Source organism: Pleurodeles waltl, chromosome 7 (assembly GCF_031143425.1).
Source record: "Pleurodeles waltl isolate 20211129_DDA chromosome 7, aPleWal1.hap1.20221129, whole genome shotgun sequence".
NCBI lineage: Eukaryota > Metazoa > Chordata > Amphibia > Caudata > Salamandridae > Pleurodeles > Pleurodeles waltl.
This window is the reverse complement of record NC_090446.1, coordinates 1303034000-1303106088: the sequence shown is the minus strand read 5'-3', so window position 1 is coordinate 1303106088 and position 72089 is coordinate 1303034000. Positions and strand designations below refer to the sequence as shown.

The window sequence follows — 72089 nt, the reverse complement described above, 5'->3', positions numbered from 1 at the left end:
ACTGTGACTGTCTCAGCTCCCAAGAAATCGTGCAAGTGCGACGCGGGGCACCTAGAAAGCTTCGAGCACCTTGCTGAGGCTTTTTATAAGAGTGCACACGCACCCAAGCGCCCACCCTGCCGGGAGGGATCTCAGCCCAGAGTGACTGGTGACGCGGTTCACCACACAGTGGACCCTGATAGGGGGTCACCCAAACAGGTAGATGGGGACTCTGATGGGGATTTGTCCTCTGCGGAGGACCAGGAATCCGGTCGCCGCTGGCGCTCTGGGGCCACCACGCCAGATCGCTGGAGGCAGAAGACTCCAGTTCAGATATGTTAGAACCCGAGGGCATCTATCACCCCAGATCCTCAGGGTGGCGGCGGGAGCAGAAGGTGGCCGTACATGTGGCCAGCAAGATTCAACAACCTCTGGACAAGAAGGTTCAAGTCCGCCTGAAGGCCGAGTGCCTGCGCCCTACTTTACCAGATAAAGTTGCGGCGACTCTGGACAAAGATCCAAAAATGTGTACCGTTTTTTTGCAAAGTACAGCAAGGATCCTAAGAAAGGTATTGACCGGTCCTGGAGAGCCTGCCAGGACAAGCTCCTAGACGTGTTAGGACCCCTACCCAAATAATTCAGTTGGCCGAACATGCCAGACTCACAGACACACCCCTGCCAACGGATGTCGTGGCCGGATGGGCCCAGAGGGCGGTTTGCCTCCTGGGCAACGCTAATTGCACCATCTCGGCTAAGAGGCACCATTCTTTACTTATTAAAATAGACCCCAAGCTGGGGGAATTGTCCAACTCAGAGGCAGGGGTGGTCGCCCAGGGTAATTTATTTGGCGACCCGTTCGTCAAAGAACTGGGCAAATTTGTCACCACCTTTTCTGCGCTGGACAAGGCACAATCGTCTATTAGGAAAATCTTCCCCGGGAAGTTTTTTGGAGGGGCCAGACGAGGCAAGGGCCACTCCTCCGTCCGCCTCTATCAGCAAGGCCCCAACTCCTACGGCTACAGAAACAATGAATGGCTTGATGGTTGTCAAGGCGCCTTCTTCCCCAATTGAGGTAGAGGGAAAAGCAGAACAAACAGGATCCACGGGGAAGCGAACGCCCCAGGAGGCCCTTCCGGTAAGGATTACCCTTTCTTTCCCTCAAATTACCAGAGGGAGATTAAGTTTATTGAGGCACAAATGGGCATGTATAACTTCCAATTCCTGGGTGTTGCAGAGAGTGACAGGGTTCCACATAGAATTCTGGGGAACACCGGTCCAGAAATGTCTTCCAAGACCCTTGACCTTTTTCGGAAACGGATTCCGCTCTGATAGACTCGGAAGTACACAACCTTCTTCGGAAGGGGACCATATGCAAGTCGGTCCTTCATTCCAGGGGTTTCGTGAGCAATCTCTTTCTGGTAGACAAGAAGGACAAGGGGTTTCGCCCGGTTATGAACCTCAGAACATTCAACGAGTGGGTGGTCTACAGGCACTTCAAGATGGAGGGCATTTATATGCTCAGGGATCTTCTGCTGCAGGGGTACTGGATGATTCGTCTGGACCTCAAGGATGCTTACCTGGCGGTCCCAATTTTTGACCCCTATCGCAGATTTCTCCAATTTCTTGGGAGGGGACAGGTGTTCGAGTTCATGTCCCTCCCTTTCGGCCCATCTTCGGCACACAGGTGTTTCACCAAACTGCTCGAACCAGTGGTGGAATATCTTCGGTCTCGCTGGATTCGCCTAATCATTTACCTCAACGATATCCTCCTCATGGACTAATCTTGGTCGCAACTTTTATCCAACGCGACCACGACCATTGCACTCCTCCAGGTTTTGGGGTTTGTGATAAAACAGCAGAAATCGGATCTCCTGCCATCCCAGTCGATGACTTTTCTGGGGTTTCTCATAGACTCCCAGTCAGCTTCCCTCAGCCTCCCGGCCTCGAAGATTTCCAAGGTCAAGAAGGAACTGATGAAGGTCATGAGACGCAACAGAATCTCACTCAGACAATTAGCCAGAGTAGTAGGACTTCTCTCATCCTTGATTCAGGCCATTTTTCCAGCACCTCTTCACTACCGGGCTCTCCAACGTCTGAAGGCGCATCATCTTCGCCCCAGTCTAACTTATTCTGAGCTCATCTCCCTCACTCAGGAGGTGAGAACGGAGCTCCAATGGTGGCTGGACCACATGGAGGCATGGTACGGCAGGGGCCATTTTTGGAGCTTCACCAGACCTCATCATAGAGTCAGATGCCAGCCTTCAGGGTTGGGGAGCCCGATGCAGGGATGTCTCGTTCTGGGGACGGTGGACCCTACAGGAACTCAGTCTGCACATCAATTGTCTGGAGCTCATGGCGGGTTCCTTTGCGCTCAGGTCTCTGACTCGGGACAAAGACTCCTGTGTTGCTCTTTTGAGGATGGCCAACGTGTCCGCAGTGCAGTACATAAATCGCCTAGGGGGCACGCATTCGAGGGCCCTTGCGGAACTGGCAAAGGATTTTTGGCATTTTTGCCTCCAGCATCAGATTTCAGTGACGGCGGAGTACCTTCCTGGTTCCCAGAATACTCTGGCAGACTGGAACTCCAGGTTCCTGGGGGACTCCAGCGATTGGCAATTGGACAGAGTGGTTTTTCAGGCACTCATGGAACGTTGGGGTCTGTGCTCTGTGGATCTCTTTGCGTCCAGATGGAACGCCCAGTTACCGATTTACTTCAGTTGACGCCCGGAACCGGGTGCAGTGGCGGTGGATGCTTTTTGGCAGGACTGGGGGAGACACCAGGGGTATGCGTTCCCCCCTTTCCTTCTGATCCCGAGGGTGTCAGCCAAGGTACGTCATCAGAGGACTACAATGGTTCTGATAACCCCACTTTGGAGGTCACAGGTGTGGTTTCCGTCCCTGCTGAAGCTCTCTTGCGATTTCCCCATTCTTCTCCCGATCTCTCTATCAATTCTCCTGGACCCCGCAGGGCACTTTCACCCTCTGGTCCTTCAGGGTCACCTCTCTCTGGTGGCTTGGAAGATTTCCAGGCTCACAGGACACTGAGAAATTCATCAGACAGCATGGGCTCCGGGAACATGTAAGCGGTACAGATCTGCATGGCATCGATGGGCTCATTGGTGTTTAGAAAAACATATCGATCCCAGGGGGGCCCAAGTTACGGATATCATAAACATTCTCATTGAACTAGCAGAGACTGGTTTATCTTATTGCTCCATAAACTCCTTTAGATCAGCGATATCGGCGGGTCATTCCCCACTGCAGAATCGTCCAGTGGGAGAGCATCCTTGGGTGTGCAAATTGCTTAAAGGTATCAGAATATCCAGACCTCCGGAACCCAGGTACTCAGAATTATGGGACGTCAATCAGGTTCTGCGTCTCTTATCCTCTCTCGGAAGGAGTTGCCAGCTAAACTAGCTATTCTGCTATGCCTGATATCATGCAAAAGGGTGTCGGACGTCAGAGCACTGGATGTCTTGGCAAGGGTTTTTTCCCCTGAAGGGGTGACCTTCACGGTATCCAGGCGGACCAAGTGTAATTTCAGGTTGGTAACCTATCCAGCTTTTTCTCACGCACTGAAGCTATGCATGGCGAGATGCCTCCAAACTTATGAGGAGGTGATGGCCAAATTTCAGCCTCCTGGAGAACGACAATTGTTGATTTCGATAAAGAAGCCTTTTAAGGCAGTTTCTTCTCCTTCCATAGCTAGACGGATCAGCTGGATTTCAGAGGAAGCAGGCATCAATGTACAGGTCTTCAGGGCACACTCCACCAGTGGTGCTATGGCCTCCAAAGCCATCCAAGTAAGCGGCAGACTGGAGGACATCATGAATGCTGCAGATTGGTCATCAGAATCTATTTTCCAAAAATTCTATTTGAAGCCTATTCATGAAGCAACCTATTTGGTGGTAAGTAAGCTTTAAACTTGCATAATCCTCGCCTCCGGTCCTGACATAGAATGAGAAATTTCCTAGCTATCGAGAAGGAAAGTTTCAATTCTATTAACAACACAGAGGTGAGGATTATCCCACCCTACACAAGGAATGTATCTCCCACCCGAAGGTGTTTGGAAACATCATCTGTCGAGGTGGTATCTATGTTTACAGTGGATGTATAAAGAATTCAAGAACTCTTTATTGCTCATTTGGTAATGGTTTCATATATTTGATATGATTTGAAGGGAAATGCAATCTATCCAGGGTATGCTTATTTCACTTGTTTAGTTTTTCTTTGAAACAAATCTTTCTTTCATCTAATATGTGATGATGCTCTTGAGAGAGTGCAGTTTATATAATCTATATTAACATGAAATGTTTATGAACAAATGTGTGATAATGCCGCATAGAAACTATATTAATGTGTTTTGCTTAAACGTGCACTTGAAATGTGACCACGGGGAGTGGCCGCCAATGTATACGGGGACTAATGAAAATGACTCGTGTTTATGAATTCTTATATTAGACTTAGTTTTGTACTAATTATTAATGATTATGTTATTAAAGTTTGCTAAATAAATTTTGTAGGCTTTAAGTTAGCATAAGCCGAAGCTTAGCTGCCTGGCTCTCATATTAAATGTGTTTTTCTGAACGTACAGTGTGCTGACTCGCAAAAGGACATGACCTCTTGTTTTCTTCAACTAGAAGCTGAATGTAACTATAGAGGATCCGTTCTCATGAAATTCATATTGCTTGTAGAAATGGTTCAGTTAAAGTGCAACAGTGTAGATTAGTATAATGTACAAGGTCGTTCAAACCGGTACGGACAATGGAGCTACTGACCAAAAGATGTGCAAAGAATTACAGAAGGATGAAATCATACCGGACGTGCTACCTCTGAAGACGTCAATCATATGGACTAATAAAATGTCTGTGAACTAATGTGGGGTGAAAGATTAATGACATAATCTGTTTTCTAATTGGGTAGAGATAGTGGGGTGCAACCCCTTAGAATTTTAGGGGACTGTACAATGAAAAGGGATAAAAACCCATGACACGGGGAGCCTTTAGGATGAGTTGAGGAATGCTATTGATTTTATCCAGAAACTTTGTCACTCTGTTCGGTGACTTATTAGTTTACTTAAAACCATCCTCTTCCTTAGATTGCCCATTCTACACTTTGCCTCCTTATGAGGGAAGTGCCCCTTTTTGCCCCAGAGCTTAGTTTTGACGGATGGCGAATCAACCGATGTCCTGAAGACGAAGATTGAACCTGAGTGCTGACCTAAAACCTTGGAGGGTAACTATGACAATGAAATTGTGATTTGTCTGTTTGCTTTTCCTTTCTAGGTACCAACCGCTTACTTTTGACAGAGACCATAGCTAGATGTTTTCCAAATTGGTGTTCTAAATTGTTTTGCATGAAGCCCAACATGCTATGCTAATCAGTGGTTAGGACAGGTGTTCACTAAACTGACGCAAATAGACAAATGACTGAATCCATGCTTTGTTGAACTGACGTGTTAATAACACTCTGCTAAAGTTGATCTATGTACACGCCGTGTTATATTCTGATGTTTGTGATTCTTGCCTTAATGAAATCTTATCAGAGTTGCCATATTGTGACTATGCTATTTTGTTCCTTGGTTTTGAGATTAACACATCTGCTTTTAGAATTATAATTAATAGGAAATAAAACTTACACATTTCTACTAAACTGGTGTGGTTATTCATGACTGCAAGGTCATGGTGGTGTCTTGAGTTTAATTAAATGACATTGACTAAAGTGAAATGCATTGTTGTGATAAATATTGATGACATTATTGACGTATTGATTGACATATTGATTAGCTATCTCGTCCTAAGGTGTCTCCCAACTGGGTCAAAAGATTAATTGGCCTAAAACGAGTCCTAATGTGTAATAATTTATCATAAAGGGACGCGTTAACACTCTCGTAGGATCAGAGTCGGCAACAACCTGAGGATTCTGAACTTCCCTCCACAGTGAAGTCGAGGGCGAACTAAGGCGGCAAGAGATATTTATACATATAGTCGGAAGCAGCATTGATAGGACTATGGTTACCATGGGAACATTGATCATGGGTGTTGTAGTTTTTTGTGGACTTGTGGAACTTTGAATTTGCTGTTAAATAAAGAGTGAAGAAAGAGATGCATAATCCTCGCCTCCGTGTCCTTAATAGAATTGAAACTTTCCTTCTTGATAGCTAGGAAATTTCTCATTCTCAGACCAACATTCTACTGACATCACACTTTGGAGAGGCATGTCATAACTGTTTTAAATAAAAACAAACTCAAATAGCACTAGTGACACTTAAACGAAATAAATTAATAAAAGAAACAACCAACCAATAAACTATAAAACATAACTGACACAAATAATGCGGCCTACTCAATCAACTAATCAAATTTACATGCATATAACATGTCCTGGTATAATACAGAGCTGAACCAGAATAAATATTCATTTGCATCTCCTGCAGAACTTCTCTTTATCTCAATTTCCAAGGTACAAATTGTTCACGAGTTGACTTACATGGACCCTTGTCAGTTGGGTCATATTTGTCCACAAGCAGATGAGGAAGTCAAATCTTTGGAACCCAGTTTGAGGTCAAGCCCGGACACTTGCCCAAAATTGTCACCATTTTCCCCACGTTCCACCAATGGCCACGCTCAACCCTCACAGCATTACTGCACACCTTTTCCTCCATTAACGGTTGACCATAACTGGCATCCTCTTTCTTTACAAAATTGTGTTCTTACTCGTTCCATGCCCCCCACTCAGATATCAAGAAGTCTACTTGCATTTTTTTTTTAGATTATATCTTTCTTTTACTTTTTTCTGCACGCCTTCCACCCTGCTTCATGGGCCACATTCCTAATACATTTGACGCAAACTGTTCTAGATAGCCATGCAGGATAAAGTACAGACATGGGTTGATAACCTCTTAGCAATTAGAAAGGAGACACAGCTTTGTGAGAGAATGAGTAGTGCAATAAAACCAAAAGCATGGTTTCCTCAATGTTATAGCAATTGTTCTTATCCCATTAGATACATTCCATAACCACCCTTTCCACTAAACCATTGGTTTGAGGATGATAGAGCAATCTCTTTAAATGTCTGACACCAGAAATCTTTAGGAATTTTTCCATGTCAGATTTCACAAATTGAACCTTGTTGTCAGAGAGAGATGATGTGTTCTTGGAAAACTTCTCATGAACAAAAAACACTGCATTACCTGTAGTAGGGGATGAAAAAACATACTTCTGGCAATTTGCTATGATAATCCATCAACACGAATGCATAGAGCTGGTGATGGGGAAGAAAACTAAATGGACCCACCATGTCTATCCCAACTTTCACACATCACTGCCAGGGAACTAAAGAGGTTGCAAAGGTGGTGACGTTCCCTTGAGCTCTTTCTCTGCACTGCTACACACCTCACACTCCACCACCAAATCTATGTATTTTTCTATAGGGGGCCACCAATAATGGGCTTTGACTCTTCTTTTTGTCATGGTTGAACCTTGATGCCCCTCATGGGGGTACAGTTAGTCAAAAGAGGACAAATAGTATCAGAAGGAACACATTTGTCATCCCTCATCACAACATCCTAAATAGAAAGTTCCTCCACAATTTTGCAAAATGGTTAAACTTCAGAACACACATCCCTTCCGAGGGATGTCCATTCATGGTTACATTTTTGACCTGCCCTAACACCATATCACATGCCTTTTTCCAATTAGTCTCAGAACATGCTTTGATTTCAGAAAAAACCTGTGCAGCAAAACAGTCCTCATCTTCAGAATCTACCTCCTCTGGGTCATTTACAAGCAGTTTGGAGAGTAGATCCGCAGTGACATTGTCTTCGCCAGGTATGTGTTTGACTTCAAAACCATATTGTAACAACTTAGTCGTGAAACAGGCTACACGCGGAGTTGTGTATCTAGCTTTTTCCCCACTCAGAATATAAATAAGCAGCTTGTGACCCATTTGTAGCAAACTTTATACCCCAAACATGAGATCTGAATTTCACAAGACAAAAGTTCCTTTTCACTAATAGAGTAGGTAAATTCAGGCTTAGAAAGCACTCTAGAAGCATAGCTTACAGTTACCTCCCCACCATCAATGTTTTGTGTCAACAGCACCCTGATCACATTTACTGGCATCCACCGTAATGATACAAGGATTGCCTGGTTCGTATGCACTCAACGCCTAGCACTTGTCATTTCCATATTAACCATCTCAAATGTTTCCTGGGAGACTTCATCCCAGACAAATGGCACTTTTCATTTTTGTGGCATACCCAGGAATGAACTTGGCATAAACTTCTCACACCCCAATAAATGATTGCAATTGCTCTTTATTCTTGGGACTGGGACACTCCACCACAGCTTTAATAAAACCCGGCTTAGGACTGACCCTTTTGTCTGTGATACTATGTCCGAGGAACTCAAATATTTATTTTCCAAAACTCGCACTTCTCTTTCTTTACAACCACCCCATTTTCAGCAAAGATTATGAGTAGTCTTAAGCACTGTATCACTTTCTTGTACATGTTTGGCATAGATCACTACATCATCCTTAAAAAACAAAGACTCCCTGAACATTACCTAACAACTAGTGCATAATGTACTCCAAGACAGAAGCTGCAGAAGCCAATCCAAACTACATTCTGCAGAACTGGAAAGTACCAAAGGGTGAATTGAAAGCAATATAGTGGCTGGAGGATTCTTCTAAAAACCACCTGATGGTAAGCAGCCACTTAATCAATTTTAGAAAAACATTCTGGACCACCCAGTTCCTCCAACAGATCAATAATTCTAGGTAAAGGGGAAGAATCCACCCAGATATTTGAGACACCTCAAGTCAATACTCAGCAGCATTCCACTTTGTTTCAAGGCCCCATCTCATGGCGACAACCACAGGCTAGATTCAATGGGTTTGATAACTCCTCTCCTGTAAATTATCAAGCTCTTTTTTCAAATCTGCACGAAGACTAAAAGGAACAGCTCTAATTTTGTGCTTGATGGCAATTGCTCCTTGGTTAACCTTTATTCTTTGTTTCAACCCTGCATTTTTCCCCAAATTGTCCTAAAAGACATTCGGAAATTCAGTTAATGAGATCAGAAGAGGGCAGGTGCTTGTTGACAAGAACCTGCTCACTAGTCCAAACTTTCAGTACTAGCCCAAACAGACCCTGGTGAAGCCAACCTAATATTGAGAACTTTTATTGTGGACAAGTTTTGCTCTATATTTTGCTGCCCTTGAATTCCAAGATATCATCAATGAAACCCTCCAATAAAAATGTTCTGCCTTCATACAACACAGGAGCCCTATCTGAAGGGAACTCCGTCACCCCATGTTTTGTGGAAAAGATCAGCTGTTAGTGATTCTCCCTACTGCATCAACTAAAAGATGCAAGTTCATGTCACCAACCCAATTGTCAAGGTATGGGTCTAAGCAATCATTTGGATCCCCACTGACAATATTGTCCTCTGTGATCACGATGACCTGCAATCATTTACCATAAGTTGGTCAGTCTCATCTAGGCGATCGTCCACAATCACACTGCTCACCTTAGATACTTTATTTCAACCGTGTAGGAAGCTGGCTCTGTATACTATATCAAAATGAGATATAGTGTGCACAGAGTCCAGGGGTTCCCCAAGAGGCTTGACAGAGGAAATAATAGATAATACTAATGCTCTATTAGTGGTAGTGTGGTCGTGCAGTTAGGCTTATCAGAGGATAGTGTTAAGCATTTGTTGTACATACACAAGCAGTAAGTGAAATCACACACTCAATGACAACTCCAGACCAATAGGTTTTTATATAGAAAAATATTATGTTGTTAATTTATTTCTAGAACCGCAAGATTCATTTAGCAGGTAAGCACATTAAATGAAACGTACTTTACACAGTAATACTTAGAACTTTGAATGGAATCAACAGTGTACACAGTTTTCTTTAAAATCGCAAAAAGCTATTTTAAAAGTGGGGACACTGCAATTTTCAACAGTTCCTGGGGGAGGTAAGCAAAGTACAGTTTTTGAGGTAACAAATGTACAGGTTCAGTCTCTGGGGCATAGGTAGCCCACCGTTAGGGGTTCAAGATAACCCCAAACACCCAGCACCAGCAATCCAGGGCCGGTTGGGTGGAGAGGTCAAACAGGAGCCAAAAAACGTGGGCCCCAATGGAGACAGGGGGTACTCGTTCAGCTTGCAGGTAGGTACCTGCGTTGTCGGAGGGCAGACCGGGGGGGTTGGAGGAGTACTGGAGGGGCCCCAAGTAGGCACAAAAAACACACCCTCAGCGGCACGGGGATGGCCAGGTGCAGTGTGCAAACAGGGCGTCGGGTTCTCAATAGCTAAGAAGGGGCCCGGGGTCACTTAGGCGCTCCAGGCAGGGAACAGGGGGGCCTCTCGGGCAAGCCTCCAACTGGTCAAGGGTAGGGGCCGCCTGCTGGTCATTGCTGCACCGGTGATCGGTTTCTCTCGGGCCTGGGTACTCCGGGTGCACTGCTTCTCTAGGCGACGGATATCGTCGTCCAGGGCAGTTGCGCTCAGTGGGGTCCTCAGGATTCCCTCTGCAGGCGTCATTGTGGGGGTGTAGAGAGGTCAGCCCAGGGTGGACACATCATTGGAATCACCTGGGGATCCTCGCTGGCTAGTTGGTTTCTCTGGACATGGGCCTGCGGTGTTGGGTGCAGAGTAGTTGGACTCACGCTTCTGAAGTGAGGTGAGAGTCCCTTTAAAGATGGTTTCTTTGTTTTCTTTTCGGACAGGTCCGCTGTCCATGGGAGTTTCTTGGTCCTCAGTTAGGCAGTCCCCTGTAGGCTTTTCAGGGGTCGCTGGTCCTGCAGAATGCGTTGCTTCTTTTCTTACAGCTTTTTGAAGCAGGAAACGGGCCGATAGGGCTGAGGCTGAGCCATTTGTTGTCTCCTTCTTTTCTCCGCAGGGCTTTCAGCTCAGCAGTCCTTCTTTCTTGGGGTCGTCAGGAATCTGAAGAGCTGGGTTCAGGGTCGCCCCTAAATACTAAATGTAGGCGTGTGTTAGGGTCTGAGGGCAGTACCCAATGGCTACTGTCCCACAGGTAGGCTACACCCTCCTTGTGCCCATTCCCCCTGGGGAGGGGGGCTCATCCCTATCCATATTGGTCCTAATCCTCCAAAGCAAGATGGAGGATTTCTCAAGGAGGGGGTTACTTCAGCTCGGATACCTCAGGGGCAGTCCTGGCTGAGGGGGTGACTCCTCCTTGTTTTTCCTATTATCCTTCTGGGCTTGCCGCCAAAAGTGGGGGCTCCTCCGGCGGGGGGCAGGCATCTCCACTGGCTCACCGCCAGGTGTTACAGGTCCTGCAGGGGGAGGTGTGAAGCGCCTCCACCCAGGACAGGCTTTGTTTCTGACCACACAGTGCACAAAGGCACTCACCCCATGTGGTCAGAAACTTGTCTGGAAGTGGCAGGTTGGCACAGACCCGTCAGCCTTGCACTAGCAGTTGGACTAACATGCAGGGGTGATCTCTAAGATGCCCTCTGTGTGCATTTTTCAATAAATCCCACACTGGCATCAGTGTGGGTTTATTGTGCTGAGAAGTTTGATACCAAACTTCCCAGTATTCAGTGTAACCACTATGGTGCTGTGGAGTTCGTAATGACAAACTCCCAGACCATATACTCAGTATGGCTACCCTGCACTTACAATGTCTAAGAATTGACTTAGACACTGTAGGGGTATAGTGCTCATGCAGCTATGCCCTCAACTGTGGTATAGTGCACCCTGCCTTAGGACTGTAAGGCCTGGTAGAGGGGTAACTTACCTATGCCACAGGCAGTGGTTTGTCGGCCTGGCACTCTGAGGGGAGTGCCATGTTGACTGTCTTTTCTCCCTACTACCACACTCAAGCTGCAATGCACTGTGCATGTACTGAGTGAAGGGTCTCTGAAGGTGGTATGATACATGTTGTAGCCCTTAGGGACCTACACTGGACACAGGGCCCTTGGTACCAGGGGTACTTTTTACAAGGGACTTAACTATGTGTGAGGGCTGTGCTAATTGTGGAAACAAATCAGTTTTAGGGAAAGAACACTGGTGCTGGGGCCTGGTTAGCAGGGTCCCAGCACACTTCTAATCAAAGCTGGCATCAACACTAGGCAGAAAGTGTGGGGTGACCATGCCAATGTGGCATTTTCCTACACAACCCACCCCTTTCCCCAATCAAAAGAGGATGAGACTAACCTTTCCCAAGAGTCTTCATTTTCAAAGTGGAAGAACCTGGAAAGGCCATCTGCATTGGCATGGGCAGTCCCAGGTCTGTGTTCCACTACAAAGTCAATTCCCTGTAGGGATATGAGCTACCTCAAAAGTTGAGGGTTCTCTCCTTTCATTTGCATGAGCCATCTGAGAGGTCTGTGGTCAGTTTTAACAATAAAGTGAGTACCAAACAAGTATGGTCTCAACTTTTTCAGTGACCAAACCACGGCAACGGCCTCACTCTCAATGGAACTCCAACGCTGCTTCCTGGGGAGTAACCTCCTGCTAATGAAAGCAACAGGCTGGTCAAGGCCATCATCATTGGTTTGGGACAGGACTGCTCCTATCCCATGTTCAGAGGCATCTGTCTGCACAATGATTTGCTTAGAATAATCTGGAGCTTTCAAAACTGGTGCTGGGCACATAGCTTCTTTTAGGGTGTCAAAGGCCTTTTGACAGTCTAGGGTCCAGTTTACCTTCTTGGGCATTTTCTTAGAGGTCAATTCTGTAAGGGGTGGGGTGGGGGGTCACAATGGACCCATACCCCTTCACAAACCTCCTGTAATACCTAATCAAGCCCAGTAATGCCCTGACTTGAGTCTGTTTTTTTGGAGCTTCCCGGTCCAGAATTTTCTGCATCTTGGGTTGTAAAGGTTGCACTTGGCCTCCACCTACAAGGTGATCCAAGTATACAACTGTTCCCTGCCCTATCTGGCATTTGGATGCCTTGATAGAGAGGCCTGCTGTTTGCAGGGCCTGCAAAAACTTACCCAGGTGGACCATGTGATCCTGCCAGTTGGAACTAAAGACAGCAATATCATCTAGATATAATGCACTAAAGGACTCCAAACCAGCAAGGACTTGATTCACCAACCTTTGGAAGGGGGCAGGGGCATTCTTTAAGCCAAAGGGAATAACAGTGAACTGAAAATGCCCATGAGGTATTGAGAATGATGTTTTCTTTTTTGTTCCAGGTGCCACCCTAATTTGCCAGTACCCTGCAGTTAAGTCAAAGGTACTCAGAAATTTGGATGCACCTAACTTGTCAATCAGTTCATCTGCTCTGGGTATGGGGTGAGCATCTGTCTTGGTGACTGAATTGTGCCCTCTGTAATCCACACAAAACCTCATTTCTCTCTCTCCATCCTTGGTATGAGGTTTGGGGACTAAGACCACATGGGCTAGCCCAGGAGCTGTCAGAGTGCTTTATTACCCCTAACTCCAGCATCTTGTGGACTTTCACTTGATGCTCTCTTTGACTTGGCCAGTTTGTCTGACGATTATGTTTTTGAAAGGTAAACTGTCTCCTGTGTCCACATCATGGGTACACAGATGTGTCTGGCCAGGGGTCACAGAGAAGAGCTCAGCATACTGTTGCAGGACTTGCCTGCAGTCAGCTTGCTGTTGGGCAGAGAGGGTGACCACTCCATCTACTGTCCCATCTTTATGGTCAGTTGAGAGGGGGTCAGGGAGAGGTTCACTCTCTGCTTCCTGACCCTCATCAGTAACCATCAGCATGGTTATATCTGCCCCATCATTATAAAGCTTAAGGCGATTAACATGGATCACCCTCTTGGGTGTCCTGCTTGCGCCCAGGTCCATCAAGTAAGTTACCTGACTCTTTTTCTCAAGAACTGGGTAAGGGCCGCCACTCCATCTGTCCTGCAGTGCCCTGGGAGTCACAGGTTCCAGAACCCAGACTTTCTGTCCTGGTTGGAATTCAACCATTGCAGCCCTTTGGTCATACCACAACTTCTGGAGTTGTTGGCTGGTCTCAAGGTTTTTGGATGCCTTTTCCATGTACTCAACCATCCTTGAGCAGAAGCCAAGCACATAGTCCACTACATCTTGTTTAGGCTCGTGGAGAGGTCTCTCCCAACCCTCTCTAACAAGTGCCAGTGGTCCCCCTTCAGGATGGCCAAACAGAAGCTCAAAGGGGGGAACCCTACTCCCTTCTGTGGCACCTCTCTGTGGGTGAAAAGGAAGCATGGCAGGAGGACATCCCATCTCCTTTTGAGTTTTCAGGGAGCCCCATGATCATGCCCTTCAATGTCTTGTTAAACCTTTCAACAAGGCCGTTAGTTTGTGGGTGATAAGGTGTGGTGAACGTTTAAGTCACCCCACACTCATTCCACATGAGTTTGAGGTAAGCTGACATGAAGTTGGTACCTCTGTCAGAAACCGCCTCCTTAGGGAAACCCACTCTGGTAAAGATACAAATTAGGGCCTTGGCTACTGCAGGGGTAGTAGTTTACCTAAGGGGAAATGCTTCAGGGTATCTGGTAGCATGATCCACTACTACCAGTATATATTGGTTCCCTGAGGCTGCCGGACGTTCAAGTGGACCCACAATGTCCACACCGACCCTTTCAAAGGGTTCCCCCACCACTGGAAGTGGAATGAGGGGCGCCTTTTGGATGGCCACCTGTCTTGCCACTTGCTTGACAGGTGACACAGGAGCTGCAAAACTCCCTTACTTTCTGGGACATATTGCGCCAATAGAGATGGTTCACTAATCTGTTCCATGTCTTGGTTTGCCCCAACTGCCCAGCTAAGGGGATGTCAAGGGCCAAAGTAAGGATAAACTCTCTTAACTCCTGAGGATCTACCACTCTCCTAGTGGCACCAGGTTTGCGATCTCTTGCCTCGGTGTAAAGGAGTCCACCCTCCCAATAGACCATGTGGGAGCCACTGATATCTCCCTTCTCCTGTTTAGCAGCTTGTTTTCTCAGGCCTTCAAGAGCGGGACACGTCTTTTGTCCCTGGCACAGCTGTTCCCTTGAGGGTCCCCCTGGGCCCAAGAGCTCTACCTGGTAAGGTTTCAGCTCCATGGACCCAGTTCCCTCAGGGGATAGGGCATCTTCCTGGGAAAAGAGGTCCTGTTTCTTGTGCTGTACAGAAGCTGGTCCCCAGTCCTCTTACCTTTTATTTTGGAAGGTTGGGCCATTATTCCAGGCTCCAACACTTCTTTTTCACCCTATGCTCTGCTCTGTGCTTTTGTTTTTACACACACCAGTTCAGGGATACCAAGCATGGCTGCATGGGCTTTGGGTTCTACCTCAGCCCATGCGGAGGACTCCAAATCATTCCCTAGCAAACATTCTACTGGGATTGCAGAAGAGACCACTACCTGTTTCAGGCCAGTAACCCCTTCCCATTCTTAAGTCACCATAGCCATGGGATGGACCTTAGTTTCCTTGTCAGCACTGGTAACTGGATATGTTTGTCCAGCTTTTCTGTCACCATGGTGACACTGGCACCTGTATCCCTCAGGGCTTTGCCTTTTGTCCCATTTATTAAGAGCTGCTGCCTGTATTTTTGCATGATAGGTGGTCAGGCATCTAGTGTGGCTATATCAACCCCACCTTCAGAGACTAAAGTAGCTTCAGTGTGAACCCTGATTTGCTCTGGGCACACTGTTGATCCCACCTGTAGACTGGCTATTCCATTGCTAACTAGAGTAGAAGTTGTGGGACTTTTCTTGGGACAGGCCTTGTCTCCAGTTTGGTGCCCATGCTGTCTACAGGTGTGACACCAGGCCTTCTTGGGATCAACGTTTTTACCCTTATACCCATTTGTGGACTGTGAAGAAGCTCGGGACCAACCTCCTGAGCAGGTTTTGGAGGCCCTTGAGAGGACTCTTTAGTTTTATCCTTGGATGTCTCACCACCCTTCCCCTAGGGAGGCTTTATGATTCCTTTCTTTTGGTCACCCCCTGTGGAAGTCTTTGTGACCCTTGTCTTGACCCAGTGGTCTGCATTCTTTCCCAATTCTTGGGGAGAAATTGGACCTAGGTCTACCAGATGTTGGTGCAACCTGTCATTGAAACAGTTACTTAACAGATGTTCTTTAATAAATGAAGTGTACAGCCCATCATACTCATGCACTCTAATGGCAGTTATCCAACCATCTAGTGTTTTGACTGAGTAGTCACCAAAATCAACCAAGGACTGGCTTGAGGTTTTGTGAGCCCCTCTGAACCCAATTCTGTACTCCTCAGTTGAGAATCCAAAGCCCTCAATCAGGGTAGCCTTCATGAGGTCATAGGATTCTGCATTCTCACCAGACGGTGTGAGGACTCTGTCCCTACACTTACCAGTGAACAGTTCCCAAAGGAGAGCTCCCCAGTGATACCTTGTTTAACCTTCTGGTTGCACAAGCCCTATCAAAAGCTGTGAACCATTTGGTGATATCATCACCTTCTTCACATTTTGAGACAATCCCTTTGGGGATTTTTAGGATGTCAGTATTCTCTCTGACCCTATTTATGTTGCTGCCACCATTTATGGGGTCTAAGCCCATTTCTGCTCTCTCCCTTTCTATAGCTAGGAGCGGTTTCTCCAAAGCTAAACTTTTGGCCATCCTTGCTAAAAGGAGGTCCCCCTCATTGAGGCTGCCCTCAATGTTCACAGAGGAACTGGACTCCCCTTTGGAAGAACTAGAGTCTTTGAGTCTGATTTGTGGAGACAGGGGTCTTGGAACCCTGGTCTCCATAGTTAGGGTAGGAGGGGGAGTTCTACCTTCTTTATCCCCAACTTCTTCCCCATCTGGGGGAGGACTTCCCCTTCAGTAGGGTGGTCCCTGTTGTACTCTACCAAGAGCTCCTGGAGTTTGACCTTGGCAGGGTTGGAACCAGTTTAAAATTTTCTTAGCTTATAGAGGGACCTTAGCTCTGTCATCCCTTGATGAAGGTAAGGGGTGAGGTTGAGTTCCATCACCATATCCTCTGAGCTATTAATTATGTCTCTAAATGTTGGGGTTACTTTTAAGAAACTAAAAACTACTTCTGGTAACTAAATCCTAACTTTTACAAAACTTTTAAACTTAAAGAGCTAACAGGGACCTACACAAGGCTCTAGCCGGACTTTTAAAAATCTGGGAAAATAGTCAAAATTCAAAAATCTATTTTCTAATGACAATTTTGGAATTTAGTTGTGTGATCAGGTATTGGCTGAGTAGTCCAGCAAATGCAAAGTCTTAGACCCCACTGCTGATCCACCAATGTAAGAAGCTGGCTCTGTATATACTATATCAAAATGAGATATAGTGTGCACAGAGTCCAGGGGTTCCCCAAGAGGCTTGACAGAGGCAATAATAGATAATACTAATGCTCTATTTGTGGTACTGTGGCCGAGCAGTTAGGCTTATCAGAGGGTAGAGTTAAGCATTTGGTGTACATACACAAGCAATAAGTGAAAACACACACTCAATGACTTAACTCCAGACCAATAGATTTTTATATAGAAAAATATTCTTTTGTTAATTTATTTCTAGAACCACAAAATTCATTTAGCAGGTAAGCACATTAAATGAAAGGTTCTCTACACAGTAATACTTAGAACTTTGAATGGAATCAACAATGTACTCAGTTTTCTTTAAAATGGCAAAAAGCTATTTTAAAAGTGGACACTGCAATTTTCAACAGTTCCTGGGGGAGGTAAGTGAAGTACAGTTTTTGAGGTAAGTAACAAACTTACAGGTTCAATCTCCGGGGTATAGGCAACCCACTGTTGGAGGTTCAAGATAACTCCAAACACCCAGCACCAGCAACACGGGGGCAGTTAGGTGCAGAGGTCAAATTGGAGCCAAAATAACGTGGGCCCCTATGGAGACGGGGATACTCCGGTTCCAGTCCTCTTGCAGGTAGGTACTCGTGTTGTCAGAGGGCAGACCGGGGGGGTTTAGAGGACTACTGGAGGGGCCCCAAGCACACACAAAAATCACACCCTCAGCGGCATGAGGGTGACCGGGTGTAGTGTGCAAACAGGGCATCGGGTTCTCAATAGAACTCTATAGAGGGAGCCGGGGGTCACTTAGGCGCTGTATGCAGGGCACAGGGGGGCCTCTCGGGCAAGCCACCGACTGCGCAAGGGTGAGGGCCACTTGCTGGTCATTGCTGCACCAGTGGTCGGTTTCTCTCGGGCTTGGGGGCTGCGGGTGCAGTGCTTTTCCAGGCGACATGTCTTCGTCCCGGGTAGTCGCGTTCGGGTGGGAGGAAGTCCTCAGGCATAGTCGTGGGGGGATTATAGAGGTTAGCCCAGGGTGGGCACGTACACCGAATCGGCTGGGGATCCTCTCTGGCTAGTTGGTTTCTCTGGACACAAGCCGGGGGCATCGGGTGCAGAGTAGTTGGACTCATGCTTCCTGGAGTGAGGTGAGAGTACCTTTAAAGATGGTTTATTTGTCTTCTTCTTGCACAGGTATACTGTCCATGGGAGTTTCTTGGCCCTCAGTGATGCAGGCATTCCTCTGGAGGCTTTTCAGGGGTCGCTGGTCCTGCAGAACGCTTTGCTTCTTTTCTTGGGCTGGGGTTGAGTCAGTTGGCTCCTCTTTACTGCGGGGTTTTTAGCGCAGCAGTCCTCCTTCCTTCTTGAGGTCATCAGGAATCTGAAGAGCTGGGTTCAGGGTCGCCCCTAAATTCTAAATTTAGGGGTGTTAGGGTCAGAGGGCAGTAGCCAATGGCTACAGTCCCTGAGGATGGCTATACCCTCCTTGTGCCCACTCCCTCTGGGGAGGGGAGGACATCCCTATCCCTATTGGTCCTAGTCCTGCAAAGCAAGATGGAGGATTTCTCAAGGAGGGGGTCACTTCAGCTCTGGACATCTTAGGGGTGGTCCTGGCTGAGGGGGTCACTCCTCTTTTCTTATTATCCCTCTGGACTTGCTGCCAAAAGTGGGGGCTCGTCTTGGGGCAGGCATCTCCACTGGCTGGAGTGCCCTGGGGCACTGTAACACCAGGCTTGAGCCTTTGAGGCTCACCGCCAGGTGTTACAGTTCCTACAGGGGGAGGTGTGAAGCACCTCCACCCAGGAAAGGCTTTGTTTCTGACCACAGAGTGCACAAAGGCACTCCCCCCATGTGGTCAGAAACTCGTCTGGAAGTGGCAGGCTGGGACAGACCCGTCAGCCTTGCACTAGCAGTTGGGCTAACATACAGGGGGCATCTCTAAGATGCCCTCTATGTGCATTTTTCAATAAATCCCACACTGGCATCAGTGTGGGTTTATTGTGCTGAGAAGTTTGATACCAAACTTCCCAGTATTTAGTGTAGCCATTATGGTGCTGTGGAGTTCGTAATGACACTCCCAGACCATATATGCAGTATGCTACCCTGCACTTACAATATCTAAGAACTGACTTAGACACTGTAGGGGCATAGTGCTCATGCAGCTGTGCCCTCATCTGTGGTATAGTGCACCCTGCCATAGGGCTGTAAAGCCTGCTAGAGGGGTGACGTACCTATGCCACAGGCAGTGGTTTTTGGGCATGGCACTCTGAGGGGAATGCCATGCCCACTAGCACACACAGGCTGCAACGCAGTGTGCATGTACTGAGTGAGGGGTCCCTGAGGGTGGCATAATACATGCTGCAGCCCTTAGGGACCTTCCCTGTGCCAATTGTGGAAACAAAGGTACAGTTTTAGGGAAAGAACACTGGTGCTGGGGCCTGGTTAGCAGGGTCCCAGCACACTTCCAATCAAAGCTGTTATCAACTCTAGGCAAAAAGTGGGGGGTAACCATGCCAACAGTGGCATTTTCCTACAGACCGGCCCTGGCATACTTTTCCAAAGTGTTCTACCTTAGCACACTTGTGGCATGAGACATTCTTAGCTGGACTCCACTTTCCTGCCATGAGGGTAGTTGCCACATCTGAAACATGTTACTCCGCTTAAATACATTTTTCTCAGGATTTTCTCAGCGTTGAGATATCCTTACGTGCCGATTGCCCACTTTGACCCACATTCACACTCTTTTACCAATGTAGGAATATTAAACTCCTTAAGTGATACTTGGGCCAACTCTACACTTTTGACTATCTTGACAACCTTTTCCAAGGATTTGTTGCCTAAAGTAATTTATTTTGAATCTGTGAGCAATTCCCCAAATTGCCACTGTGGACATAACTTTTAATATGTTAATGTTGGTACCCACATTTTCATTCTGCATTTGTGATCTTTTGAATAACTTATGACGCAAAATAAACAAACTGGGCTGGATGTGGAACCTTACTTCCAATTTTTTAACTACCTCTTCATATCCATCCAACTCCTCACCTTCTGCTACCACTAGGTCCAGCAGATGTTTCTATACCTCCCTACCTTCAAACCCTTTTGAATGAAGCAATAATTGCTTCCCTCTGCTCTGAAACGAGATGCCCCAATAGCTCCCAGATACATCTTAAAAGCATCAAACCATTGCTTCCAAGGAATTCCTGTGTTGCCCGGCGATTCGAGAAAAGTTGGAGAGCTTACTGACTGCATGGTTGAAAGAAAAAGAAAAAAACAATTACAAATTAAACACAGACAAGGCACATGGAATATGCTCATTCTTAAATGATATGTGTGCATCCAAACATTTCATATAATGCTAATGACAGCCTAAAAATGCACTGAGCGTCTCGTGCTGTGTTGGGCACAAAAACCAATTTCAACATATGCAGCATGAACATGCTTAGTTTCATGCATTAGGCTGGGAACACAAACCACCAAGGTATCACCTCTGCCAAGAGTGAAGTCACGTTTGTGTAGGACACGGTACCTTCCTCTCACGACACACTCCTACAGGCAAAGTGTGCGTGTCACCATTATTTACAAACTGCAAGATGCACTCTTGTAAAATTACCCGTTTGTCCTGCATATGCCACTTCATGAACAGCTAGAACGATAACCAAGCCTAGAGCGATGTTAGAAAATTAAGCATATGCAGACTACTCTCAAAATGGTGGCGTGACCTAAGACGTGAACCACTAGTGCGCCAATACTACCAAAACATTAATGTATAGAACAGCTCTCAAAATGGCAGCACAGCATGAGAATGTAGGACTGCTGGACCCAATGATGTCCGCCTCAACCTTAGCCTCCCACAAGACGGCAGAAGCCAGAAGCACAAACCCAGTGCACATCTTCCCCCTTGAGTGGTACAGGGTTGGAAGGATATACCTGCCCTCCAACTCCTTGTAGCTGCAGATGACAACATCTTTGATAAGGGTCAGCAAGGAGGATAGCTTCCAAGCAGGTGGGACAAACTGAAACACCTCCCCCCCACTGTTCACCTCTGGCTAAGGTTCCACTGTGGTGTCCCCTAGCAGGTAGTCAGAGTTCTTCACCATATGTCCAGTGGCGGGGGCTTCTAAGCAGCATGTCCCCTGGTGGGGCACACAGACCACAAAGATGTGGACTTGGTACTGTAGCAGTGGTGTTTCACCACACCTTGAACCAAGCTGCTTGGATTCTGTGCAGTGGTTTCTCCTCGCCTACTTCTGTTGTGGCGAATAAACCAAAATGCAGGTAATAGTATATTTATAGTAGGATTTATTGTGCACCAGCTACACTACAGGAATCCACAGCTATTGTCTCAGACTGCGCTCCACCTGTCTCCCAGCACAACAATGGAATTCTCACACCAACATTCTACTGACATCACACTCTGGAGAGGCAGATCATAAAGTGTTGCTAACTTAAAAGACTTTGTATTACTCTCCAAGAGAGCCAGGCGTGTGCCAGCTAGATTCCAAATCCGGTTATTTACAGATACACCATGCAAGAAGGAAAATAAGTGTTGCTTCCCACGGATTCAACATCCCAGGAAGTTAAGGGCTGCACTGACCAGGCTCTCAGTCTGTGACTGTAGGAGGCTGGACTGGCTTGTAGTGAGTACCAAGGGGTACTTGCACCTTGCACCAGGCCCAGTTATCCCTTATTAGTGTATAGGGTGTCTAGCAGCTTAGGCTGATAGATAATGGTAGCTTAGCAGAGCAGCTTAGGCTGAACTAGGAGACGTGTGAAGCTACTACAGTACCACTTAGTGTCATATGCACAATATCATAAGAAAACACAATACACAGTTATACTAAAAATAAAGGTACTTTATTTTTATGACAATATGCCAAAGTATCTTAGAGTGTACCCTCAATGAGAGGATAGGAAATATACACAAGATATATATACACAATAGCAAAAATATGCAGTATAGTCTTAGAAAACAGTGCAAACAATGTATAGTTACAATAGGATGCAATGGGGAAACATAGGGATAGGGGCAACACAAACCATATACTCCAAAAGTGGAATGCGAACCACGAATGGACCCCAAACCTATGTGACCTTGTAGAGGGTCGCTGGGACTATTAGAAAATAGTGAGAGTTAGAAAAATAACCCTCCCCAAGACCCTGAAAAGTGAGTGCAAAGTGCACTAAAGTTCCCCTAAGGACAAAGAAGTCGTGTTAGAGGAATAATGCAGGAAAGACACAAACCAGCAATGCAACAACTGTGGATTTCCAATCTAGGGTACCTGTGGAACAAGGGGACCAAGTCCAAAAGTCACAAGCAAGTCGGAGATGGGCAGATGCCCAGGAAATGCCAGCTGCGGGTGCAAAGAAGCTTCTACTGGACAGAAGAAGCTGAGGTTTCTGCAGGAACGAAAAGGGCTAGAGACTTCCCCTTTGGTGGACGGATCCCTCTCGCCGTGGAGAGTCGTGCAGAAGTGTTTTCCCGCCGAAAGAACGCCAACAAGCCTTGCTAGCTGCAAATCGTGCGTTTGGCGTTTTTGGACGCTGCTGGGGCCCAGGAGGGACCAGGAGGTCGCAAATTGGACCTGAAGAGAGAGGGGACGTCGAGCAAGACAAAGAGCCCTCCCTGAAGCAGGTAGCACCCGGAGAAGTGCCAGAAACAGGCACTACGAGGATGCGTGAAACGGTGCTCGCCGAAGTTGCACAAAAGAGTCCCACGTCGCCGGAGACCAACTTAGAAAGTCGTGCAATGCAGGTTAGAGTGCCGTGGACCCAGGCTTGGCTGTGCACAAAGGATTTCCGCCGGAAGTGCACAGGGGCCGGAGTAGCTGCAAAGTCGCGGTTCCCAGCAATGCAGCCCAGCGAGGTGAGGCAAGGACTTACCTCCACCAAACTTGGGCTGAAGAGTCACTGGACTGTGGGGGTCACTTGGACAGAGTCGCTGGATTCGAGGGACCTCGCTCGTCGTGCTGAGAGGAGACCCAAGGGACCGGTAATGCAGCTTTTTGGTGCCTGCGGTTGCAGGGGGAAGATTCCGTCGACCCACGGGAGATTTCTTCGGAGCTTCTGGTGCAGAGAGGAGGCAGACTACCCCCACAGCATGCACAAGCAGGAAAACAGTCGAGAAGGCGGCAGGATCAGCGTTACAGAGGTGCAGTAGTCGTCTTTGCTACTATGTTGCAGGTTTGCAGGCTTCCAGCGCGGTCAGCAGTCGATTCCTTATCAGAAGGTGAAGAGTGAGATGCAGAGGAACTCGGATGAGCTCTTACATTCGTTATCTAAAGTTTCCCCAGAGACAGAGACCCTAAATAGCCAGAAAAGGGGGTTTGGCTACCTAGGAGAGAGGATAGGCTACTAACACCTGAAGGAGCCTATCAGCAGGAGTCTCTGACGTCACCTGGTGGCACTGGCCACTCAGAGCAGTCCAGTGTGCCAGCAGCACCTCTGTTTCCAAGATGGCAGAGGTCTGGAGCACACTGGAGGAGCTCTGGACACCTCCCAGGGGAGGTGCAGGTCAGGGGAGTGGTCACTCCCCTTTCCTATGTACAGTTTCGCGCAAGAGCAGGGGCTAAGGGGTCCCTGAACCGGTGTAGACTGGCTTATGCAGAATTGGGCACATCTGTGCCCAAGAAAGCATTTCCAGAGGCTGGGGGAGGCTACTCCTCCCCTGCCTTCACACCATTTTCCAAAGGGAGAGGGTGTCACACCCTCTCTCAGAGGAAGTTCTTTGTTCTGCCATCCTGGGCCAGGCCTGGCTGGACCCCAGGAGGGCAGATGCCTGTCTGAGGGGTTGGCAGCAGCAGCAGCTGCAGTGAAACCCCAGGAAGGGCAGTTTGGCAGTCCCAGGGTCTGTGCTACAGACCACTGGGATCATGGGATTGTGCCAACTATGCCAGGATGGCATAGAGGGGGCAATTCCATGATCATAGACATGTTACATGGCCATATTCGGAGTTACCATGGTGAAGCTACATATAGGTAATGACCTATATGTAGTGCACGCGTGTAATGGTGTCCCCGCACTCACAAAGTTCAGGGAATTGGCTCTGAACAATGTGGGGGCACCTTGGCTAGTGCCAGGGTGCCCTCACACTAAGTAACTTTGCACCTAACCTTTACCAGGTAAAGGTTAGACATATAGGTGACTTATAAGTTACTTAAGTGCAGTGAAAAATGGCTGTGAAATAACGTGGACGTTATTTCACTCAGGCTGCAGTGGCAGGCCTGTGTAAGGATTGTCAGAGCTCCCTATGGGTGGCAAAATAAATGCTGCATCCCATAGGGATCTCCTGGAATCCCAATACCCTGGGTACCTCAGTACCATATACTAGGGAATTATAAGGGTGTTCCAGTAAGCCAATGTAAATTGGTAAAAATGGTCACTAGCCTGTTAGTGACAATTTGGAAAGAAATGAGAGAGCATAACCACTGAGGTTCTGATTAGCAGAGCCTCAGTGAGACAGTTAGTCACTACACAGGTAACACATTCAGGCACACTTATGAGCACTGGGGCCCTGGGTTACCAGGGTCCCAGTGACACATACAACTAAAACAACATATATACAGTGAAAAATGGGGGTAACATGCCAGGCAAGATGGTACTTTCCTACAGTGACCATTACTGGTTCTTTTCTCCAACAGACAGCAAAGCTTGGGGAAGGTATCAGAGGGTGGTGTGGAAGGGAGGAGATGGAGGAATGGATTAAAGTTTGGTGTTGAGGACCACCACCTAAAAATGGGTCTAGCTTAAATGCACCAGTAAGTCAGTGGCAGGACAGCGATGCACTTTTGAATTTTTAGCATTGTGGGAGGCAGAAGTGAAGGTAATCCTGAGAAGCATTGCAAGCATTCTTAGTACTGGGACTCAGAGAGAAATGGCCAGCGCATGGTGAGGCAGGTAACAGGGTACCAAGTGAAACAGTGAAGAGGGCTCAGGCAGGTGACTCCTCTACTCCTGTACAGATGTAATAAACCGGGGACACAGGATTTTTTTTGGGGGGGGGGGGGAGCCTGTGCATAATGTAAACGTGTTGACGCGTATCTAAATAAAGGAGATGAGTTTCAACTTGATGAGAAGAACAGGTTGAGGATGTTGCACAAGGATGTTCCAAGAGTCGAGTCTTTTTGGTTTTAGCTGCCCTGCCGATTCAAACACAACCTTGTGATATTCAGCCAATTGGCAGATGCAGTGATGGAGAGCTGTGCTTGCTGAGTCGGACTCAGAGGTTTATGGACCGAGAGGAAGAGTCCAAGATAAGCAGGGGTATGGCTCCGATTTGGCCATCCTTGAAAGTAGGTACAGGATGTCTTAATGGGTAAATCACGTTTAGGTCATCAAAAGAATGTGATACGTGAGGCTGGTGTAGGAGTTATTAACATCTGGGCATTGCTGTCCTAGAGGAGAGTCAATCTACTGCAAAGATCTTTCCTAGGAAGGCAACATACAGAGCTGAAGGGGACAAACAAATCAGCCACTGGGCAGATTCATCAAGGGACAAATAAGGAGAACCTGTACATATACAGATTACACAAATGCAGAGCAGGATAAGCACCGGGAGCTGGGACACTGATGAATCCAGGTGCAATTACTGTACCTATTACAATGGGTCCAGTGACTCCATTATATGTTCGAGTAGACAATAGTGGAGAGAATTAATTGCCCAATGTGCAGAATAGACAGGGACCAAGTTTAAATGAGACAAATTCTCTAATAGATTTGTCACCTGTCGAAACATCAGGAACAATGGCTCAGCAACCTAGTACGAGTTCAGGGCAAGGGCGAGGAGCAGGTGCACAAGCTAGTGGAGTATCACTGAGAGGCTTGTCTGCACAAGAAATAACATGGTTGGAGGACTTATATAGTTCAAAACAACAGGAGAGAAAGGAAAAAGAGGAAGAAATGTTAAACAGAGTAAGATTAAACATGGCAGGAAGTGTGCTTTTAGAGGAAACAATCTGAGTGAACAGACTTGACTCGTATACCGAAGGGCAATTGAGAAACTTGTGTAAAGTCATTACAAAAGGAGCAAACAGAGTTTATCAACAGTTACAAGATGAAGTAGATGATTATGACATTGATTTGACAAAGATGAAAACACTGAGAATGAGTTATAGGCTGGGTTTGGAGGAAGAAGACTGTTCACATGAGATCTACAGGTGCGCCATCCCCTGAAGTAATTAAATATTAATATAAAGTCATTGAATTTCTGAAAACAAGAGTTTTGCCGAAGAATTTTGATTGGCAACGCATTGATGGAACAACACAAGAAGGGAAGGAGTCAGTTCATGCGTTTGAGAGATTGTTGAAGGCATTCAAACAATTTAGTGGTGCAGAAACTATTGAAAAGGAAAATATGAATCATTTGGTGTTCAGATTTGTCGATGGGTTAAAACCAGAAGTGAATCAAATGATTAAGAATCATTTGATATATTGGCAGACAGAGCAGATTGATGAGGTTCTGTAGTATGCTAAATATTGTAGTGATGAAATTGAGTTGAAACAAAAGAAGCTGAAAGAAAAGGTGATGGTGATGCGGATTAAGGCAGCGCAGACAGGAATGCAAGGAAATTTACAACAGTCGCCACAGGGAAATGGTTTGTTTCCGAATCAAGGTCGTGATAGAGGACGGGGGATGATGATTCCAGTAGTTAATAGAAATGTGGACTTGACTTCAGTGGTGATGCAGGATGAGCAGCAGCGGTGAAAAGTATTACCTTGCCACATTTGCAGATTACTGGGACATGGGAAAAGACAGTGTCCGATGTTAAATCAGGGAGAAGGAATGGTTCAGCAAACAAATGGTGTCAATTCATTTCAGGGCATGAGAGGACCTAGAATGGGAATTCAAAATCAAAATTTTCAGAATAATGGGAACAACATTCAAGGTTTTCAGCCTTTACAGCCAGTGCAACAAATGCAGAATGTGCAGCCCCAGGTACAACAAGTACAAATGCCACAAATGCATCCACAGGTGCAGATGGTGCCTGTACAGCAAATGCAAATACAGAGACAGGTTCAATTAATACAGAGCCCAATGGAACAGCAACAGGTTATGCTTTCGCAGGTGGTCACGAATCAGAATAAAAACAAATGTGTAAATACAGTTGAGCAATTTCCCTTACAAAGTGAGAGTGAAATAAACGCTGAATGGCCGTCGAGTAGTTCAGATGAGGAGGAGTTTATGATGGGTGCATCATTAGATGTGGATCAAATAGGTACTTATGTGCAGGGTGAAGTACATGGCCACAAGGTTAATTTTTTGGTTAACACAGGAGCAAATCGCTCGACGATAAAGACAGTGGAAGTACCAGACATAGCAGTTTCTGAGAGGACAGTGCAGATAGTAGGCGTTGCAAATAAATAGTTGGTTAATGCCCTCACAGAACCAGTCCTTGTGAAAATTGGAAATTTCAGAGACTATCAGTTTTGTAGTTTGTGACTCCAGTCCAGTATCCTTGTTGGGAAGAGATTTGCTGTGCAAAATAAATTGTTCAATTATGTGTTCTTGAAAAGGAATTACAATGGAGCCTATTAGTGTTGATGAGGAAGATTTGTCAGCCGATGAGAGGTTGTAAACTAGCTTTGTGAAGGGGGACCAGGTAGTCGATGAGGATGAGACACACGAAGAACACAATTTGAAGGACTTAATGAGTTTCTTTCCAGTGTTTGAAAAGAAAGACTTGCCGAGTGATCTGCAGGAAAGGGTTAAACCAAAGGTTTGGGATCTTTCAGGACAAGACATTGGTTTAATTAAAGGAGTTGAGGGAGTCAAGGTGGCAGTGAAAGAGAATGTGGTGTTCCCATAACAGCTCAATACCCAATGACAAATGAAATCATAGAAGGAATAAGACCACTGATAGAACAGTTTTTGGAACAAGGACTTTTTGAAAGAAGTGATGAGCAGTCCATGTAATTCACCAATCATAGGTTTGAAGAAGCCAAATGAGAAAATACACTTGTTCAGAATTTAAGGAAAATAAATGACATTGTAGTGAAGTGTTGTCCAGTGGTACCTAATCCAGCAGTAATAATGTTTCAGATTCCATATGATGCAGAGTGGTTTACGGTCATTGATTTGTGCCAAACATTTGTCTCAGTATCCCTTCATGAGGACAGCAGATATCTCTTTTGTTTCAAATTCTTGACTAGAGTCTACTGCTGGTGCAGGATTCCTCAAGGGTTCTCAGAATCACCATCGATTTTCAACCAGAGTTTGAAAAATAACTTTGAGTCATTGGTGACGCCCTATAAGTCGACCTTACTCAGTACGTTGATCACTTACTAATTGCATCGAAGACAAAGGAAGGCTGTAGGGAGGATACGATTGCATTGTTGAATTTCCTGGGAGATAATGGTCAAAGTTTTACCAGCTAAGTTGCGATACTGTCAGCAAGAGGTGAAGTATTTGGGACATCTGACAGAGAAAGGGTCGAGGAGAATATCCAGACAGAGTGGCGGCAATAATGAAAATGCTGAGTTCCTAAAAGGAGTTGAGAATGTTTTTGGGAATGGTGGGTTATTGTCGGCAGTGGATCCCTAATTTTTTAGAAGTTTCAAAGCCATTGTAAAGATTGACACATAAGGATGTTTCAGATCCTAGAATGATGGATGAGGAGTGAGTGAAAGCTTTCACTGAGCTGAGAGAGAGTTTGTGTCAAGCACCAGCTTTAGGTATGCCTGACTCCACAAAACCTTTCCTATTGTTTTGTCATGAGAGAGATGGATGTTCTTTGCCTGTCTTAACACAAAAAAATAGTGGTGTCAATCGCCCAGTAGCATATTTTTCAGCTACCTTGGATAATGTTGCTGATGCCTGCGAGCTGTCGCAGCTGTGGAAGAGTACAACTCAAAGTGAAAATATTGTGATGGGTTATCCTGACAGTAATGGTACCTCACTGAATTGAAATACTACTGACAAGGTCAAAGACACAATATTTGACAAATGCAAGATTGACTCGTTATGAACAGTTATTCTAGGGGCACCAAATGTGACAATAAAAAGGTGCACAGTGCTTAACCCGGCAACATTACTACCAAATGAGGGGGGAGATCTGTCCAACATGGATGATGCTGAACATGACTGTTTGGAAGTGACAGAACTTTGTACTAAACAAAGCGAAGACATTAAAGATACTTGTTTAGAAGACAATGATCAAATTATTTTTGTTGATGGGTCTTGCTTACGGGACAACAGAGGTGCATTGAGGGCAGGGTATGCAGTGTGTACAGACATACTAGAAGCTTCAGGCTTAATGTAGTAATATCTGCACAAGTTTCAGAGCTGGTGGCTCTTACTAGAGCATGTCAATTGTCAGATCAAATGAAGGTCACAATTTATACTGATAGTCAATATGGATTTGGAATTGTGCATGATTTTGGGCAAATTTGGTCACAGAGAGGGTTCCTAACTTCTTAAGGATCACCTGTAAGAAACGGGGAAAGGATACATGATTTGCTACAAGCAGTGCGGAAACGTAAGAAAATTGCCGTGGTCAAATGCAGTGCACACCAGAGAGGACAATATTATGTAACTTTGGGAAATGCTTATGCTGACCAAGTTGCAAAATTTTGTGCTCTAAATGGAATTTCATTCACGGGAAATTGGGAATTGATGTCTGAAAATGAAGAGATTTATGCCAATTTCACTGTATAGATAGTGTAGACACTAGATGAACTGAAAGAAATACAGAACAATGTGCCAGAAGAGAAAATGAGAGATTGGATTAAACATCGATGCATACAAAGGGAGGATGAGATTTGGGTGACAATAGAAGGAAAGGTAGTCCTGCCAAACAGTCTACTGACAGATGGCGGGGTACTACCATGCCCAAACACATATTGGAAGGGATGCAATGATAAGGAGTTTTAAACAATACTGGTACAATCCAAAATTCAGACAAGTGGCAGAGTTGGTGTGCCATAGGTGTATAATATGCCAGCAGATGAATGTTGGCAAAGGGACAATTGTCAACATGGCTCACATAGGTATGGCAGGAGGTCTTCAGTAGAATGCAAATGGATTTCATTGAGACGCCTGCATTTGCCGGTTTGAAATATGTGCTGGTGATTGTGTGCATTTTCAGTCATTGGATTGAGGCTTACCCGACACGGAGAAATGACACTAACTGTGGCTAAATTGCTTCTGCCAGAACTAATTCCCGTTTTGGTTTTCCGGTCTCAATTGAATCAGATAGGGGTACACATTTCAATAATGAGGTGATAAAATTGCTTTTTTCAGCATTAAACATTCAGCAAAGATTGCATTGCAGTTTTCGCCCAGAAGCTTCAGGTCTTGTAGAACAAATGAATGGAATGCTGAAATCACGATTGGCAAAAGTGTATGCATCAACAAATCTGAAATGGCCAGATGCTCTACCTCTAGTACTAATGTCAATGAGAAGTACACCTGACAAAAAGACTTATCTCCACATGAGATATTGATGGGTAGAGCAATGAGATTACCAGCAACACCTGCTAACGCACTTGTGAATATTAAAGATGATATGGTGCTAGATCACCTCAAAAGCCTGGCTGATGTGGTTCGGTCTTTTTCTCATCAGGTGGAAGTTGCAACAGCCCAACAAACATAAGGTCAAGGACATAGTCAGAGCAGGAGACTGGGTGCTTATACGGAAGCACATGCGAAAGTCTTGCTTTGAACCAAGTTGGAAGGGACCATATCAAATCATGCTCACTACAACAACTGCTGTGAAGTGTGCTGGTCTGCCGAATTGGGTGCATGCGAGCCATACAAGGAAAGTGCGTGATCCAATAGAAAGAGAAGAGGAACTGTTGAGATTACCAACAGTCGAGAATACCAGAAACCAAGGAGAAGAGAGTGAGCAAAATATTGAGAATGACAGATCTATCTACTCCTATAACAGATGAAAGAGAACAAAACAGAGAAGAGGTTGAGCAAGTTGTAAAAGGCATAGAAGAATCAGTTCAAGAAGAAAGTAGTGAGTAATTTTGTTCTGAGGAGGGTGTCCGCAAACGAGAACGAAAAAACAGGGAACAGAAGAAAAATCTGCTCAGGAGGGTGACCTCAGTAGCAGGTGGTTTGACAAACCAAACAGAAGACGAGACAGACCCCATTGGGAAAGGAATTGAGAATAGTCCCGCCACAGTGGATTACACTCTTCCGGGACTAATTGCGGGAACGTCTGAAGGGAAAGGTCCAAAGGAAAGTGAAGACTCAATGTTGAGAAGACTTGACAAAAGGAACACCGAAAGGAGACAATTGGCCAGAGAAAACTGCAGAAAGAGGAAAGGTTGAAGTGATACCATCAATACCAGAAGAGAGAGTTGCCTGGAGAAGAACACACTAGTGGAGAAGATAGTGAAAGTGGAACGCGACCAAAGAGGAAAAGAGTTGCGAGTAGGAGATATGCAGGACCTGAATGGGCATATTTAAATACAAGTGACTGGCAAGAAGAATTTTTGAGTTACTGTTTTGACAGACTTAGAAAATTCTGACTTTGGGACGTGAACATTCACAAGAAAGACACTGGGTTAAAGAGAATGAAAATTGAATATTAAACTTTATGCTGCAAAGAAAGAAATTGAAAATTACTGGAGCAGACAAATGAACAACTGAACTTAGACGAGCTGCTATACCGAACTTGACAAAGGTACTGTCCAAGAGTGAATGAATTCATTATGAAAAAATATATATAAAAAATTAGGGTTTTTTTAAAGTTTTTTTTAATTGTTTATTTTATTTTTTTCCTGACAGACGAAATGAGTGATTCACATAACCAAAACTGTAGAGTACGTTGTTGTAAAGTACTTGGTATTGGTCTAGCTGTAACAAGTGTGTTGATATGTTTGTTATTTGTGGGAGTGTGTTTATGAGCAAATCAGACTGCGAAAATGAATTCTTTAGATTTGGCTGATTAGCCATTAAACAAAGATAAATTTAGGATAGATGTAAAATACATACATGAGGAAAAAAAAGCTTTCTTCTAATGTTTTCTATCGCTTATGGCAGGAGTATGTTGAAGTGATGGATGCAACTGATTGTTATGTATGTACGCAGATTCCACCTTCAGTAGGAGGAAACTACATATCACAGCTTCCCTGTGACTTATGCTATAAGCAGCAGTCTTTTGCTAACATGTTTCTAGAATCAAGAATATATTCAATATTTTTATTCAAACTATGATATGGTATTATCTTTTGTACTTGTCATAGGATATTTGAATACAATAGCCAAAGAAAATAACAGTAATTATGATTTCTTTGAGCCTACTTTAACTTTTGGAACTGCCTTTGCTCATCGTAGTAACTTGTCTTGTTTACTAACACCAGTAGAAAAAAATGGTTAGATAATACAGAAGATAGGAGATAGATAAAGGCAAAAATGGATAAGGGAATTATAAGTAGAAAGCCTGGAATAGATTATTCTTATACTGAACTCACTAAACAGGGTAAACTAACAACAGATGCTGAGCATACAGGGAAACTTTGCATACAAAGGCCTTGGAGTAAGAATGAGTGTGTTTGTTGGAAAGAGTGAATGTAGGCATTTTTTATGTTTAGAAGTAAGTGGGATTTCATGATGAATGGACAGGATACTCCGATACTTGTGTGGTACGGGACATGTTATCTGGGAATAGCCTTTTCAAAAATCTATCAGTTGGACGACCTGAGAAAGATTCCTTATTCAATTAAATTTCAAACGAGACAAGTGAGAATCAATTTCTAGCATTGTGGGAGACATATTTGCAGCTATAATTCCTTCAGTGGGAGTAGTCTTAAATTTGATTAAGATTCAGAAGTTGTCCACAATAGTGGATAACATGTTGACAAGATATTCCGGAGCTTCTATTCTTCTGGATACAGAGTTGGCTGCTACAAGAGCTATGGCACTTCTGAATCGTCTTGCGTTAGACATTCTTTTGGCGAAGGAGGGCGGAGTTTGTAAATTTAATTGGTTCTAATCATTGTTCTTTTATCCTTGATAATTCAGGGTAAGGTTAAAGTATTAATCACTAATGTGACTAACACTAATAATAAAGATTTGAAAGAACTAACAAACTACCATTTGGGAAAAGGAATTGAAGCTGTGGGAAAATGGTTTAGCAACATGGGAAGAAATGTTATTCTGACAATAGCAAAATGGGTGTCAATAATTGTGTTTTGTTTAATTGGGATTTGGGGAACCTATAAAGTGATAAAACGTGTTAAGAGAAAATTAGAAAGGAATAAACTAAAATAAAGAGAAAAATAAATTATTCAGAAATAAATGACACCGGATGATAATAAATACATTTATTAAAGAGTAATGTGATGACATGAATAGCCATCAGAAGAGGAATTGTGAAGGGAATTTTCTAATGTTTATTAATGATTTTCATATTAAAACGTGTAATGAACGCGTGAAACGAGAAACTTCTGAAATATTTGTTTTCTGTTCTTGGATAAGTGAAATTATATTCAAACGCTGTGGTTATGTTCCATGATTCAAAGCTTTCATAATAGGTGTTTTCAAAGCTTGTGTAGACGTATCCACAGCTACCCCTAGTGGGTTGCAGTGTTATGTCTTACAAGGTAGTGTATTAACTGAGCATTGCAAAAGTTGAAATGTCCTATTTTTAGAGTCGAGCCTGCGTTGCATGCGCTCGCGAATCTCTCGTGAGATGCTTTAGGTATTAGAAAAGGGCTCGGAGCCCTGTCGACGTCACGTCAGTGTTTTTCATTGGTTCGTGGGCTTGCCTATCAAAATCTGCTTGTTTTCATTAGTCGAAGGCATGCATACGTCATGCCTTTTCCGGTGGCTAGCCCTCCTCGAGCGCATCGACCAAGTACAGAAAACATGGGAGGCTCGCTGTTTTCTGTCCAGCTCGTGGACTACTTTTTCTCTATTTTCCGTGCGCAATTTCGCTTGGCAGAAGTCGAGCGCTTTACACAGTTAATTGCACTTTTTCGGGTTACGTACATAAATGCACTTTTGGATAGGTGAAAAGTCAGGTTAGGAGTTTACAACGCTATGAGCTCTAACACGAGCAAATGTGAGACCCGTTGCATTGTAAATGCTTGCTTGGATATGTTACTAATATCTGGTCTTTCCTCGAGGATGGAAGTAGGATACAGTAAAAGTTTCTTCCTGAGAACAAGATATTCAAGAGGCTATGCGACCGGAGTTACAGACGAGACGGAAGAAGTAAAGATACATCAGGAGAAAATGTTATAGTTAGCGTAGATTTCATCAGTTTAGTTGTCGATTGGCTGAAATGAAACCACCCTATAGACTGACCAATCAGGAGTTTATTAGATTTTAGTATAACTACCTGTGTAGAATTGATTAGAGGGGTTGGTCTTTCGTCATCCAATGCTATTCTTCTAAAGCAGACTAGGTTCTAGACCAGCTATCGTTTGGCCCAAACTTTCTAATGAGATAGCTGATGGTGTCCTCGAGCTGTAGCTGGTCATTTGCTGTTACTACTATTGTGGTAATGTATGTTATTAAATGTGAATTATGTCTCTTGCTTTCCAGGTACCAGCTGCAACTAATGATTTTATTGCTGCAATTAATCGTTTTTTTATATATATATCATAATCAAGTTAAGAGTTTTCTAAATGAATGTTACTAAATTCTTTTCACATGAAGCCCAATATGTAATGCTAATTTGTGGTTAGTTATGGAATTAATCTTTATATGCTCATGACTTGTCCTGAGATCATTTGATGCTGAACTAATGTATTCTTTGCCATTATTAGCAGTGTTTATATTATTAATAAGTGTGATTCTTTTGGAGATAATTTTTTTAATTTTATTAATTAGCTTAAGATATACAAGTTGTTTTAACGAGCCGCTATTGATCTTATATATTTATCAATTGTGTGAGTTATTTTCGTGACACAAACATTGTTAATATAGGGAAATAAATTAATGATCTTTAATAACTAAACTGATGCAGTTATTTACTGAAACTTTATAATATTGTTATTGATGGTCCTCACACCTCCCATTGGTGACATCCCCTCAAACCTATGTTGCTTCAATCCATCATCCTCTAGTGCTGAATCCACTATTCAGTATTGATAATAGCCAGGATTCTGTGGCGCGTTAGCAGGAGCGGTTCAGAGATCAGATCTAGAACATCTGAGACACTGGTCCATCCACCAGGCAATCACAGCTGTTTGCTGGCAATGGCCTCTTTACTCGTCTTCCACAGGACTGCTATGTCATCCTTCAACACGCTGACAACCTCCACCAAAGGCATATTGTGCCATCCTTGCAAATCCATGCATAACCAGTCACATCACTAAAATGCACCTCCACATACGCAATCATTACATTATGAACAAGACCTTCCTTACTGTAAAGGGCACAATAGTGTGAGGTCTATGAAAAATATTGGAAGTTGAGGTAGGAGCAATTATGACATCAGAATGAGAGAACAGGTCCTTTGTAAAATAACAGGAAAACACCAGAACTGGTAAACCTAGGAAAACCAGAATACTCCAATTGAGATTAGAACAATGCAGCTACTCACATCTTATGATAAAGCCACAAACATGCAAGGCCAAGGCTCAACAACTGAAAAATTGCACACATTCCTAAACCACCAGCACAATCGACAACGAAAAATCACAGAAACCAGCCTCTGCAACCTGCTGCGACAGGTGGCCTCATTGCAACCCAGTCATACCAATTTTACCTAGGTTTAGAAAGCAGGTTTTAAGTCCTCCTTCCTAACAGATCCTATTAACAGAACAAAATATCACACACTGAGCCACAGTATTTCCATTTACATCCCGCACTATGAAGCCCCCTGCGGTTAATCCCACAAGTGCTCTTAACCAAACCATTAAGAGATCACTGAACATGTAGCATAGATAATAACTGTATGAACTCTCAATGTTACTGTGTCCAACGTTGCACAGTATCGAGGTAGTTCAGCAGAACAGTGCAGGAAGTGACAATCTGAAACACGGGCGTAGCGTCTCCCCATGGTGCAAGCTCTCACGGAAGGCAGACTGAAGTGGCTCTGCTTAAGGAGATGAAGTGAGTTGAATAAGGGGCTGTCTACAAAGTAGAGATTTCAGTATGCAGAATGATGATCATGCATCTGTTTGGACACAAGTTGAAGCGATGGGCTACTTCTGTAAGGTACGAAACATCGATATGTTGCAAATTTAGCCAAAAAGGTGCAGGAGCTGCCTGCTTTGAAAATGTGGTACCAGCTTTGCAAGTAGGAAGAGAAGAAGCACAAATGGGAGGAAAAAAGGAAGCCGTGTACGAGTCAGCAGATTTTTGAAAACATGTACAGGGGTGAAAACGGGTTTGATCTTGCCAGCAAAGAAGGTAGCAACGCTATCTACTGTGATACAGCAATGGATAAGAGAATGGAGCTGGCTGTGCGGAGAGTGAGGAGTAGCAGTACTGATATCCAGTTAAATCTAGAGCTGATGAGAGAGTAAGCCTTCAGGCGGCAAGATCTGATAAACTAAATCCAAGGAGATCTAAAAAGTGCAGGTCAGGGTAGTAATTATTAACAGCGCTCCACACTACCTGATTAGGACCAAAAAGGGCAATATACAAATTAAGCAAGCCATAATGTTGAAACTAGAACTAACTCATGTGGTACTGTGCTATTACAAGCCCACTATTTCACACTTGCTATTAAGTTAGTTTCCTCTCCAATCACACGGAGTAACATTGGCAATTAATGTACTTTTCAGAATTAAATGAGGGTTCCATGCTAGCAAAGGTCACACTTTGGGATTAGCACCGTATGGCGTCCTAACAGGCAGGGTTAAATAAGCAAAGTTATGTCTCACTCAGCTCAACATAATAGCCCTCCACAAACAAACGACAGATACAAAATCACTATGTTCTTTTTTTGTTTTATTACGTTCAATAAACTCTAGGAAACAGTTTATGCAGTCTTGGTAGCCCTGGTACGCTTCTTCTTAACAACCACGGGTTTCTGGCTTCTCAAGATGGCACTGGCACGACGGAGAGCCGCCTAGAATAAATAGAGAGCTATTAAAGTACTGCGCATTTTTAATAACTTAGCAGAAAATTACAACAAGCAAGAAATACTAAGGGTGAAGATTTGAACATTACAAAATTAACAGACGCAGGTTAGGGTGGAGTGCAAAGAGTTGGTAAACACTGGCTACTGATGGAATGGAGTGGACCAAACATGTTAAGCCCGGTCCAAGCTCCAGCCTTAGCTTCTACTAGATTCATAGATTATCACTATACCCAATTCAAAGGGTGTGCATAAAGATGGACTGTTAGGAAAGTGTCATGAACATAGGAGAAGGTATGTATCCAGAGTTTGAGTGAAAGAAATGCACATCTGAAACAACTAAAGGCTTCTGGGTAGGTGGATGGGCACTTGTGAATCTACATTGCTGCATGTTACGACAGATGCTACACAGTAAATAACAATCAGTTCATGTGGGTGGCAGTATAGCAGTACATCCCTAAACGATGATATGGTATCTTTTGTACTTGTCATAGGATATTTGAATACAATAGCCAAAGAAAATAACATAGTAATTATGATTTCTTTGAGCCTACTTTAGGATGTTGCAAAGGACTGAAAGTTCTCAGGACAGCTTGACCAAATCTTGCTTATAGGCGTGCTAAGACATCCACAAAAGCAGGGTTTTGTGAATGTGTGGAGCGGTCTTACATGTCAGCTATGGGTATATATCCAAGAAAAGCCATAGTCGCTCTTATTTGTAACGGAATGATGGCAAGGCTGGAAAATTTCTTCCAGTCTCAATATAGCAGGACTGGTTACACTGGACAATCCTAGCATTGTCCACCTTTGAAAGTACAGGTCCTCTGTGTGTCTTGGTGAAGGCAACAAAAAAAATGCTGTTTGGTGAAAGGGTTTGTTCCCAGAGATGTAATACTTGAGGGCACATTTGACATCAAGGGTGTAAAGGACCCCTTGTCACCACGTCTGGTTGTGGGCAGAGAAACAGGAGCTCAATGGTTTGATTAAGGTGGAATAAGGACGCCACTAAGAAAGCTGTGTGCGCAGGCTTGGATATTTGGTGCGGTAGCAATGAGCTCCAGGCAATTATGTATGATGGAGTGCCCACAGGTCAGAGGTGACCTCTTTCCAGCGTTTCCCAGATGGCTGAAGTCTTTTTTTTTTTTTTTAGGGGGAGTTGGGGGAGAGGGGTAGGAAAGGGGGGGGGATTTGGAGAAGGGACTCACTGCGTGGGGAAGGCAGCTCCACTGGCAAAGCCTCCTTTGGCCCTCCCTCTGGTGGGGTTACTGCTAACATTCTCTTGAATACTTCTGTGTTGATTGCTGGTGGTAGTGTTGCTGCCTCTGGAATGAGGCAGGGGAGTCTGAGGAAGTGGTCTTACTACCTCCTGTGCACTAAGCTGCAAAAGCGTCATTGGGTAATGGCTGTCTGAAGGGTACCAAAACACCATAGGTATATATGTGTCCCTTCTCAGCTTTTCAAGCATCTGGTCTACCTGCAGCCCAAAGAGTTGTTCACTGTTGAACAGCAAGTTTCAGTAGATGCTGCTGTACGTCTGGTACAGCATTACTAGGTGCCGAACATAGAGCCTGATTAATACATATCCAAACCTGATGGTGGGGGAGTTTAGGGGAACACAAAGGAGATGTTATAATCATCTAAACAGAGCACTGAGACAAATATTTACTGTGTCGTCTTACTGAGTGACCAGAAGATTTAAGAGGGTGGTTTATGGCTATCTAGATTGCAATTAATCTGAAATTGGAGTTACTATATGTGATATAAATGGACATTGCAAGTGAACACTCAGTCAAATCTGTCAATTTGATATAGTTGGAGCTTACAACATTCCTTATAAAACAATGCACTTAGGAATTTCAGATGTGGTGAACAAAACGCGTTGGCTGTTTTACGTTGTATGGAAAAAAATAAAGGCTGCATTGAAAGCAACTTGTCTGGATAACTCAACCCATCCTGAGAACTTTAGTTGGTTTGCCCTCCCCCCCACCTGCCCTCAGCCCTCCCACCTGCATTATAAAGGAAAAGCACATTCGCATTAACAATTGAAGGAGAAGCCACTATAAACGCTTGTGACTCGAAAGACATTCGAATAAAAAGTTGCAAAAGCCCGAGCCCAACACTAGATGGCAGTTGTGTACAGCACATGCATCTCTACAGCCACAAATGCTATGAACAAAGCTTTGAGCTTACACATGGTCTAATCTTTGAAAAATTAATTGAAAAGATAAACAATGTTACATATTACATCAAGAGGTCACAGTGTTGAAGTGCAGATCAACTGCAAGTTTAACATGAACGTATTTTATTTTTAACAAAAATGTAAGGACGCTGCCACTTAAATAGGGTTGTGCCACACTACAAGTAAGAGAGCAACAAGGCTGACGCTATGACAGTCAACAGGCAAGCAGAATGACCAAGTGTAGGAAAACGGCTCCTTGTTGCAGTTACCTCCCCACTTTTTGCCTGATATTGCTGCTGACTTGACTGAGAAGTGTGCTGGGATCCTGCTAACCAGGCCCCAGCACCAGTGCTCTTTCACTAAAAATGTACCTTTGTTTCCACAATTGGTACACCCCTGGCACACAGATAAGTCCCTTGTAAAAGGTACCAGTGGTACCAAGGGCCCTGTGACCAGGAAAGGTCCCTAAGGGCTGCAGTATGTGTTGTGCCACCCTACGGGACCTCTCAGTTAACACATGCACACTGCCATTGCAGATTGTATATGTTGGTGGAAAGAAAAAGGCAAAGTCGACATGGCATCCCCCTCCGGATGCCATGCACACAAAATACTGCCTGTGCCATAGGTAAGTCACCCCTCTAGCAGGCCTTAAAGTCCTAAGGCAGGGTGCACTATACCACAGGTGAGGGCATAGCCACAGGAGCAATATGTCCCTACAGTGTCCAAGTCCATTCTTATACATTGTAAGTACAGTGTGACCATATTAGGTATATGGTCTCGAAGTTTGTCAAAACGAACTCCACAGCTCCATAATGGCTACACTGAATACTGGGAAGTTTGGTATCAAACGTATCAGAATAATAAACCCACACTGATTCCAGTGCTGGATTTATTACAAAATGCACACAGAGGGAATATAAGATATGCCCCCTGTATTTTAACCAATCCTTCAATGCAGGAGCAGGACTGACTGGTCTGTGTCGGCCTGCCACTGAGAGACGAGCTTGACTCCCTGGGTTGAAAGCCTTTGTGCTTTAACCAATCCTTCAATGCAGGAGCAGGACTGACTGGTCTGTGTCGGCCTGCCACTGAGAGACGAGCTTGACTCCCTGAGTTGAAAGCCTTTGTGCTCTATGAGGCCAGAAACAAAGTCTGCATTGTGTAAACATCGTTCGGGACAGTAGCCATTGGCTACTGCCCTCCAACCCTAACACACCCCTAAATTTAGTATTTAGGGGTGACCCTGAAGCCAGGAAATCAGATTCCGGACGACCTAATAAGGAGGACTGTTGACCTGAAAACCCTGCAGAGGAGGAGACGACAACTGCTTTGACCCCAGCTCTACCGGCCTGTCTCCAGATTCAATGAACCTGCAACAGCGACGCATCCTGCGAGCCCCAGCGACCTCTGCCGACTCAGAGGACTACCCTGCAATAACATAGGACCAAGAAACTCCTGTGGACAGAGCATCCAAAGCAACAAGAAGAAACTCTCTCTAAAGGGACTCTCACCTCACTACTGAAGTGTGAATCCCCACCACTCCGCACCTGACCTCCCCGGCCCGTGTCCAGAGAAACCAAGACCACAGAGAGGACCCCCCAGGCGACTCCAACAATGAGTCCACCCTGAGACGACCTCCCGGCACCCCCACGACGACACCTGCAAAGAGAATCCAGAGGACCCCTGTGACCGCCACTGCCTGGTAACAAAGAACCCGCCGCCTGGAAGAAGCATTGCATCCACAGCCCCCAGGCCCGAGAAGAACCAACTACTGGTGCAGAAGTGACCAGCAGGCAGCCCTCATCTCTGCCCAGTCGGTGGACGGCCCGAGAAGCTCCCCCCCCCCCCCCCCCAACGCATCGCGAGCGTGACCTCCGGGTCCCTCCATTGATTCTAATACAAAACCTGACGCCTTGTTTGTGCACTGCACCCGGCCGCCCCTGTGCCGCTGAGGGTGTATTTTGTGTGCCTGTTTGGGACCCTTCAGTGCTCTACAAAACCCCCCTGATCTGCTCCTCGAGGACGCAGGTACTTATCCTGCTAGCAGACTGGAACCGGAGCACCCCTAGTCTCCATAGGTGCCTATGTTATTTGGGCTGCTATTTGACCTCTGCACCTGACCAGCCATGTGTTGCTGGGTGTTTGGGGTTAACTTGAACCCCCAACGGTGGGCTGCCTATGCCCCAGAGACTGAACTTGTAAGTGCTTTACTTATCTGACAAACTAACCTTTACTTACCTCCCCCCCAGGAACTGTTAAATTTTGCAGTGTCCACTTTTAAAATAGCTTATTGCCATTTTATGCTTAACTGCGTACATTACTGTTTTGATTCAAAATTCTATATTTATCTATGCCAAGTATCTTCCAATTTATGTACTTACTGGAAATTTGAATCTTGTGGTTCTAAAATAAACGAAGAAAATAATATTTTCTATATAAAAACCTATTGGCCTGGAGTTAAGCCTAATTCATCAACCACTCTACCACAAATAGAGCATTAGTATTATCTATTATTGCCACTATCAACCTCTAAGGGGAACCCCTGGACTCTGTGCACACTATCTCTCACTTTGAGATAGTCTATACAGAGTCCGCTTCCTACACCAAGATAATATGGAAGGAACACTGGCTCAAGCACAAAACAAACAAGGGACTTAATCGTACTATGATTACATATAAAACAAATTCCTAGTAACGCCTGTTATTTGCTTCACGTACAAATAGCACAAGTACTGTATTGAGAGCTACATAAAAACAAAGAATATGTATCTAAGAAGCTGCACAATTGATATTTCGTTCAAAATGTGTGGAAATAACAGCTCCGTCTTCCGTGAAAGCTTCTCATGTAGACAAACCAAAATGTAGCCATGTTGACCATATCAATGCAAGACTGCTGAATCAACCCAATTTATTTTTTCATTTTCTCACTCATTTCCTGAATCTTAAATCGTCTTTTCAACCGCAAATTACAAGATTTATTTGAAATACATTTTTAATGCTCCCACAAAACAGATTAAGGCTTTATCCAAAAGGTGCCGTTTACGAATATGTTTGAGGATTAGAGCAGAAGGCCTAGAAATAAATCTTTAAAAATTATGACTTTCTGACAAAAAAACATATACCATTAAGACCTCCACTATTGCCACCATTTCAGTAATTGTGTGGACGATATCCAACACCTCATCCCAAAGTTGTGCAACTAATAACCAATAGAATAACTTCCTTAAGATTGTGCCAATCAACTTTAGCATCCTGCTCCAAGAGCATGGCAGATCAGTCCTACACCGCAGCTGTATACATGAATATTTTCTTTCGTCTGCACTACTGCAGTTTTGAAAAGTCAAAGCATTAACAACAAGTAACACATCAATTGCTGTTTTAGTAAGAAAGGGGTCCCGCTACACAGGTGTTAGGTCACTAACAGAACTGAAGCAGTTTACTGGAAACAAACGTTACCATGCGCAGGTCCTTCCTGTAGTTGTTCTTGCGAATGATGTGACGTAGGCTGCTCAGGGTAGCTCGGGCATTCTTGTTAATTGTGATTTTTTCATAGGCGGAGGCTGGTTTGCGCTGACCTAAAAGAGAATTTTTAACCAGTAAAAACAAATTCACAGAAAAAACGGCACAAAGACATGATGGAAACCTGGTATCCTCCACAAAGCTAGCTTTAGACGTAAATTCGCCAGGACAGCTCTGTGAATTGTGTGCGGATAATGTAAAGTTAAAGATGTTCTATCAAGGGCAGCAACACATCAGCACCATATTTCGGTTCTGTTAGTAGAGATTCAAAGATTGAACTAAAGCATGAGCAGATGCTCTTAAAAATAAACAGTGGCACACCTGCTCGTTTCTTCAGAACCACAATGACTCCTTTCCCATCAGCTGCCGGCTCCACACCGACTGTTTTTCTGTGGATGAGTCCATTGTACCGGAAAGAATTCCTGGCCTTCAGATTGTTGGCCTCCTTCAAATGAAGAACAAAATATCCATCAACGCAAGATGAAAAAAACCATACGGTGTACAGCATTTAGCATGATCACACCTACCATAAGAACTGCTGTCCAGGTAACAATCAAAGCTCAAGTCGGCAAGCTTTAGTAGCTGAAGAAAAAACAGCATTTTACATAGCAAAATTCTGCATCTGTGTGAATTGCAGATAGCATTTTGTAAATGCCGTAATTTATTTGACTACATTCATAAAACTAAAACATGCCTACCAGTTAAACGTCTACTCTTGCATCCCATATGTAACATACTGGAACCGATCAACACCTATGGCAAAACTTACCGTACTGTAAACCTGCTTGTTCCTTTTAATCAGGAAACTGGAGCAATTGCGAACAATCATCCATTGCAGGTGGGCAGACATCTTCACACACCTACGAAAAAATAAATATAAAAGTCTCAGAAAGACTTGGTTGAACCAGTACAAACATGAGCACTTGGATATTTTTATTAGATAAACTGCTCTAACATGGCAGGCGGGTTAGTAAACCGAACAAGAGAGCTCAATACAACCACTTGCACCTACAATGAACACCTACATAATTGGCCTTGGACACAAGATTCTTGCTGTATGGTATAAGTTATACTGTTATACACGTAGACCTGCAGTTGGGGTTGGCTGGCTCCTTGAGTCAGCAACACCTATTCGAGTCTACAATGGTTTAGAAAACAAATAATAAGACATATTTTACACACACAGAACTTTAAATGAAAATGTGAAATTGTAGGCAAAAAAATGAAGGTGCCATACTTATCTTGATTAGTGGGAGCAGTGCAAGTACAACGAACAGTCTAGTAGGGTCTACTGCGTGGCTTCAATAAAGTCTAGTGCAGTCATCTTTTAAAACTAAATTTTGGAAAGCTCTACCTTTCCATTAAATTAAAATGCTGATTTTAGCATATTGTTTTGTGTGTGAATTTAATATGCCGTAATTTGTGTACTTTTCTGATGTATACTTATTTACATTTCCCAAGCTGCATAGTCACCTATGGCCATATGAATGAAGACATTTTCCCATAGACACAGAATGGGTAAAACCCTTTGTACATCTGTCCCTTAGCTTCCAGAAATGATTCCGCAGGATCCACAGTAGTCAAAAGATTATGAACTGCTGATTTAGACGCTTCGAAGCTGAGCTAGAGCTTTTATAAAATGGATTATTTGTTCTTGTTCAAAGTGAAAAATAAAATAGATTGAAGAAAAACAAAAGTAAAACGTTTTGGGTAAAAGATAAACTAATTGGCTACAATGCCCAATGGAGTCCTCGACATTCAAGAGATTTGCATTAACCAACATGTATGATACTCTTGTAATTCCACGTACGAAACACTGAGAACAGCAAAGCGTTATCACCCGTGCCACATGAAAGGGATATTACACAGTAACAATCCTCATCCCAAAAAGGTACGGGCATAAACAATTTTAGCTGGGGTACCAGGAAGAGTGTAAAGCCAAATGTAATCCTGAGCTACATATCAGACTTATAAGTTTGGGCAAACCCTAACTCCCGTAGCCAGTACACAAAGGAGCTATGGTCCCTCCCATACACCTGCAATCATTTCCTTTGTCTTGCTAGATTGAACTTTAGAGCCAACTGCCTTCAAGAATGGCCAACATGCATGTCAACAAAATTGAAAGACGAGGGCTACCTCTAAATCCAACCGAACACATTGGCTGGTACCACACAGGTAGAAAATGAATCACGGGACAAGAGGCCATTCCTGTGGCTCTCAAGTCTGAAAATGGAAGCAGCGCAGCAGCAGTAGGCTGAAATGCTGAAAAAAAGAAATGGCCCATGATAAACCATACTTGCATAGGCCCACTGCCGTAATAGGGTCCAAGAGTAAGGCATGGGCAGTCAAACTGGGCCGATAGACAAAGAAGAGCTAAAGCTGCGACACTGGCAACATCATTTAGTGTCAGAAGTGTAACTAGGCCACATTCAGCTCAATGGGAAAGGACCATTAACAGTCCAAACAAGCATTCCCCTCAAAATCCCTAAGTTGTAAAATTATTGAAAGTGTACTTTGCTGTCCAAACTGCTCAGAATGCCTTTGTTGACCGTAGCTACATTTGGATGTCAAACTGGTACTAATGAGATGAGGCCTTTTTCCCAGATATTGTCAACGTGCAAAAATAAAACAGCGAGGTAATACTGGGAAACTCTTGCAACAATTTCGTCAACACTGCTAATTTGGTGCACCCCTGCCGCAAAATTCCAGTGGCCCTGACTGTGCCCAATGAACGTCCTATCTTATGGAAAACAAGGACTGGCAATGCCAGTACATGTTGCCTTCATAAAACAAACACGGATCTGGTTGCTCTGCTGTTCGAAAAGTATTGCTGAAAAATGTCAAACAAAATACATTTCAGAATACTGGTGTGAAAAAAAGGTAACTTATGTTATCTCAAAATACAATTAAGTCAATGTTTTTAATTTTAATAAATGGAATGATTTAATTTGCATATGTGTTTCACTCAGGAATATCAACGGAATTTAAAAAGATAAGGACGTGTCAGAACGTATAAGGTGACGCTTAGTACACCTTTCGCCCCACATGACAACTGAGTGCACATTCTCTCCAGTGACAGAAAAGCAAATGTCTCAAGTTTGTGCTTAGACGAAATAAGTTGAATGCAGGGGACAAAAGGTGTGCTCTACATCTATTCCCCGCAAAAATATTACTATTGCTGCTTTTACAGACCAGTTCCGGTGAATGGAAGCAACGCAGAACAGGTATGATATATTCGAAGGAAGAAGCAGCAAACAATGGAAAAAATTAGAGGAGAAAAAATAAATCATCTTCCATTGAATCAGACTGCCAAAGAAAACAGTTGTTATCTAAATATAAGAAGTAGAAGGATACAAACAGCCAATCAAGTGGACAACTGATGTTATGCTCCAAAGGACGGAGCAACACGAAAAAGGAAAACTATTGGATATGAAACGAGCAAACGATTCTGGCAATGCCTAAGGGTAAGCCACAATGTGATGCCAGTAAGCCAGCCGTAAAAAGAAAAATTCCGAAAGCACAGCTGCAAGTATTGGGAAGCCTGCGTTGTCATCCATTTGTCTTCAAGTGTTTTGTACTTTTTGGCAGCATGGTGCTGCTAATAGTTCTGCCTGCCCGACCCTATGCAGACCTGAAAAGCGCCATAAAGAATGCGGGACATATGTGCATTAGAGACAGGGCAATCTGAACCAACCAGTTGCCTTTTTAACCAAACGCACTTTGCACGCGAGAGCAACTTATTGAGTTACAGGGTAACCAGCAAGGGAAAAAAAAACTGTTTTATAACCAAAGTCTTTGAATTAAAAACCTATACTGCCTCACACGTGACATGAACTAGGAGCATTGTGTGTGTGTGTGTGTGTGTGTGGTCGGTTCTGCAATGCAGCATGGACTTCGGGGGCAAAACGGAACACACGGAGGGAAAACCGTGTATAACACCAAGTATGCGTCCATACAGACGTAGGTGGTCCATAAACTGACACTTTGGCAACTTACTCCTACGGATAAACGACTGAAAGGAGCCTCGAGAAACGCAAAAACATTCTGATTCTACACTATTAGAGGAGGCCCAAAATCATAGAATTACACGAAGCAGGAAATATTCGGCCCAACTGAATCGCGATGAGGGTATCGCGGAAAAATATCGGGCCCGCGTATAACATAAGGCACCTCACACCCGGTTTCACAAGATAACAATTTATTTAGGAAATTCACGGGAGCCTAGCAGCGACTACACGTTACCTCTCTACTCGTTGGTCAGAGAAAAAGGAAAGGAAGTAGGCGGAGCCGGAGAGTGCTTATCACCGCCCTTCCTGTTCACAAGCCCATGCGCGGGTGGCAGTTGCGTCAGACGTAGAGTCGAAGTGACTATAAAAAGAGGACTGTAGTAGGCATTTAAGTAGCGCCATACGTTCTGGGTGACGACTATGATAGGAGCGAACACATTTTGTACAGACCGTCGCATAGGTATACAGTTTCGGTCTAGTGTTTAAATAATCGATCAGCTAGCTGAGAAACATGATTAGCATTATTTAATTCTGAGAATAATTGGGCTTCTTTGAAAAAGGTTATATTTTTAATACGCTGAGAAAATGCTTTTTCAAATATCAGACCTCGTCCCTAAAATCTGCATACCCTTATCTGTAGTTGTGAATAATAAAGTTTAATGGGCCAGCATTCCACTAGATATGCTTAATTTGATTTTCACATATTACCAGTGCTTCCTTGAATATCGTTTTCAGGGGTGCAATTATTTCTGTTCCAAGATGGCCTCCAGATTTAGCAGAAACACGATATATGTCAGTCTGTTGTTCCTTTTTATGGTATGAAATGAACACAGCAGCCATGTTGAAAGAGACGCGGGATGTACTTTACTGAATGAAACTGGGTAAGGCGCATGGCTATCTGAGATTCCTGGATGTAGAAAACTCTGACTGAGCGATGTATAACTAAAATGCGTTTTGTTTGGGCTACTGCTCAGACTTAGCAGTGGTTGGGGAGAAGGACTAAAGTTGTGGAATAGGAAAAAAAGTTCGCGCTTTCTCATGGCGGGTGTTAGTCAGAGTTCTGAAGTTGTTTCACGGTGTAACGTGTGAGTAGATTAGGTGGCCTTGTTTTAGCATTTTCAGTATTTTTTCACCTTAATTTTATTTCTATAGGGAGGAGCCTTCTGTTAGCAATACACTGTTTTAACAGAAAATGAGCTGCAGGGGTGGATGTAATTGTACTTATCTTTTCTTTGTGTAGTGTCTGTTCGGTGTACCATTGCATATTGGTAGCCTTTAGGTGGTTTGGCGGTTGTCATTTTGCTTGTCGCCGGGACACCATGCCTTTCTTTTGACTAACTAATTGAATAGTCTTGGAAGAAGTAGGCATTGACACTGCCAGCTAAAGATTAAGACAGACGAGCGTAGAGCTCTCAAGTTTCCGAAGTCTATGTGTCATTAATTCATCCAGTTTAGGTTTATTTTTTTGCTTTATGGGGTCTCTGATCCTGGTTTTAGAAAGTGATAAACATGACTGACTACAAATCCCAACATGCAATAAAAAAAATCTAACCTGGATATGCTACACACGCATGGCCCCGAGAATTTGAAAGCTCTGCTGGTGTTTGGAATTTTAGGATCCTGCGCATTACTTACCATTGTTAGCTTTCTATTTACTCTTGTTTTCTTGCTTCATATTGGCAGGGCCACTGGAATTATACAATTGTGCGGCTGCAGCAGTTTTCGCATAATTATAGATTTGCTACATAATCTGCAGATATTAACACAAACATTTAGTTTCTTGCATAGACTGTTACTAAAAATGCACCGACACGAGTTGCCACGCAGCGCAAACCTCTTTGCAAAGGTTGATTATTTATATTTTAGTTGCTTGTTACTATTTTTGGTTGTTAAACTGATACTAATGAGGTGCCACCAATGCTTTGGCATTGATAACAAGTTTGAAATAATACCATCAAAAAATGTGCTTCTTTATGTCACGTATTTTGCCTTTTCTAGCTGCGTAATTTACTTAACCCTGCCGCTTAACTTGGCTCTCACTTGCTGCATAATTCCAGTGGCCCTGCTTATTAGACACCGGACCCACCCACCTCAACAACTGACTCAGCTTCCACACCCCCACCCGAAGCCTCCGCTCAGCCAACCTCGCCCTCGCCACAGTCCCCCGTATCCGAAAAACCACCGGCGGCGGCAGATCCTTCTCCTACCTCGCCGCCAAGACCTGGAACACTCTCCCCACCATCCTACGACAGACCCAGGACCTGGTGGCCTTCAGAAGACTCCTCAAGACCTGGCTCTTCGACCAGTAGCAACCCCCCTCCCCAGCGCCTTGAGACCCTTGCGGGTATGTAGCGCGCTTTACAAATGCAGTGATTGATTGATTGATTGATTAGACAGCTGCAGTTAGGCTTCCTTCCTCTTCATGTGTTTGTCCCTCTCCTGGAGCTTGGGTTCATTGCCTGTGTCCTTTCACTGCTTCCTTTGTTAGACGCTACTTTTTAGGGTCGAGCCTGCGTAGCTTGTACATGCGTATCGCTAGCGAGATGCTATAGGGGTTAGAAAAGGGCTCAGAGCCCTGTCCACGTCACGTCAGTGTTTTTCATTGGTTCGTGTGCTCACCTGTTAAAATCGGCTTGCTTTCATTAGTGGAAAGCACGCCTTTTTCCGGTGGTTAGCCCTCCTCGAGCGCAGCGACCAAGTACTGTAAACATGCGTGGCTCGCCAGGTTTGTGGACTACTTTTTTATCCATTTTCGAAGCGCGATCTCACTTGTTTAGTCTTTGTTGGTTTTTTTTGGTTACAGGAGGATGGCGCGATGGCTAGAGCTATCTCTATGCCAGATCTAATAAAAACATGACAGAAATGAGTCCCCGCCACTCGTGTTGCACTCAAAGTCACTAACACGGGTGACTGATTTTCTCCTGAAATTGCTGAGTCACGTTTCCGCAGGCATCTTGGAACACAAACTAGTATTGCAGGTTACATACAGTTCAGCATGATTTCGTGTTTTTTTTCTTTGCAAAACCATCAGCATAGCAAACCGTGTCGCGTGCAAAACAGAGACCGGAAATAGAAACTGAGGGGAAAAGTCTAATTATATTTTACCCAATAGCTTTATACTTTAATGTTACTTTGCCCAAGCACGGATAGATTGATGGATTACATCCAGCAGACAACTCCTGCTATAATTGCAGTGTGTTTTATGGTAATATGGATATTGCCATGGATGTTTTGTCTCCTGATAATTCCTGAAAATAAAGAAAGGCTTCAAGATGTATGAAACTAACTATATAAGAAACGCCAAAACCAAACACACATTTTTTTTAAATAACTATTTCATCGCCTGCTTTGTTCTACACGTATAATTTTCAACCTGTCTGTGACAGTGCTTAATTTGTGCTTGTTGTTTCCGGTACTGAGCACCGACATTTTTTTTTTTTTTTTGAGGGCCGGCGCTTATTCTTCTGCCCCAAGCATTTGCTGCGAGAAAAAGGCACACGTGGGAAAGACGGAGGAAGAGAAAATCGAAAAAGCGTCACAATGGGAGAAAGCAGAAATCTGCAAAAGTGAGCTGAAGGGGCAGGGAGTGGATTTAAATCGATTAGAGGCCCGACGTGGCTTCAGGATTACGCTTCCTCAGTAGTCCGTGTCCCCACATTTAATTGCAGCAGCCGCGTGTTTCAGAGGAGGGCTTTGAGCACTGGCAAATTTTTATTTACAAAGTAAACACTGGTCGGTGAGCAGTTTGTGGTTAAGTGTAATGTTGACGGTGGCACATGCTTGTTAAGTAAAGAAATGTGATATAATGCCAACTGGTTTAGTTGGTTTACTAACACCCCCATTTAGGAGGATCATTATTAATGCAGCCACAAAGGGTTTCGCGAATTTAGGATGTACCATAATATCACACGCAGTATTGACACCTGAAGAACTAAAGCTACATTTACACATAAAGGAATACCTATGTGGCACCTACACAGGTGCAAACACGACATGCTGTGTTTAAATGTGCAAACAACTCGACAAATGTGTAGTCAGTCAGGAAAAGGGGAAACGCCTAAATGGTTGTGGATAAACACGACAGAGACTTGCATGCATGCCAACAGACCCGAGTCAGACGGGAGCCTCGGTTTTTAAAGCAAAACAAAAAACAGCTTCAATTTAGCAGTCTCTCAATTTCAGTCAATAGCGAGAATAAATTCCCCCGATTTTTTTATTTTATTTTTATTTATTTATTTATTTGTTTCTTTATTTTCTTTCACTACCTCCTTATTTCTTGTTTCGAAATGTTGGCTTGTGTGCAGCAGGAAGAGACAATATGGCCGCCCTCACAAACAGAAATAACAGCTGCAAACTCACATCTGTGTCAGTGGCTGCTTTAAGGGGAATTCGGTCGGGCAGGCTTCGAGCAAATATAGAACCTACTCGTATAGGCCCAAAGGTCAGGGTGAGAGTCAGCAATTTAGCTCCGCTGGCTCATTACAATATCCTGCTGCTTGACCTATGCCCTCGTACACAAATATCCAAACAGTCCCGAAAGCTCTGCTATGCCATGTGGAGAGGTTCTTATTAGCCATGGGAAAGCAAAATTTCAGGCGATTGCTTATTACGGTCGAGCCTGCGCTAGCATGCGCTTGCGCATGCGTATAGCTTGCGAGACGCTGTAGTAGTTAGAAAAGGGCTTGGAGCCCCGTCCATGTCACATCAGTGTCTTTCATTGGTTTGTGGGCTTGCCCTTCAAAATCTGCTTGCTTTTATTAGTGGAAGGCATGCATCCGTCATGCCTTTCCCGGTGGTTAACCCTCCTTGAACGCAGTGACCAAGTACTGAAGCGCTTTTCATGACATCGACTCTGTTACATAGTTAATTGTACTTTTGCTGGTTACGTAGATAATGGCACTTTTGCCGATAGATATCTCTACAAGTGAACTGTAGCAGCGTGATCACGTTCTTTTTTTCCATTTAATGAAGCAAGAAAAGTCTGGTTGGGAGCTTACAACTGCTAATCGCTCTAACTTGGAGAAATACGAGACCTGTTGCATTGCAAATGCTTGTTTTTATTTGTGTTTAAGCATATTGTGGTTTTTGTTCTGCTGCCGCCGTCATGTGCTTCCCCTTTCCTTCTCTATGTTGCTTGCCCCCCACTCGCCCTGCCTTGTCCTTGTTGCTTGCCCGGTTGTCCATGTTGCTCTACCTCCCACCGTCCCTGTTGTTGCTTACCCCCTTTCTGCTTGTTATTCTCCCTCCCACTGACTATGTTGTTATCCATACCGCCTACCCCTCCCTCCGTGTTGCTTCATGCCCCTGCCCCAAAATAAGCTGGAAAAAAAGTGCTATGATGCAGCAAGCTCTGGACGCGCCATAGCATTTTTTATTTTTTATTTCAGCCATGCTGCAAATAGTTGATAACTATTTTAATGTCAGAACAGAAATGTGGCGACTGGTACAGAGAAATGTAATCCTTTTATACCCGTGGTAATCTTGCAGCTAGACATCTTTTATTAATTTGCGGGTAAGACGGTAACTAGGGGTCTTGTTCATCTCACATTTTCTTCCTTTTAGCTTCTTATACAATATCCACTACCGCTGTAAGTGTTCTAAGATAAACTAGGGATAGAAAAATGTGGACGGAAATGTAAACAGTTCATTGTACTGTTATGGCTTATTATTCACGTGGGGACATTTTCGTGTTCAGTTTTATAGGCTCAAGTGCTTGTTTTCACAACTCGCCATGTGTGTTTTGAAATGTCTCCAATCGTGAAGTAAATCACCACCTGAATGACAGTGCAAATGCCCTTATCACATTCCAATTCTGCCTTTTTCTGTCCAAGCAGCTTCCAATGTTGCCTCGTGTGCTGCTACCATTCAGGTGGCTCCCAAGTGCTCTACAACATAACTCCTAGCTATGGCACATGCAACTAACGGCCCGTTGCTGTTTCCAAGAGCTTCCTCTTGTGAGGCAGGCGTTCAATACATTTTGTAAAGTTTGTGTTGCTGTATCTCTTGTAGGAAATTTCCTCCAAGAAGTCTCTTATGCCACCTTGTCAGGCCTGAAGGGACAAAATAAATTGTATCACTCCTTTGGTATCAGCACTACCGTCCCGCATTTGAGGGACACAATAAACTGGCATTACCTGGGTTTTTACTGAATCCTCTAAACATTGTTTTCCTGTTCACCCTTGTGCTATGCTCTCATCCAGGAGAATTGAGTTCTAGTTGGAGACAGTGGAATTCCCTGGCTACAGCGTTTTCCACATAAGTATGGATTTGCCGTAATTGCAATTTAATCTACCACCTCCTAATTTGCAGATTGTAACAACACAGAAATTGTTCCTACCTCAAACGGATCAAAAGTTACTAAAGTTTCAGCTACAGAGTTTCTGATTGCTGCCTTCAGGTGTAAAACTGATTCTACCTAGTTGAGACATTCGCCGAGGCACTCCTAATGTATAAAATGGCAAAATAGCGAAGTAACACTGTCACAAAATGTACAACATTGCCCCCAAATAGTTTGATTATTATTATTTTTTACTGCATGATTTAGTCATTTGCCATAATTTAGCCCTTTCTTGCCACATATTTCCAGTGGCCCTGGTTATAGTCCCAGCTTCCCCTCTTTGGGTGATCCTGGGTAAATCATCTCATCTCTCTCTCTCTGGCCCTCATATTTCTCCACTTTTAACTTTGGAAGATATTGAAAACGAGTTCACTCGCACTGTTGAGCCATATGCAAAAATCAAAACACGTTTTGTGGTTTTAGCCTTCCTTATTACGTTTAAATGCTCTAATGTGACAGACACCCTTGGGAGTGTAAGTTGCTCCTTGTGGCAGTTTTGAACAGTTTCTGGCTTGCATCATTCTACTCCACTCCTCCTGTAAGTTACTGGTGTAAACTTGCACTGTGAGTACAGAGTTCCCGCAGATGTAGTTAAATCATTTTTGTTGCTCACTAAGACGCAGAGACCGTACACTTGGACTATGACCACAGTCTCAGTGTTCCCTCTATCAGTCTGTAAGAATCAATCTGTTATCACGCTACATATACATGTCTTACATAGCGTGGATAATGGTGGATTGCAAAACTGAGTACTGGAGCATGACTAACTCTGGAGCTCTCTAAAGTAGTGCAGTTGGTGTTCTCCCCAGTAACGCCTAATTTTTAGAAATATATAATTAGCGTTCAAGTTGATGCACATCTCCTGGAGTATCCTCCTCACCTGGACTCTGCTTGGAGTATTCAGTATGTCACTGTTCTACATAGCGGTGTTGGATGGAATTCTTAAAAGCCTCCATGTTTATATTATTGCTTCCTTGAATCAACGTTTTTGTGTACATGCTATTAATTATATGCATTCATCTGACACAGTAATTAAAATGAGTAATTGTGGATCATGATGATTACGCCACAGTTTAATCCAGCATGTTAATTGATGGGAACATCCTCATCAATGCATTTTGCCGATTTCATAAATCGTTGGAGCTTTTCATCACATGTTGCAGCAATCCCGTTGCAATTGTTGACCTCTGTATATCTGGTCCTCAACCTTCACAAGGGTAAAGTGGAGCTGCTAAATATCAAATTTAAAAATTGGAAAAAAAGTCTGAAAAACCCCTGACATACATAGAGCATACGTTTTTATCCCTCCCTTTTCTTTCACCAGTCAGACTGAACTTCACTTTTTGGTTTGCAAGAACATAGTACAATTACAGACGGTTAGTATACCATACTCTTACAGAATTTAGCTGTATTGCATACACATCTATACATTCATGGGCTAGGATGCAATGTTACATACTCTGCATGATTTAGTTCTAGATGCATGACTACACTAGAGCTACTATTTGGGATAACGTGGCACAGTAAAGAAAGCATGTGCACATGAGAATGAAGAAATGTGTGCATGCTATTACCTGTTCATTGCTTTCTTGTCTTTTCCTTTTTTTTTTTTTTTTTTTTAAACTACACGTGCGATTTTTGCCTACAAGGTATCTCATTATACAATAGTAACAAAGATGCGTAAGTATGGTAGACTTACCAAACATACAATGTACGACGACAACTGGGATCTGACAATAATTACAAAGGTCCTGATGAAGGCGTAGGACCCATTGTGGCAGCAAAGGCTGAAACATGTTGACCATTCGAGCGTGATGCCACAGACAGTTAACACGTCCAAATAACATCACCACCTTTTTAATCTTACCTCTATGCCTTTTATTAACGTAGAAGCTCACAGTCACGATATAGGAGGTAATTTTAATCTTCACTGTAGAGATTCCTCCAGCGCACTCGCAGATGGAGTCTGCACTCACCTGGAGAAGCAAATACCCAAATACAAAAGCCAAGGATGACGCCACCCAATAAGGTGCCATATTGGTGATCGAATACAGCACGAGTGGTAATTACTGGTTGAGGGTTTCAGGATAACACCTTGGGGATCCTAGTTTCCTACATCAGTATGGTTCACTCTCCTTTGATTAAAAACATTACACTTGTGGAAGCTAAGTGAACTCATCCTATGCTTCCACTCCAGTCCGTTTGATTGTTTGACAACCAGTCCTCATGCCACTTATCATTGTGTGCCTAGTTCTCTCAAACTCATCGTAGTGCCTTTTTTTTTTTTTTTTTTTTTAGCCTTCCGTCATCAGTTGATTGGCCTGTTACACACCATTTGCACCCGTATAAAACAGACTGTGATTTTGCGTAATAGGCCTTTTTAATGTTCGTAATATACAAGCCGAACAACAGAGTGCGAGTATGGAATTAGAGCAATACCAGACATAATTCGGTCACATGTTTGTAAAGTCCAATACAATTGTCATGTTATGTATTTCTTCAATCCAATCGCTGTAATCTAAAAGCAAATGTAACTTATTGAGGAATGGTCACTAAAGCTAGTGAAATGTATGGGGTGAGAAAACGTATCAAGGATGTTTGTGTGTGTGTGAATGTTGCAAGTGGTACCATGGATATGAGGACATTACATGTTCCTTATATGTTTTGCATTCTACAGTTCATGTCTTTCCGACATGATGACAACTATACATTTCCTATGTGTATGTTTCTCCTCCATTTCTCCCTGCAAAGAAGCACAAAGTGCATTTCAATAAGCATGTCCTCTCTGATGCATAGTGGGTGGCACAAACAATATAAATGTGGGCTAAGTGCAATATTTGCTTGCACCACGCATACTTTTGAGAAGTCTCAACATTTTCTTTTTTTTTTTTTTTCTTTATAGGCTTGAGAGTTGAGCCACAGGCGAGCCAGCGTAATGGGCAGAAAGAGGCATGCAGAAAGTGAGTCACCTAGCAAAAGGCCACAAAAATCCACGGATAGCTTTCATCTAAAGAAAAAGAAAGTGTGTGAGGAGGTGTCCTTGGCATCAGAAGGGATGGAGAATGAGGAACCGCAAGAAGGGGCGCCTGAGGAGAGCAGGAGGTTGGAGAGAAAACTGAAGAAAGAGCTGAAGAAGCAGATGCGAGAGGAGGATGTGTGTCCCAAACTACCTGACAACACCTCTGTGGTCTCACTGTCATCAAAAGGTATGATAAAGATGGTAGAGCCTGTGGCTGAGGAAGAGCTGACCTCCGAAGAGAGGAGGACAATTGAGAGAAAACTGAAAAAAGACCGTAAAAAGGAGGAGCGGATGCGAGCGGGAGGCCAGTGCACTGGGGCTTCTCTGTCTTCAAATGTGGTTAAAAGTGTGGTAAAGCTGGACACTGAGACAGAATTGACCCCAGAAGAGAGGAGGACAATTGAGAGAAAACTGAAAAAAGAACGTAAGAAAGAGGAAAAGAAGCTAATGCGAGAGGGTCATGTTGATGCAAAGAAAGCAGAGCCGGAGAAGCCCTCGGGCTGTGATCTGGCGCTGCAGTATCTCACCAGCTGGGCCCAGAAGGCACAGAACTGGAAGTTCCAGAAAACAAGGCAGACCTGGCTGCTGCTGCATATGTACGACACGCAGAAGATCTCCAAGGACCACTTCTTGGTTTTGCTGGACTACCTGGAGGGCCTGAGGGGCAGCGCCCGTGATCTGACTGTGCGCAAGGCTGAGACCGTGTTGAAGGACAACGAGAAGGCCCATACAGAAGACAGCGCTATGCTGGAAGTGACTGAGCGAGCCAGACAAGTGATTCAGCTGCTCTCATGAGGCCGCTTGCACCTGCAAAATTATTCTCACCAATGTCACTTGTAATAGCAACGTTAGATAGCTTAAGCTGTCCAGTGTGAGTAGGTCATACAGTTCTATTCATAAGTGTGCATGCTGGTACTTGACGTTTCTCCAAATGCAGGACTTCATGTACCGGAATCCAAAGAAAAGAAAACAGCAGAACTGGATAAAACCTCCAATATGCGACATGGTGCAACTCGCGGCCTGTATTTTGGAAGATGAATTTTAACATGTTTATTGGCTACTTTGCTAATGCTAAAGGTAAATCTTACACTGACCCACCGTTGGCCTCATTTGAGTTGGTATTCGTCTGTACAATTATCCATTAATGTAGCCTTATGTTGGTGCCACTGACTTTGGAAGTACATGTTTTCTGCCATATATGCTGTGTATCCAGAGACTCTACTGCAGTGTTTTTCAGCAACTAACTTTATACAGTCCTCGTCCATAGGTCGCACCTTCCAGGTGATGCTTCTGCAAATTATCAGTTCTTATGTTTTTGGTAATCAATTATTCTGTTGAAAGAAAATAAATCTGGAAGTATTTCCCATAAAATATTTTGTACAGTCCATGATATTCTATTATTTTGTTGACCAAAATTTATAAACCTGTTGTATTTGATGTGATGGATGTCTGGCAAAAGTTTGACTATCGTTTAACACAAACCTGTGCGCGCAATGCTGCATTTTTTTCACAGCACAATAAAAACCTTTGGTTAAGAAATACGCAGAGGGCAATAGCACTTGTAGGTGTAATTTTAAGTAATCTGTTGATATCTTATTGAAATTCTAATCTCTACATTGCTTCAAATGGGCTATATCTGTTGACGCGGCTGGCCGGCATTTAAATCATTCTATGAGTGGATATGTCTTAACATTCTTACACTATGCTGTTCATTCATCTTTGTGTTTATGGGGTAGGTTAATGTTGTCTTTGACCATCCAACCTCAAACAACCACCAACAATGACTTTTTCTTACTTCACTTGAAAGAGTCAGAGATACTTTGAACGTTTTTGAGCAAGACTATTGGCCTCCCTTTGACTGATTGGAGGCGATTACTATTTTTTGATTGTTTAGTTGGGTTGCGTCTATTTTGAGAACATAGCAGCTATTGTGATTTCATCAATGGTTTTACTAAAGGAATTATGTCAGGCAAGGTGGATCCTAGAAGGAGAAGGTGACCACAGACTCATCCATTCAGCTGGACGTGGTGTCTTTTCTGTTGCGGCGCTCTTCAGGTTTAGGTGCCTTCCAAACCAGACATTGAATGAGTGAAAAACCTGGCACTGAATATACTAATGGTTACTATAATGTGTCTATATAGTAATTGCCTTGTTATATTTTCAAGTTGATGGATGTTTATAAACATTTTTTATAATATATTGTTTATGGTGCATATCATTTGCATGAACTCCAAACCTTTATAGTATTTAATATGGTGTAGGGGGTATATAAAAAAATATGCTCTTATTTGTCACATCATGCTTCCTTTTTTTACTGAGAAGTATCTTTAAATGAAACTGTTTCTTTCAACACGTTTACATCCACAAATTTCACGCAACAATTCTCAGCCTGTTATATCCCTTAAACTCCTGCATGAGAAACTGACCTTCCAGTCACTTGTTTTTTAAATCGACATCTGTTTCTTTCTACCTACCTTCTGTCTCCCTCATCTGTATACAAGTTACTCTAAAAAAAATCATGCCTATCTGCCTTAAAGCTCTTTTGAAACATAACAATAATAATTCCAACTAGTAATTGTTCCTCATGTAGCCCCTCTAATAATCACATCAAACGAAACAAGCCCCCACGCACAGCGTGCAAACTAACCCCAATAACCAATTGACTGGCCATTAACTAGACTCTAACTAGCGTGCTACTCACTGTAAAGCGCTTCAACACCTCATCAGGGGTAGTAAGCGCTTTACAATAGATATATATATATATATATATATATATATATACACGCACACACAAGTGAAAAAATGTGTTTTCTTCTCTGTATTTTTAAAAATATAGAAAGAAGGTCTTATAGGTCACTTTTTAATGCATCTGTAGTGGTTGAGGTGGGGACTTTGAAACCTGGACATCTGGGTTCATAGCCCAGCTTTGGCATGTGACTGAAAATCTTGGCATTCTTGCAAATTATTTAATCTCAGTGTGTATAAAATTGTAAAAGTAAGAAATGTAACTCAGTTATGTGAAATGTAGTGTGTGCAATTCCCCAAGCAATGTTAGACCTTGCATTGTTTCCCAGCGCCGCCTCTCCTTACTCTGGCAATGTACAGCAGCTCTTTATCTATGTAGCTAGGTTTGCGTTGCATACATACATTCTGACTAGCCAGTATCTGTGCCAGTTAAAGGATAGGATGCTGAGAAATGGGTTAAGAATTCATTAAGCAGCTGTAGATCTGTATGTGTTTCTAGTGCAATACTAATGTTTCTTTCCAGGTGAATTTAGTGTTGTAATGTACAATGCTGCTAAGTACTAAAACCGGCCAAGCATAATATTGAGAGAGTATGTTTATTTGTAAAAACATGTGAAAATAGACCGAACACATTGAGTATGGATAGCTGTTAATAAGAAAATGGATAAACATAGATGTGCATAAACGGAGACAGAAATGTTAAAAAAAAAATGCCATAAAACCAGAAGCACTCTGCAATTAAATATTTGAAAGAAAATAGTACAGAGTATGAGAGCATGTTTGAATTTCGTGTCTTGGCAGTCTTGAAAAGCTGAATAAACAGAAGGGTGAGTTCGTCTTCAAATGTAAACAAATGGTGAAAATTAGTTTCTTAAAACTACTTTCAGTGATATAAATCTATATACAAGTAAAGCATTTGAGCAATGCCTTGTATATTTTTAGCTTGTCTTAGTCTACAGCGCCCAGTGGGTACAATATCACACCCAGGTGCTGAACTGGAAATGTTATGGGCAACTGTACACCCAGCATTGTGCAAAATGGCCTTTTCATTTTGTTCAGTGTATGTTTCCAATATCAACAATCTCGCAAGATTTGCTACCACAGAATCTTATCTTTGCAAGAGACGTCTGTACTTACTTTTTCTCTCCCTCTGATGCCTCAAAATAACATCAGACCTGTTGAAATAAAATGCATCGTTACTAATTAAGTAGTCTATTGTGTATAATAGCAGACCGCACCTCCCTTTTAACAACCAAATCTATCTCTCCTTAACACCCAGTCAGCATATCTTATGACAGAGTGTTCATGCCTAACCTTCAGCATTGTAACAAAGCCCTAACTTCTACTTCTCCCTCTGTGGCAAGCATCCTCAGTCACTATGATGACAGTACAAATAACACACTGCAGCACTGAGAACAAGTGCTCTGTTGATGCTCAGGACATCCACTTTGTGTTTTGCTAAATGAAATTCAAGGAAAACGACTTTAGGTATCGAGGCTACATTTATACTTTTACTTTTCGCTAATACATAATTTTCTTATAGTGTACATAGTCTGGGAATATAAACTGCAGACTTATGATATGAAAAGTTTTGTAATAAATCACCTGGTATAATTTTCAGTACTGGTATGTAGATTATTGTATACATTTAAAGTTATGTATTCATTGGCTAAACATGCATGATAGGTAATCCCTTACTCTAAGCCACAATGTTATGACAACTGTATATTTTCGTTTTGCTAAGCGTTTTCTGTAATATACGGTCTCTATTGACACAGTCTCTTGGCACTGATGGCTGTTTCAAAAGGCACACTATTGACTGCCTCTGGAAGGTGTTCTTCATGGGTAAAAAGGCTTCATAAGTGGGTCAGGTTTTCTTGCTTCACCCAAACTGAGTTAGTTTGTTCAGTGGACAGTTTGTTAGGACCAGTGCTTAACCCCTTCGCTGCCAGGCCTTCTCCCCACCCCACAGGTGCCAGGTCAATTGTTTGGCTATTTGGGGCGCTTAGCCCCTCATAACTTTTGTCCATGTAAGCTACCCACGCCAAATTTGTGTCCTTTTTTCCAACTTCCTAGGGGTTCTAGAGGTACCCAGAGTTTGAGGGTTCCACTGGAGGACACCAAGAAATTAACCAAAGTTTAGCAAAAAAGTTTTTTGTTTTTTTTTTAAATATCTGGTATACACCAATTAATTTGGTGAAATTCAAAAAGTGAAAAATAGGTACAGAGGAAACCTTTGTATTTCTAAAATGGGCACAAGATAAGGTGTTGAGAATCAGTGGTTATTTGCATATCTCTGAATTCCAGAGAGCCCATACTGGCATGTGAATTACAGGTCATTTCTCAGATGTTTTTCTTACACACTGTATTACATTTGGAAGGAAAAATTGTAGAGAAAGTCAATGGGCAATAACACTTGTTCTGCTATTCTGTGCCCCCCCCCCCGCCCCCGATAGAAATGGTACTTTACTTGCGTGGGTAGGCCTAATGCCCACGACAGGAAAGACAACATGGACACATCACATTTTTACTTTGAAATCAGGTGTGTTTTTTGGAAAGTGCCTAGCTGTGCGTTTTGGCCTCTAGCTCAGCCAGCACCTGGGGAAACCTACCAAATCTGTGCATTTTTCAAAACTAGACACCTAGGGGAATCCAGGATAGGGGGTCTTGTTGGGCTTTCACAAGGTTCTGTTACCCAGAATCCTGTGCAACATCAAGATTTGGCAAAAAAACATGTTTTCCTCACATTTCGGTGATAGAAAGTTCTGGAATCTGAGAGGAGCCACACATTTCTTTCCACCCAGAATTCCCCCAAGTCTCCTGATAAAAATGGTACCTCACTTGTGTGGGTTGGCCTAGTTCCTGCAACAGGAAATGCCCCAAAACACTACGTGGACACATCAAAATGGTCAAATACAAAACTGCCTGTTTTTTTTTTTGTGTGTGTGATTTTTGGCTCTGGGCTCAGCAGCCATCTAGGGAAACCTACCAAACTCAGACATTTCTGAAGACTAGACACCCGAGGGAGTCCAAGGAGACGGGACTTGCGCGGATCCCCCTGTATTTTCTTACCCAGAATCCTCAGCAAACCTCAAATTTAGCAAAAAAAATAACAAATCACATTTTTACCACATTTCTGTGTGGGATCACTGCACTGGCACAAATATCCTACCACCCAACATTCCCCCCTCAGTCTCCCAATAAAAATGATACCTCGCTTGTGTAAGTGGGCCAAGTGCCTGTCAATCCTAGTCAGGGTAAGTCACACACAATTCAAGTTATCTTCTGCCCCTCCTCTGGTAGCTTGGCACTGAGCAGTCAGGCAATGTGTAAAGTATTTGTGCAATAAATCATACAGTAACACAGTAAAAACACCACAAAAATACAACACAGGTTAAGAAAAATAGATAATAATTATCTGAATAACATAAGATTAAAACAATTAAAATCCAATGTACACAAGCAAAGTTATGAATTTTTAAATATTAAATCCAACTAAAGAACCTAGAAAACACAGTAGGCCCAACTGGAGCTATCACGGCGTCATTGACGGAGTCGTTCCCAATAACCTAACACCACCGGTGCCGGTCACATAGCCACACGGACCCCCAGGTACAGTACCATTTGAAAACGGAGAACAAGAATGTCTCACAGAGTCAAATAGAGGTGTCAATGGAGTCGAGGTGGTGTCAGTCCCTTACGGCTTCCAAGGAAAGAGGTGCTGTTTCCGCTTTGCAAAGCAGATGGAGGTGAGGCGTCGGTTCTGGATGCAGGGGCAGATGATGCGCCGTCGTACACGATGTGTCAATTCCTGGTGACCCAGCAAGGACACTTGTTGCGGTCCGTCAGGACACGATGTGTTGACTTCACAGTGTCACGATGACCCTCAGTGATGTCAGTGGAGTTGCAGCAATGTCGGACTTGTGCTGCAGGCCGCAGTCATTGCATGCAGCGAGGTTCACGGAACAGGAGTAGGCTGCGGCATCGCTGGCATTGCTGAAGTTGTTTCGGTGTCGCTGGAGTTTGGTACTAGCAAAAAGTTAGTAGTTTAAGTCTTTGCTGTCCCTGAGACTTCAGAACAGGAGGGACGTTCAATCCAAGCCCTTGGAGAGCACTTTTGGGGAAGGCAGAGTCCTTCTTAGCAAAGTCAAAGTCCAGCAGGGCAGCAGTCCTTCTCAGCAAAGCAGTCCAAATGAGTCATTAGGGCATCCAGGCAGTTTCTCTTGATAGGTTGCAGGTTTAGGTCCAGAAGAGTCTGAGCTGGTGGGGTCAGAGCCCCATTTTATATACCCAAAAATGCCTTTGAAGTGGGGGAGACTTCAAAGAGTGGTTTTTAAGTGCACAAGTTCCCCTTTCAGTGCAGTCCTGTCTGCCAGGGTCCCAGTAGGGGTTTGGCAGTCAATTGTGTGGGGGCAGGCCACTGGCCTTTGAAATGTAAGTGTCAGGCCCTCCACCCTTCCAGCCCAGGAAGACCCATTCAATATGCAGATGACTGCAGGTATGACTGAGTGTCCTGTGTTTGTGGTTGTCTGGGTGAAATGCACAAGGGAGCTGTCAACAAGCCCAGCTCAGACGTTGATTGGAGACCGGCTGTAAGGCATAGATGGTTTTGAGTGCAGAGAAATGTTCACTTTCTAAAAGTAAACAAACACAAATGTGTTTGTTTGCTTTTGTTGCCATAAGTGCGTCGGGTATGCCCAGACGTGGGTCCCGGGCTCACTATGCCACTGGATTCAAGCTAGCCTGGCTGATGAAGGGTGATACCCTGTAACCGGTCCCAGGATGCTTGTTTCCAGTCCAGGGAGGACCTGGCCTGGCAGTTCGGGCTGGACTGTTCCCAATGGGAACAGGGTCAAGACTGATTTGTATATGGTCTGGTCCAAACTGGGGTGGCATGATAAGCAAAAGAATTGATGGATTAAACCCAGATCTGTGACTGGGGGTGAATGTTTGATTGGTTCAGCATTCCATCCATCATTTGTGTTTGTTCACTTTCTAAAAGTGGCATTTCTAAAATAGTAATATAAAATCCAACCTCACCAATATGCAGAATTTTCTATTGCCATTCTGGCCATAATAAATATGACCTGGTTACCCCTTTTCAGATCAGAATCTACCACTCAAACGGTATGTGAGGGTAGCCCTAATGCTAGTCAATGAAAGGAGCAGGCCTCACAGTAGTGGAAAACAAATGTAGGAGTTTTTCACTATCAGAACATATAAAACACATAGGTACATGCCCTTCCTTTTACCTACATTGCACACGTCCTATGGGTTACCTAGGGCCCACCTTAGGGGTGATGTATATGTAGAAAAAAGAGAGTTTAAGGCTTGGCAAGTGCTTTTAAATGCCAAGTAGAAGTGGCAGTGAAACTGCACATACAGGCTTTGCAATGTCGGGCCTGAGACATGGTTAATGGGCTACTTATGTGGGTGGCACAATCAGTGCTGCAGACCCACTAGTAGCATTTCATGTACAGGCTCTGGGCACATGTAATGCACTGTACTGGGGACATACAAGTAAATTAAATATGCCAATTGGTATGAGCCAATTTTACCATGTTTTTAGGGAGAGACAGCATGTGCACTTTAGCACTGGTTAGCAGTGGGAGAGTCCTAAAGCCAGTAAACATTAGGTCAGAAAAAGAAGAGAAGGAAGGCAAAACGTTTGGGGTGACCCTTCAGAGAGGCCATTTCCAACACATCTCATGGAAAAACCTATCATGTTTACTCAACTTCATTCTCCTGTTATGATAAATCATCATCTCCTTCTTATGTAAAGTCAACCCAAACTATTGACCTTATGGACAAAATATACCAGTATAAACACTATAGTTGTACCCGCATGAGTGTATACAGGCCCCCTCCTAGAGTGTTTTATCCTGCATATCCCAAACATGATTGATCACAAGTCGTTTCTTCACAGTCCTCCTATCCAGCTGTGAAAAACTTTATTCAATCCCTTACAGGAAATATCAAATTGCCCTATCCATCAGTATCGCAGTTTCTCCAAAATAGACAAAGCCACATTCATCATTCTTTAATTTCTCTTGTGGGTTAAGATAAGTCAGGGAATTATAATACACCATATCCCTTCATTAGCATCAACCCATAACTGCATCGTGGGCACCATTTTAACACCGGCATGGCGTCTAAATTACATCTCTTATTAGAGCTGTGTAACACTCCCCTAAGCAATATCACTCCTAACACAGGTCACATTCGATCACTGAGGCACTCATTACGAGTTTGGCGGTCCGAGTACGGCCATAGTGGAAGTGGCAGTTGCACCGCCGCAGACCTGGCGGAAAAGACCACCATATTATGACTATGGGGGTGTTCCCAGCGGAACACAGCCAATACACCGCCAGTGCGGACAGACCGCCGTGGCCGGCATCTCCAGTCCAGCGGGGACCATGTTACCGCCGAGCATATTGTGAGGTTGCACACCGCCAGGATTTCTGGGGCAGTCATACCGCCACCAAAACCCTGGCAGAAATGAACAGTATAAAAGGAGACACTCACCTTCAGGAACCAGCGACGAAGACAACAACCGTAAGTACACCCACCTAGTACACACTGGAGGGAAAGGCATTAGTACACACCCACACACAGCCAGGACGCCTTGTGAAGGCCACAAAAACGCAAACAAACACCGGTACCAACACACATGCACACACAAACTACACACACCGCGGTCAACAAACACGTGCCATCCACACACAACACTGCACAGACACATCGCCGCCTATGTCTTACACAAACATACACAGCACCACAGACTCACACAACGACATCACTACTGCGAACACTCAAAGGCATTGGCAAGGAAAAACACTGCACATCTTCCCCCTGAAAACACATAGTGACAGCAACACGTAACAACCACACACAACCAATCTGTACTAAAACACTGCCACACAACGTGTTGGATGTCACACCATGTCCACACAACGCACATGGCAAATCCATCACCACACACACAAGCACACACACACACACACACACACCAAGCACACAATGCCACAGAACACCATCACAACATATCACACCGAGTATAATCCACAAGGAAACCACACAACACATGCTGCAACACAATCACATCACATACACAAAGCTAACACAAACCAAATCGCACAAATACAACACATTCATCACAAAGGAAAGGCAGGACAAGTATGTCTCCATCGAGACCAACAGGTGTTTTTTCATATATATTAGGCATGAATAGATAAAACCAAACAATATGTACATATTGGGCCAACTGGCCAGTCCAAACAATCCAAATGCTACCAGGCACATATGATGCTTGTGAATGCCCCAACTTGACTCCTGTCTGCAAAGTGGCCTCCACATGGTAGAGGCATCAAGGGGGCAGGCAGGCACCTCAGGGTTGATGGGGTGGTGGTCGAGGGGGTGGTTTGGGTTTGGGAGGGGGGTCCTTAGGTTTGCCCTTGGGTTTGGGGGGGATTGGACTTGGATTTATGTTTTGTTGGAGGGTCTTTAGGTTTGTCCTTGGGAGGGGAGAGCTTGGGTTGGGGGGGGGGGGGTTGATTTTTTGGCAGGGGGAGGGGCATTGGAAACACCGTGATGGCAAGGGAGGACTTGGAAGTAGAAGGGCTGGATTCGGGGAGGGACACAGTGCGTTTTGGGGAATCACGGGTGGGAGAGTGGTAGGGAAGAGGGAAAACTCATAAAGGAATCTTTTCTTAAGGACACAAAGGCGGTCATGGGAAAAGCAATTGGGAGTGGAGGGAGAGGGAGTGGTTGTGAGGTGTGTCTGTGTAGGTGTCTTGGGTGCAGGTGCATGAGTGGAAGGCATGTGTGTGCTGGGATTCTGTTGGGTGGGTGAGTGTGGGCGTGTAGGTGTTTTGAGAGGAGGGGGGAGGGAGGCGCACGGAGATGCCATGGTGGATGGGTGACTGTCTGTTGGATGTGCTGCATGTGGGGGTGTTGGTAGTTGTGATGACTGCGCGTGTGGTGAATGGGGTGGATGTATGTGGGTCTGGAAGTGTGACTGTGGGTATGATGGGACTAGTGACTGGATCAGGGAGTGTTGGTGTTGTGCCAGCAGGTGTGAGTGGTATAGTGTCTGTGAAGGAGGGGATGGTGTGGAGGTCAGTGTAGGGAGTGGATGTTGTTGTGTGTGCAGGTGGGTGTTGTCTGTGGGCATGGCAGTGGTGGGTCTTGTGGTGGCAGTGTTTATCACTGCAAACCGTGTCTGTAGAGGTGGATGAATGGCGGTATGACGGTGTGCTCTGGATGGGTGTGGAGAGAGGGATATGGGATTGGGCAGAGGTAGCTGGAGGGGGGGGGGCAGAAAATAATAGGACACTGGCTCCTGTCAGTAAGGAGGCCAGAGCCTGAGAGTACCTCTGCAGGCCAGCCACGGCATCTGGAATGCCTTCCAAGAACGCATTGCTCTGATGTACCTGAGTTGCCAGTCCCTGGATGGCATTCATGATGGTTGACAGAGATGGACCTTAGGAGGTCAATAGCCTCCTCACTGAGGGCAGCAGAGCTGACTGGGGCAGGAGCAGAGGTGCCTGCGGCGAAGGAGATGCCCACCTTCCTGGGTGACCGGGCATGGGCAAATGGGTGGGGAGCAACAGGGAGGGTGGTGCTGGTAAGAGGGGTGGCGGACAAGGATGGTGCTGGGCTGCTCCCAAATGGGTCCGCCACTGCCAGGGAGTGTCCATCGGAGGAGGAATCCGAAGATGATTCCGACCCACTGGTCCCCTTGGCTCCGCTGGTGTCAGCCTCCTGGGTCCTGTGGGCTGCTGCTTCCCCACTCGCCTGTGCCCCTTCACCTGATGATGCTGATGCACACAAAGACAGAGGAGGAGAGGGAGAGAGGGAGAGAAAAATAGGGTGGAAAAGGATCAATACCTACCTACCATTAACACAGATCAACATGTACATCTCTTGAATTACATTATGGCATGCCATGCCATTACAATGACACTGCATTTCAGAAAATACACATTGTGAATTGCAAGATGCAATGCTCATAAACCAACTATTGTGGGAACATTTTGACTTAGTGAATTGGTTAAGGCTGAAACACTTCATAGCAGCATTGTGATTGCCAGGGCAATGTCATGCATGACATCCCAGGGGACTTACCACATCTACTACCATACCATGGTTGGAAAGGCTAGACCACAGAATGATAGCTGCTACAATAGATCTTGCTGTGTTATTTGCCCACATAGAGTCACATGTAGCAGAATACCATGGTTGTTTCCCTGCACATATCCTTCACTCTTAGGTCAACACATGTCAGCATGGTAAAGAATGATGTCCAAAATACTGTCCCATTGAGGCCATCCATGTAGAGGGCCCCTGATGCCTCCCCCACAATCAGTCCATGATAGCCACTGTGCAAGATAGAGATAGCCTCAGTCATAATGGGAGACACATTCTGATGTGATAGCATTTACACCTCAGGTACATTGATGCAGATGGAAGAAGCTGGTCTGACACAATGCGTAGGGTGTCCACACTCACCCAACCATCGAAATTGTCCATTGGACATACATTGACAGCATTGTATTGCCACACATAATCGATTCAGAGCCTGGCAGGGGGTCTGATACCCATTGTCGATGTGCATCTACCACTGATCACATGCAGATCTGCCCACAAGTAAGCCACCCGATCCCAAACAAGGCCTATCATGTAGGAGCCTGTACTTACGCCCTTGTGGCTGCTGTGCTGCCATCAAACACCCATCTACCTCAATGCCATTAGGGGGGTCAGGGTCCTATGGGCACCCCACCCTCGTTGGGAGGACTTCCCGAGCTGGGCCTCCGTGGTCTTCTGCACCCAGCATCTCAGTTCTCCCACCACTTCCTGCAGTGGGTACTCCGCCGGCTATGGACCCCCCGGGTCCACACTTGCTGGGTGATGGCAAAACATATCCCCTTTTTCTGATGGGCACTGACCTGCCTGGGTGACACAAACAGAAGGAAAATGTAATGTAGAGGGGAAACACATCAGCAGCAGTGGACTACTTACATCATACACATCACATGCCCACACTAAAGTGTCTTCACTGCACAAATGCATGTACTCCATGGCCCCTGCATGCATCCACTCCCTGTGCGACGTAGAAACACCTTACAGCCTCACACACGCTTATCACACAGGCCAATGGAATTGGGCTCATCTGCTCCTCTAGTGCCCCATACAGCTGTCCATTCAGCAGTAGGACCGTGTCTATAAGCTTCTCCAGCTCCTCCTGGGTGAAGGCCGGGGCCCTATCACCTGCAAAATTGGCACAGTGGCTCCCAGAGACAGTACACAGCAGCTCACCTAGTCGAGATCTTGCCTGCACTAGTGTCCGGAGTCAAGTGAGCTAGGTGGCAGAAAATAGTGGTTACTCCCACTGCGTACATGACTGTGACCGCCGGTGGTGATCATCATTGGCTCCAGTTCCCCATAGGCAGCAGTGTGATCCAATGAGGAGCTGCACGGCAGTTATGACCGCCTACCTCCATGACGACATACACTGGTGGAATTAGGGCACTTCCATCTGGCCAGTGCACGCAGGACAGGCAGCTGCCATTTTAGGCACATATGATGGTTTGAACATATGTACCGATTGCAGCGTAGGCCTATGTTCTGCCATCATGGCTGGACACATGGATATGTGAATATCATGCCACAGTGGTGTACGATGGGTGGGTGCCAAATCCAGAGCATGGCCAGCGGCTCGCTACCTCATAGGCGATGTAACCATATGAGGCAGTGGCATTAGTACATACGTGGGGCGTGCTTAACAAATATGCAGCTTTTACATGGACCATTGGACATGTGATGTGTGTGACATGCGGTTGTCCAGGCCCTGTAACAGGCAGCTAGGTTGGTTTACATGGACCCTCTACATGGTCATAATTATATATGGCGACTGTTGAGGCCTGTCACATGTGTATGTTGGGTGCAAAAAGGATCTTGTTAGCTAGCATGTGTTGAGTGGTCATCAATTTGTAAATTCTCTCCTCTCAATCCTAGATACCCAGTATTGGGGAGAATGAGACATGCACCAGTGTACCGCCTCCTAGTGGACCTTTCGACCCTGGAGGAGCGACACATCATCCAGACCTATCGTCTGAATCGTAACACGATACCCAGTTGGAGCCAGATCTATTGCCTGCTATACATAATCTCTATGCCATCCCTCCCACAATTCAGGTCTTGTCTGTGCTACACTTCCCTGCCTCTGGCTCTTTCCAGATTACAGTGGGTTTGGCAGCAGGGATGTTACAGCCCATGTTCAGTCTTGTGTTGTCAGATGTACTGTCTGCTTTACTGAAACACATGGACAGCTACATCAGGTTCCTGCAATGTGTGGATTTGCCTACTGTTAAGGCTGACTCGTATCATATTGGACGCATCCCTCATGTGATTGGGGCCATAGATGGCACCCACATTGCTTTGGTCCCTCCCAGAGCCAATGAACCAGTCTATAGGAACAGGAAAAACTACTACTCCATAAATGAACAGGTGGTGTGTCTCGCGGATCAGTACTTCTCCCAAGTGACGGCCAAGTATCCAGGATCTGTGCATGACTCATTCATTCTGAGGAACAGCAATGGTCCACACTTGATGGCACAACTACAGAGAGAGATCGTGGCTCATTGGTATGTTTGCAATAGAATGTGTGTCACTGTAATGTCGATTGTCATCCCATTCAGCCCTGTGCCTCTACCGGTATTGTAACAGGTCCTACCTTTGTGCACACAGGTGACTCTGGCTATCCTAACCTTCCCTTTCTGCTGGCACCAGTGAGGCACCCTACCATGGATGGGGAACACCGTTTCAATGAGGCGGATGGCACGACGAGGCATGTTATAGAAAGAACATTTGGGCTCCTGAAGGCCAGACTCAGGTGCCTCTACGTCTCTGGAGGTGTCCTTCTCTACACTCACCGGAAGGTATGCCAGATCATAGTTGCCTGCTGCATGCTTCACAATCTAGCCTTGAGACGTCAGATTCCATTACTGGCTAATGAGGAGGAGGCAGCTGGACCAGTGGCTGATGATGGGGACATGGAAAGTGATGAGGAGGCTGATGAGGAAGGTGCAGCTGAACCTAGGACTGAGGTGACCAATCATTACTTCAAGTAACATACAGGTATGTTGTGTGTGTACTGTCATGTGTTTTATTTCCAAATTTCCTTATGACAGTGCTGCTCATGGTCACGTACCTCATTGGAGATGTTCAGTGTACCTATTCCTCAGTGTGACTTGTGATGGGAGACAGATATCCAATCAGGAGCTGTGTCACTGAAGAATTCTCACTGATGTGAGGTGAATGCAGATTGGTAGGTTGACAATTCCTATGTACAGGCATGTGGTGTGTCATTTGTCCTGCAAACTCCTGTGCAGATGTTTTCCCAAATAGAAACGGTGTAGTGTGTCTCACTCCCTATGAAAACTGTTAGCTGTGGCATTCATGGACATTGTCCTTTCCTAATAGTAGTATGTGTAGTTATTTACCCATTTCAGCTGTGATCTACTGCGCAATTGTCATGTGATTCCTGATCTTGTGGGTGGGACATTGTCTTCTGTTGTCCCACATGTAGTTGCAAATCCATACTGTGCATGACAACAATGTACTGCATATGTGCTGTGGCTCCCACCATGCCTACTATCCTGATGTGAGTCACTGTCTTGGTTTATTTGCAGGTTGGATATGTGGATCTACTCCTGTGTGTGACTGGTCTAGTGACTCCCTTGCAACTGGTATTTGGACCCCATCTGGTGTAGGGTGTCACCTGCAGCCAATGGCTCCCTCTGCTGTCCATGTGACATACCTTTTGTGAAGGGGAATCACCACACATTACATTTCGCTAGAATTGACAGCTGTACATGTGCCAATAAAGATACGAACACAGTTCCTGTGTTCTATGGTGTTTATTGTGCACAACGTGTGGAAGAGTTGATGAGTGGGTTCATGGTTGGAGTAATCGTCGGAGTAGGTGGCCTAGCTGTAGACAGTCCAGGTCCAGCATACAAGGGTCATGTGAAAATTGATTAATGACATTGAAATGCCAACAGGGTGTCTCAGTAGCACACAAGGGAGAATTTTCGGAAGA

The 72089-nt window shown here is 44.3% G+C and overlaps 2 protein-coding genes across 8 annotated transcripts; one reads left to right on the top strand and one right to left on the bottom strand.

The window, feature by feature from the left end:
- Positions 1-37034: 37034 nt before the first annotated feature.
- Positions 37035-47237, bottom strand: RPL28 (ribosomal protein L28). The gene is made up of 5 exons (XM_069200614.1): positions 47122-47237; positions 43649-43739; positions 43201-43324; positions 42817-42935; positions 37035-37172 (listed from the first exon to the last, which is right to left on the bottom strand). Exons 2-5 carry the CDS (start codon positions 43727-43729, stop codon positions 37083-37085), a joined length of 414 nt encoding a protein of 137 aa, XP_069056715.1. The 5' UTR covers positions 43730-43739; positions 47122-47237; the 3' UTR covers positions 37035-37082.
- A 32-nt stretch (positions 47238-47269) lies between these two features.
- On the top strand, positions 47270-57613 carry C7H7orf50 (chromosome 7 C7orf50 homolog). Of its 7 annotated transcripts, none has more exons than XM_069200607.1 (4): positions 47330-47346; positions 48944-49230; positions 50334-50452; positions 56126-57613. In XM_069200607.1, the coding sequence occupies exon 4, from the start codon at positions 56159-56161 to the stop codon at positions 57035-57037; it is 879 nt and encodes a 292-aa protein (XP_069056708.1). In that variant the 5' UTR covers positions 47330-47346; positions 48944-49230; positions 50334-50452; positions 56126-56158; the 3' UTR covers positions 57038-57613. The 7 variants fall into 7 exon arrangements, with proteins under 7 accessions (XP_069056713.1, XP_069056708.1, XP_069056707.1 ...); XM_069200606.1 differs by lacking the exon at positions 47330-47346 and adding an exon at positions 47646-47767; XM_069200611.1 differs by lacking the exons at positions 47330-47346; positions 50334-50452 and adding an exon at positions 47646-47767.
- Positions 57614-72089: the final 14476 nt, after the last annotated feature.

Excerpts from the sequence above, each read along its gene's own strand:
- C7H7orf50 (XM_069200612.1), top strand. The coding sequence starts at position 56,159 with ATGGGCAGAAAGAGGCATGCAGAAAGTGAGTCACCTAGCAAAAGGCCA.
- RPL28 (XM_069200614.1), bottom strand. The coding sequence starts at position 43,729 with ATGTCTGCCCACCTGCAATGGATGATTGTTCGCAATTGCTCCAGTTTC. Across the intron at positions 42,936-43,200 it reads GGTTCTGAAGAAACGAGCAG|GTCAGCGCAAACCAGCCTCC; the intron begins GTGTGCCACTGT and ends ATTCTCTTTTAG. Across the intron at positions 37,173-42,816 it reads ACAGGAAGGACCTGCGCATG|GCGGCTCTCCGTCGTGCCAG; the intron begins GTAACGTTTGTT and ends TATTTATTCTAG.